Source organism: Pogona vitticeps, chromosome 4 (assembly GCF_051106095.1).
Source record: "Pogona vitticeps strain Pit_001003342236 chromosome 4, PviZW2.1, whole genome shotgun sequence".
NCBI lineage: Eukaryota > Metazoa > Chordata > Lepidosauria > Squamata > Agamidae > Pogona > Pogona vitticeps.
The window spans coordinates 37,013,249-37,074,196 of NC_135786.1; the positions used below are offsets into that span (position 1 = coordinate 37,013,249).

The 60,948-nt window shown below is 42.4% G+C and overlaps 1 protein-coding gene across 1 annotated transcript; it reads right to left on the reverse strand.

The window, feature by feature from the left end:
- Nucleotides 1-4,797: 4,797 nt before the first annotated feature.
- LMOD1 (leiomodin 1) lies at nucleotides 4,798-59,045 on the reverse strand. The gene is made up of 3 exons (XM_020782494.3): nucleotides 52,466-59,045; nucleotides 9,898-11,376; nucleotides 4,798-8,458 (listed from the first exon to the last, which is right to left on the reverse strand). Exons 1-3 carry the CDS (start codon nucleotides 52,724-52,726, stop codon nucleotides 8,432-8,434), a joined length of 1,767 nt encoding a protein of 588 aa, XP_020638153.3. The 5' UTR covers nucleotides 52,727-59,045; the 3' UTR covers nucleotides 4,798-8,431.
- Nucleotides 59,046-60,948: the final 1,903 nt, after the last annotated feature.

The window sequence follows — 60,948 nt, forward strand, 5'->3', positions numbered from 1 at the left end:
AATGTTTCGACAGACTCTGTGGTCGGCATCTTCAGAAGACAGCACTTCAGAACATGGCCAAAGAGCCCAAAAAAACCCACAACAACCATTAGATCCCGGCCGTGAAAGCCTTCGTGAATATACTCGGGATATTGTCCATAAATGATCTGGGGGATTAAATTCCTCTCTCAATACTGTTCTTCTGATCAAAACAGGTTCAGCTGGACTTTTTCTCAAGTATGTCTGCACGGAATGTTATCTTAAAATCCCATTGAGCTCAGAAAAAGAGTTAAGTATGTGCTTCACATGGATCATGCCATTAAAATGTTAAAACAGTACTGCAAATCAATGTATGCATTTTCTAAAACAATATCTTCCATGTAACTAATGGTGACTTGATTTAGGCATGAGAGATATGATTGTTACCACTTGGGGACACAGCTACATTACAGAAGCTTAAGGTTGAAGGATTGCTGTTTCTTAGGATATTGACAATATTGGCAGCTTCCAGGCTCACAAAGGAAGGAGTGTTTTCTCCCACTGAATCTTTCTCTCTTTGCTGGTTCTCTTCTCAGATTGTTTCCCAATATTGTCCTGAGGTGTTGTGTTTAAGCGACAAACTGTACAATACACCTAAGGCTGTCATTAGATGCCGCAATACATCTGTGTTCCAGAGGCATGATTCAGGCAGGACTTCACATCTGAGAAATCAAATTTGCTGTGAAGCCCCCCTTTTTTAAGAACCAGAAGACCAATCACAAAGAATTTTTTTTTTAAAAAAATGCAGGAAGTATGGGAGGTACAGAAAGCACCTGCTCACACATTCTCATTACTTGAGGCATTCTGGTAGTCATGGGCTATCTGTAGTGTACAACTTGGCCTTCAGTGCCACAAGTATGGAAGGCCATTTACTATCCATTTCTTATTTTCTAAAGTAGGAGAAGCCTCTGCCCTTACTGAGGATGAGTGATGAGTGCACCTTCTTTTAAAAGGTGCGGAGTGTAAACAACAACCAGCTAATATGGAAGTTGCCATAAGGTATGATGGATAATGCTCCTGTGCTCAGTCAAGTTTTTCATTTTGCACATGAAAAACTGAGCTATACATTAGAGAGAGCCTGTCTTCATAAGTAGAAATCTATTAGTCTTTCAGAGATGTAATTTTGACACATCTTTGTGGTTTAGCAATCATACTTGCAAACAAAATCCATGTTTACTTCCACAAGACCAGTCGCAAAACAAAGTAAATTACATTTGCAGACTATGGGAGGATGTGGTGTTCATGTTGTGACAATCACACATCTTCCAGCACTCTCCAGATATTCTTTTCAAAAACATACCATTGGTCCCTGAGATGCAAAGCAAATGTGGGGAATGTAGAGAAGTATGTTCCTGGTGGATTTCGTGGCGGTTTAAATGATTACAAGAAGAGCTCAGGAATTGCCACCCACAGGGAACATTCCATCTGAGCAAGTGGCGGGTGTAGGTTCCTGTGGCCTTGAGGCACCTTTATCATGCTCAGAGTTTCAACCTGACTCCCTTCCCAGTCCCCTTATATGCTCTTGCAAAGTTGACACAAGAATAGAGGTCTGACACAGTGTCAGGGGACATATCATCCATGCCCTGAGACTGAATAGACATAATCTGCAGATGTGCAGGAAAAAGGGCCAAAAGTTGGGTCCTCAAGCTATAAAACTGTTTGGCCAGCTTATCCTCCTTCACCACTTTTCACAGCACTTTCCCCAATTTCCTGTGGTTGTTTTTTTTTGGGGGGGGGTAGGGAACAGTAGAACAATAAATGCCTATATTTTAGAAATTTAAATCCTTTAGAAGGGGGATGTCTCAGTCTACCACAATGGATGAATTCCTCCCTCCTTACGCCATAGACCCTCCCACCAACCTAGCGATTCGAAAGCATGCAAATGCAAGTAGATAAATAGGAACCACCTTGGTGGGAAGGTAACAGCGTTCCGTGTCTAAGTCGCACTGGCCATGTGACCACGGAAATATTGTCTTCGGACAAACGCTGGCTCTATGGCTTGGAAATGGGGATGAGCACCGCCCCCTAGAGTTGAACATGACTGGACAAAAATTGTCAAGGGGAACCTTTACCTTTACCTTTACTCCATAGACCAGTGTCTGGAGAACCCACCAAGTGGGAACAGCAGGGGTCAGAAGTTCAATTTCACACTGAGCTTTCCGTGAGAAGAGCCAGCCTGTGTAACCTTTGACAAGCTGCACCATCCCAGGGCACTTCCAGAAAGCAACACTGGCAATTTTTTAGTGCTTTCTATCTAGGAGATCCTGAGGTAGAATCACATAAGTCAGCAGTGACTTGATGACACACAATTATTATTGCACTAAAGACAAATATGAAAGTGCCGGTACAGCTGGACAGAACCAGCATGGTAAAGAGGATAGTCTATTGAACTAGGGCTCAAGAGAGCTGGGTTCAAATCCCAGATAAAGCTTGCTAAGTAGGCCAATCATGCTCTCTCACCTCCATCTGGATAAAGTGTGGAAGAAGGAAAATCATATATGACAGCTTGACCTTACTGGAAGAAAAGTGGGATATAAAGATAACAAATAAAAATAGGCACATATAATCTTCAAACAAGAGCACTATACTGTATATCAGTATAATCTAAATGTAATTACGCATTTTGACTGTAGGATTACTAAAGCACCCCAGTAATATTTATGCGTTTTGTATATTTAATTTGCATGTAATATTATAGGACTGTTTCAAAATGGACCTACATCTAGAATATTTTGTGACCAGATACAGCACGGGTGTTTCAGAAATAGTATCCCAGAGTGAGATTGAATATGACACAGTGAGATGAATCCAGACTGGATGTTACAAAGAGCTGCTTCTGCTCACAGAATACACAGCTCTAATGGAGGCTCTCACCAGAGGACACAGTTTTAACTGTTTATCCTCTAGTCTCCACATGGCTTTGAAGGGTCTCTCAATCCACCAGAGATGATTTGCAGCGGTATGCAAGGGAAAGGGAAACACTGTACCAGCAAAATCTTCTCCACTCCCTTTGATATGAGCAGTTTTCTGTGACTTGTAAGTCTGGATCCAACCCTCTGAAAATCACACACACCAAGTATATCTGCAGACAAAAATGGCTTTTGAAGTCATCAGGAAACGAAGCCTTTGAACATAAGCATTCGATAGTTTTAGGCTGGCCCTGCAACTAGATATTATGAAAGTAATATGCCCTGCTTTTCTATTTCCATCTGCCACCTGTGGAACAGTTTGCAATGTAGAAGTGACTTTGAAAAGCTGAGGGGCATCTGTGATGGCAGACGGTCCACTGGGAGCTCTCAGAAGAGGACAGCTGATTGCATGCTGGTAGGTGATAAATAAATATGTAGCAACAGCAGAAGAACCACAGGTGGAAACGGCACTGGCTGAGGTAAGGCCTGGCGTGCATGTTTATGTATGTGTGTATGGGCAAAACACACCCCACTGGAAATGCAGCTAGTGGTTATGGAAGAGACCAGGTCTCATGTCCTCCACTTCTTGGCTGTTCAGGGCAGCTGGAAGATTTCCCACTATTAGGCAGAGCAAAGGAATTAAGTTTTGCTTCGGCTAGTCTATGCAAAATGCCCAAATATAGACATTTCTCCAGAGTCAGACAAGTAATCCAACTGCTTTTGGAGTCAGACCCTCTGCAATAATTGTGTTCTCTGTAAGCTGACACACAATCCATTGAACTGACAGCAGCAGGGAGAAGATATTCTTCTCTGACACAGTGCCCAGTGCACTCAGGCTGCATGACAGGCTTGTGTTTGTACACAAACAAATGTTCCACCCCAGCAGCACATCTTAAGTTTCTGCCCTACTCCAGTGGGTCCTTATAGAAATCAAATTTCCAGTTTGTTTTCTCAGCTATTGCAGCTCGTATGACCCACATGGAAGCAGAAGAGGCTGTCCAGATAAGGGAATTTGGAGCAGCCTGGATCATACCTAAAATGTTTGTTTCTTCAGTGCAATCTGTTTTCTCTCTCACTTGAGTGACCCTTCCATTCACACTGGAGATGTTTGTTCTCCCATGAGAAGGATCCACACAGGTCTTTAGACTGCAGGTTTACACACGAGCAAGGTTTACCCAGTTTACATGCATTTAAGTTTACTTGGTTTACTCACAAGTAAGGACACGGCAGTGGAGGACATTGGTGGCATGAAGGGGAAATGTTGAGGGCAAGATTGGGGAGGTGGAAGGCAGGTAACCCTCCCTTTTCCGCACCTTTCTCCTTGGGGCTCTTGTACTGCCTTGTAAGGTGGAGCCCTTGGAGTCCATTTGAGTACATAATAACCATCCGCATAAGCCAGACAACAGGATAATCAGAAGTGCATGAATCATTAAAAACAAAACAAAACAGAAGCCCCTAATGCTGTGCCATAAAGGAGCAAGATGGCTCTTAATGGGGCAGGACAGATCAATCTAAGTAGAAACATGTGTGGATGGTGTAATTTTGTTTGAACCAAACCTTACCAACAGCAATTCAAACAGCAATCTATATACTGTACCTGTCTCAATAATACCATAGATTAAGTGTTGCCAGAAACCATAATCTCAACGAATCATTGCTTTTCAGTTCTAAGTGTCCCACTTGCCAAGTGGCCAGAGATACATGCTAGTTGATGAGGTGGTTGAACCATGATTCTGGGACAGGAAGCTGGGTACAAAAGATGGCTTCTAACTGACACAGCCCTAAAACTGTTCCTTTCTGCAGCAACTTGAATCAGGTCTAATGATATGCCACGCCTCCCTCTCCCCGATAGTTGTTCCAATACTCATAATCAGCAGCATTTTGCAAGCTTTATTAACAAAAGTGTGGGTGAGTGTATACATTCTGCAGATAGGATTTATGTCCATGAGTTACAGAGCAGAAAACTGCAGCAGACCCCCTCCCCATCATTTTCCCAAATCAGCACATAGAAAATAGTAAAAAGAGAAATCAGTGTATTTTGTATACAGCAATCAAGACTTTCATTCAAATCCTACCTTTCAAAAACAAATTTAACATATTTCTCATATGAGAAATTCTGTCCTCTTTCTCATTTCATGTGTAACAGTTACAATCTTTTTACCTGCAGTTTGTCTGCTCAGCTGGGGTGACATGTTGAGTTATAAAGATTTCCAAAGATGCTTTAATTTACTAGGAATTCCACTTGTCCTTCATGGAAGGATGAACGTCAACACAGGTGGCCTGGGAGAGGGAGCTATGGGTCAGTTTCTGGGTGTGAATTGAATTCTTGCTGGTTCTTACCAGGCTGCAGAGAAGCTATAAATGGATCTCCTGATTTAGAACTTGATTTAAATAGACCACCATTTGCACCTGTACCACTTGGCATCATATCAGTGTAGACATGCTTGGGTAAGCTTGTGTAAGACACATAATTCTTCTCTACTCAGATTTATATTAGTTTTCCCCATCCATATATATATATATATATATATGAGACTCTTATAGTCATACAATGCATATATATATAAATTTATAGCCTGAGTCATAAACTAGTTAAGCTCATGACTTAGATTTATATGCAGGGCAGTACACTGGATACCATCCAATTCAGCTGAACTGTTTAGCAGATGGGGCTGTCCATTATTCATCATCACATGTAGGAGTGAAGAGGCAGTCCCTCTGTAATCACTACAATACACATTCCCGACTGCTGTGGCCAGGTTCCCCTTGCCTTTTCGTCTACATGTAAAGCGTAGAGGTAAAGTTTTTGATCTCTGCCCAGTTCATGCCATATACCTTTGTCACCTATTTCCTTCAGCGGGATAGAGCAGGCAGTAAAGAAAATGTGATCCTCTAGATCAGTGGTGTCGAACTGTGGCCCTCCAGATGTTCTTGGACTTCAACTCCCAGAAGCCTTCACCACCACCTCTGCTGGCCAGGATTTCTGGGAGTTGAAGGCCAAGAACATCTGGAGGGCCACAGTTCGACACCACTGATCTAGATGTTGTCAGACTATAGTTTCCCTCATGCTTTATCTTTGTTTATGCTGGCTGGGGCCAGTATGAGCTGGAATCCTATAATGTGCCACCTTGCTGAGGCAGCTTCATGAAGCCAGGGGATGATCATGTGGAAAAAGAATTCAGTGCCCCAATGGTCAGTGCTTTTCCAGAAGGAGCACAGTTGACAGGAAAGTATGAGAAGACTGAAGTAGATGTGAGGTTCCTTTGTCCCAGGGAGAGGCACAGGTTGAAAAGATGAGAGCAAAAATAAGCCCATCATTTTAAGGCTCTCCGAGTGCTTAGTGAAAACAGCTATACACCAGGGAAAGGTTAACTAGGAGTTACAATTTCTGTGTGTTCTACCAAGGAAGCCACTGTGGGGAACAACATGGGGGTTCACTTCTTTATTACCATTCTGTGCTGCCTGATCAGATTTCCAGAACTTTGATGAACAAACTCCAGAAAATGTCACCTCCACCTGCTCTCTGTTTCAATATACAGCCCCAATGCTTGTGGCCTGGCATGAAACCACAGCATCTGAGGGTCGGTGGGTCACATGTTCTACACTCTGAACTAGTGGAGGGAAAATCCTTTTTACTGGCATTGAGAATGAGAACAGCAATATAGCAGATGAGCTCAATTTTTTCCTCTCAGGCACTTATCTTACATACCCCCTTTGTGACATATTTGCCGCTTTGAAACTGCACTCTTTAGCACTATGAAATTATCCTGTTACCATGTGGGCAGCCTGAATTGCATGGGTACTCCCCTTGCTAGTGTCCTTCCATCCCAGCTGCTAGTGCCAGCGTAGATTGTGCCCTTTCTATCTTGGCTACCCATGTGATGCAGAATATTTGTATGTGAACAAGTACTTTGTGGGATCCATGCACAGGAAATAATAGGTGACTGCAGTGCTGCAAAGGCAAGATATGAATGGGTCTCCACTTAGAAGGAAAGAAATGAGAGAATTGTGGTAAAAGTGGCACATAGGTTGGACTGAAGACACAGCATCCTCGTCATCCATACGCATGACCTACCAACACTTCAGAGTAAAGAAAAACTCATATTTTTTTTGGACAGTAATTCAAAGAAATCCCCAACTGGCATGTCTGTGCTGACAGAGCATTCTAGGACTTGTGGCTCAAAGAAGCCATTTTTTTTCAAGCTCTGGTAGTCAATTGGAAACTAGTCACAAGTGCCACTCTCTTGGCTATATAAATAAGCAACCTGTTCTTAAAACAGGAACTGGCACAGAAACCTGGTCCCCAAATAAGTCTTGTCTTGCATTTTTAACAAATAAGTGCAGCTTTGTGTTGACTGCTAGATTGTTATTGCATCTGCTACAGTGACTCAACCGGAGCGTGCACCAGTCTTAATAAATGGCTGAGAGTGTTTGCCCTGAGCACTGCAGAAGATGCAATATTCCCCAAATCTTTTCACGTAGATATGTAGGAGTCACTCTTTACCTTTTCCATTACACTTCTCATGCTCCATGGGTCAAACACCCTTCTCTCCCAAAAGGCCTCTGAGGTTGAGGTCTGCAAATCTTGTTTGCAAGATGATGCTCCCCTTCAGAGGTACAAGCACCATGTAGATCCTTCAGCAATATCATCCATTCCTACTTCCATTGCCTGCCCGCATACTCACTTAGTTAGGTCCATGGGATCATAAGAAGCCCTTCACACAGGTATACAGAAAACAGAGGCAGAAATGAACAGAGCTCTATTATCCTCTTCTGGGAACAAAAGAAACCCAGCTTATATAAGCCAGCCTTTGCATTTTACATCAGAGGAATGGAATCCTTGAGACCACAGACACACTGGAAAATTGGATTTGGCCCCATGATTTCTCCCCCATCCTCTAAATTCACCATATTTCAGATAGACTGAGTGTGATGATGCTGCCAGTTACACCTAGCAGAGAGTGGCAAGAATCTGGGTGTTGCTTCTTTTGCAGTCTTTTCCTGCTGAAGATGGGCCCGGTGACTTTCCCACTGTGCAGTTGCTCTGGTGTAGATTTGCTCTTCTATATATTCCTAGCGGCATGTGACTGCAGTGGTGTTGTCTGGTGCCTGGCAAGATTAACAGAGATGCCCCACATAGAATCTGCTTCAAGACTTACCTCATCCTTAATTTCTAAGCTCCTGCAAGAAAAATACTGTAGGACAAAAGGTCCACCTACACAACCCTCTGAACTTCTGCAACATCTCTCTTTCAGAGGAAAAGTTTCATGGTTTTAAAAAAAAAGCATTAAAATGAATATTGCTTCTTTCTGATGCAACACCTCTTGGGCAACCCATCCAACCAATTAATCCAATCCCATCCAATCCCACAGCTCATCTGGAACTAGTAGAGGACAAGCTAGTGTTCCTGTAGAGTCATTCTCATGTAAACAGTCACCTGAGAGACAAACACAGTGATCCAGCCTCGGCAATCTCATCTTTCTAGGGAATTTAGACTCCATTCCTTATTGCAGTAACTTGGGAACCTCCACCTACCAACATAAAAACAAAAAGTGTGCATGTTAGTGCAAGATCTGACTTCCTCCTTCCTTTCTGCAGCTCCCATGGCTTCTACCTGATGAAAGGGATTATACAGGAGCAGGAGCTGTGGAAGCTGTGGCAAAGAAGAAGGAAGTGTTTAATTTCTGTAAATCGCCCCCTTCTGATGACATCATCAACCTTCCACAGGCATAGTTGTGCCAACACTATTTCATTTTATACAAAATTTCTGCTGCATCTTATCTATATAAGCATATTTATTTATTTATTGTTATTAAATTTTAATTGCTTTAAAGTAACTCTGAGAACTGGCCGGAATTCAATAGACTCCCAGCTAGAATTGACCCAATCAATATGTTTTACATATATGTTGACTCATCATCTAGCAATTTATTCCAGGGAGCCACTTTAGCAGGAAATATCAAACAGATTCCTGTTTTAAATACTGCTATTAAATAATATAACATTTAGCTCTGAAGGAACCATCCTGGCCCTGGAGAATGTCAGCCAGAACTCTGCAACATCTCAAAACTACAACGCTTCAGGATACAATTGGCAGAAGAATATTACTTTATAAAACACACAAGCTCGTTTGTGTGTGTGTTGGAGCTCTAGTGGTAAGCTACCATTATCATTAGGAGCCTCATGGCGCAGTAGTGAAAATGTTGTACTGAAACAAAATTGTGCTCACGATCCGGGGTTTAATTCTAGGTAGTTGGCTCAAGGCTCAAGGTTCACTCAGCCTTTTATCCTTCTGAGGTCAATAAAATGAGTACCCAGCTTGCTGGGGGTGGGGGGGTGGGGGGAGCAATGTGTGGCCTGCATAATTAAATTGTAAACTGCCTAGAGAGTGTTTCAAGTGCTATGGGCTGGTATATAAGCAGCATGTTTTGCTTTGATTAAAATTTACATTGGGAAATACTGCAGCTGCATCTACCACCCAAGGAAGATAGAGACCTGCCGTTTCTTCTTTATCATCGCTAGGTATAATCTGTTATTGCACATCTACCTGTGCCTCAGTTGCTCTGATACCTCCTTTTCAGGGCTGAGCAGACTTCATGGCCACAACAATACCTGGCCAAAGGGGTCTCAAACTGTGGCCCTCCAGATGTTCTTGGACTTCAACTCCCAGAAATCCTGGCCAGCAGAGGTGGTGCTGAAGGCTTCTGGGAGCTGTAGGCTAAGAACATCTGGAGGGCCACAGTTTGAGACCCCTGAATAGCATGATCACGAATTCCGGAGAACTCCAAAACATGAATCTTTTGTGGAATTTTACTTTGGTCCTAAGAAAAGCATTCTCCACTTGTGGATGTTTTGTTTTCATGGACCAGTTTATCTTTGTTTACATTAACAAGGGTTTAGCTTTGAGGAACCAACTGTACACTCTAGAGGCTCCATCCCAGTTTGACCTTCACTTTTGCCCTTTACTTGCCTTCTTCAGATGCTTGAGGTTGCTGGATCGAATAGCAGCCAGCAGCTGATCCCTAGAGTTCTTCTCTTGTGGAGGAAGAGCTTTCTCAACCATTTTCCTTTGAGTTGCTGGGGAGAGGGACAGCCGTAAGTTTTCATTGATCAGAGGAGGGGCAGGAGGAGGGGCCAAAGGAGGTGGGGGTGGAGGAGGTGCATGTGGGGCTCCAGCTTTCTTGGGGAGTGATTTCGGGGAAGACCATGGGGAAGTCTTGGGAGATGATTTTGGAGAAACCTTAGGGGAGCCAGCGGGCAGGACAGCAATTTTTGGCACCTCAAGGAAATCCTTCTTTTCCCCCTTTTCCTGAGCCTGCCTCTGCTCCTGCAAACGTTTCTGCCGCTGTTTGTCCATGTTCCTGCTCAGCAAGTTAGTGACAGTCATGCGGGGTCCCGCTAACTCAAAGTGGTAACCCAGCTTCAACAAGGTTGTGTTCTCCTTCAGCAGGCTGGCTATCTCCATCTCAGTCTTCCCTCCACAGATGTGCCTTTGGTTGTGAAAGCGTAGCTCTGTCAGCGTGTTGTTCTGCAACAATGCACGGAAGATGGCCAGGATGCCTTTGCCGGTGATGTGATTTGAGTCTAGATTGATGCTGGTCAGTGTCTTGTTGGACTTCAGCATGATGGCAATGGCAAAAGCAACATGATCATCAGCCCTTGTGTTGGCCAGAGCAAAGACTTTGACAACAGTGTTGAATTCTAAGGCCTCTGCAAAGCGCACTAGGATCTCGTTGGTGATGCAGTCGGAGTTATTGACATTAACCTCTACCATTTCTGGGTCATTATTCTTCACTTTTTCTAATGGTTCGTCAAAAATACTAGTGGCTTCGTCTTCCTTGCTCTGGTTGGAGGAGTTGTCTGCAGATTTAGAAGGTGTGCTCTCAAGAGTGTCCTTTATTGGCTTCTCTACCTCTGGCACAGAGGCCTTCCCCTCAGACGCCCCTTTTCTGTCTTTTGATGATTTCTCTTCACTGCCAACTGTGGAGCCTTTCTTCAAAGGGGAGCTTTTTTCTTCTGTTTTCTCAGATTCTTTTTTATCTTCTCTTTTTCTGTCTGAGCTTTGTTTTAAGGCTGTTATTTTCTCCCCTATTTTCTCAGATTCTTTTTTATCTTCACCCTTTTTACCCTTCTCAGTCCCTCTCTTCAGCTCTGCTGGCTTCTCTTCTTTTGCTTTGTCCTCTCTTAGTTTATTCTTTAGTGTTGTACCCTTTTCTTCCCCTCTCACTTTAGCTGTTGTATTTTTGTCTGTTTCCTTGGATATTTTCTTCTCCACATTGGGAGTCTTTTCTTCTTTCGGTAGTCCAGTTTTCTTACTCCTGTCTGGTTCATCCTTTCCTTTCTGATTTGCTTTTTGGATATTTTCTTCTTTTTTCAGATCAAATGTTCTGGTTTTTTTCAGGTCTTTCCGCTTTTCTTCAAGAGTCTTTGCCTCTTTTTTCTTCTCTTCCTAAGGGGGAAAATGATCAAGAAGGATAACATTATCAATAAAGAAACCGCTTTCTGACAAACATTGCTTGCTCTCAGCTAGTGCTAGGCTTGTCACCATTTTTACTAAAATAAAATGAAAATAGCTAATGAAAATGAAAGGCAGGTTTGCTAGAATTTTAAAAATCATGCTAATAGCTCATTATAATTTAACTGAAGCTGCAATTACACTGGCAAACCAAATCAAAGTGGTTTGGCTTTGCTGCGGCTTGATTCACAACCTGTTTTATGCTTTTGTTCAGATTAGATGATCACATGGAAACCATGGATTTGTTTGTTCCCAGTGTCTACACTGGCCTATCAATCTGACATGGTTATATCCCCACCCGAGCCCACAGTTACGCTTCCTCTGATCCCACCCTCTACCAACCTCCAGCTCTCCTTCTATCATTCATTTTAAAGCCGGAAGGCTATTTAAAATGTTGTGAAAAGGGGCAGTTTTCCAAATTTCTCCATAATGTACAAACACATACACACATACTGTGGAAACATAGTAGTCTGCTGTAGTTCATTGTTGTTGCTTCTATTTCATATAGATTTTTATCTTTTCTTTTTTTGTCGATGCAGAAGTGATCTAGCTACACTAAACCAGTATATCAATGTAATGATAAGGTGATCTAGTGTTAAACTTCGTAGTTTGTTCTGAAAAAAATAATGCTAGAAGGCAACTAGGGAGAAAGATTGCAGGCGTGGCTGTTCCCACTGTCCAAAATATCATGCCCAACTTAGTACGTCACTAGAATACCACCCACAGTCATGCACATATCCTTTTCTACAATGCAACAAACAATCGTGTACAGGGAAACAATGTTTGTACAATTCCGACTTTTAAAAAAGGAAAAGCCTCCAGCAGCAGAGAGAAAAAAAAAACCCGTAATGTTGGGAGCAAAAAGGGCTGAATGGATTCGAACTGGCCTTTGAGTCATGTGATCAGTGGGTTGCCTTATTGGGAGAAAGGCAGCCCACAAAGAAATAAGCAAATAAAGGAACAAAATAAAATCAGTAGGAAAAAAAGAGAGATGAATTCATCCATTGGTGAATCCCACAGTATTTGACTGTGCAGTCACAGCCTCAAATGCAAAATAAATGCAAGAATGGTGCTCTTAAACCCAGATTCACAACCTAGGGGAAGGCGTCTGCAGCAGTAATTGCTACAATTTCTTTTCTTTTGTATATACTAAGCAAATACCTTTATTTTTTGTTATGTAATGCCAAGCCACTTTGGACTTATGGCGAACCTAATAGGGTTTTTGAGGTATGTTCAAGGAATGCTTTAGCATTGCCACTGCTGAGTGGAGCTCTGAACTCAGGTCTCCTCAGTCCTACTACAACCACCTTTGCACTACACCAGGCTGGCGATGGTGTTGTGCACATTGATCAGGCCAGCAAGAATGCATTAAAATATACAAAGGGACAAAGAACTGCAAATTTTCAAAAGAACACTCTCATGCTCAGGGAAATGACACAAGTATGGAGACCAAGAAAAGATGAAAGGAATTAAAAAGTAGGGGAAGGGCTGGATTGTAATTTGTTGTTGTCTGCACAGGAATTAATGAAGTTGGGTTGAAAAGAGCTGGGTTGATAATGGTGTTGGCTACTATGTGGAAGAGTGAATAGATTCACTTGAAACATTTGGTCATCCAAAATTCCCTAACATTCCTGAGTGAGTACAGGCTATAGTAGGTGATATTTAATATTCCTATTATCCAGTGAGAGCCAAGTCTTTGTCAGTTGCAACTCTCCTGGCATTACTTCTTGTAGGAACATGCGGACAACAACTTAAGATCCCACCTCCCATCAATTCGCCTTTCCTTTTCCCTATTTGGCCTCTTTTTTACAACTGCTTGTCCAGAGTGACATATTCATAGTTATGTTATATGGTTGCCTGATAGCACTGTTTGGAATGGGGGTGGGGGAACACCGTGTCTGCTTGTGTTTCGACTTAAGTCGCTTCATCTTTCCCCTTTAAGAGCTGGCCCATAGCTTTGTGGCACAGGGCTAAGGCATGTAAACCTTTTGAGATGGTTCATTGAGAGGCAAAACAGCTCTTTGTTCTGCCTATACAGATGGGTGCAAAGAGTTAAAATAGATTGCACTGAAGATAAGGACTTTTAAAGCACCAGCCAGATTGCACCAAATATCACAGTGTGGACAGGCCATGTCACTGTGAAATCCAAAAATAGATTTTCTTTAAATTTACTGACACTTTGCTACCTGTCTTCTGTGTTGGGTTTGGAATAGCTAGGGTATCAAAATGTGCAGGTCCTAGAATGGAAATTTGACAGAAAACCCAAAATGGGCAAGATTTGAATTTGAGTGCACTGCAAAATCTGTTGGGCCTTGCAGGTACCAAAGGAATAAAAACTCATTTGACACTGCTCCACTGTATGAAAGAGCCCCAAAGCAACTTACAACATACCCACAACTAAATGCGAGGAAATAAGATTAGCTATTCTGTTTTTCTCTTGTGCAGGCTGCAGCGTTGGCCTGAATAGCAGATGTTTCAAACAATGAACATTACTGATGTTCATTGTCCTTCCCCTTTCCCACAGAGTGAGAAACCCTGTAGCAAGGGCTTGCCTTTTACACTCTTCTTTTGTCCTTCTGCTTGGCCATCACTGTAGGAGGGGAGTGTTTTTCTCCTGTCAAAAGAGAACAGACTGTTCCTGGAGGAAGGCTGAAGGACAGCACCCAGCTATTATTTGTCAACTCTCCTCCCACCTCCTTGCTCATGCTACATTCTATAGCTTCTTTCTCATTCACCACCAGCAGTGTTGTGGTATATTCAGAAGCTCAGCATCCCTCCATGAGACTTTTTCACCCACTGTTTCCATGGGATAGGGACGTGGTGGCGCTGCGGGCTAAACCGCAGAAGCCTGTGCAGCAGGGTCAGAAGACCAAGCAGTCGTAAGATCGAATCCACGCGATGGAGTGAGCGCCCGTCGCTTCTCCCAGCTCCCGCCAACCTAGCGGTTCGAAAGCATGCAAATGCAAGTAGATAAATAGGGACCACCTCGGTGGGAAGGTAACAGCGTTCCGTGTCTAAGTCGCACTGGCCATGTGACCACAGAAGATTGTCTTCGGACAAAACGCTGGCTCTATGGCTTGGAAACAAGGATGAGCACCACCCCCTAGAGTCGAACACGACTGGACAAAAATTGTCAAGGGGAACCGTTTCCATGGGTGCAGCCCCTTCTTTCCTAAGCACACATGCACACACATTCACATGTTTCAAATCAGGACAAGGTTCCTCCCCCACCCAAAGGGGAAAGCAGTCTGAGGTGAGGGGGGGAAAGCAATATTCTTGAATATCTTTTTCCTCTTTGCCAGCTTCTTTTTTCTTGATTTTACTCTATCAACAGAACCAGTGATGATGGCACAAAGAATATTTATTGTGGATGAATCTTAACATTATTCTGGCATGAAGGTGGTTGAAGTACTCTGGGACCTAGATTCCAGAAAAATGGTGTTTCCAAGATCTATAATACATAGTTGATTGCGGTGCGATCTCATGGCCTATTCATCCTAATCACCAGACTCTTTAACTTTTCCTCTGGAGTTGACTCAGGACTTCTACAAACATCAAGTCTGTCTCTCTTATATAGAAACAGCTGAGCTAAACTATTAGATCTAAATCTTCTTGGCTTACATGGATTCTCCTCTGTGTCACAGCTCCCAAACTAAAGGACATCAACAGAAAAGACAGCTTCTTATATGGCTTAGCACTAACAAAGCTGAAGAAAAAGTCATCTAACATATGATTAAATGGTGCTTGCCTTAAAGTATTGTTTATATGTGGAAATAAACAGACTCCATTTGAGAAGAGCAAGGATCTTTCTATTTAGTTAAACGATTACTGTGCTCATTTGAGTCTTAAATGTCTACAGCTGCCTTTTGAGGACAGGAATGCGATCAAAATGGCAAAACATGCAGCTGAGCAAATGGCCATTACTTGCTCGTGGACTAAATATAACAATTGTTTGCCGTCAAGTCAATTCTGACTTATGGCAACCCTTTCCAGGATTTTCTAGGAAAAGGGTACTCAGAAATGGTTTACCATTCCCCTTCTGGAGGTACCCTGAGATTGTGCAACTTGCTCAAGGCCACATAGACTAGCACTTCTCCCTGGAGACACAGTGGAGAATTTAACACCCAAGCTCTGGCCCTGCAGCCAGACACTTAACTCACGTCAGCCCTGGACTAAACAGGACTACTTCGATTAGATAAAACAACAGAATCCCCATCTCTCATTTTAAAAGCATTTTTAATGTTTAAGGAATTCAAGATGGTCACTTCTGGCTCCTGGGCATAAGTCTTCAAACAACAACAATGGGCACAATACCAATTTCATGGCAACCAGTTTCCACACAGTTGAACTACAAAAGATATGGTAGATGGCTAGGAAGAAAAGAAAGTGGCCATAGCAAGTAATTTTCTTTTCCTGCCTGACAATGAATAGCTATATGGATCAGTAATCCGGGATGAATGAGAGTGAGAAGCATTAGGGAATATTGGCTAATTAAATATTGATGGAGAACAGCTTACTCAGAGTCCCCCTAAATCTGGAACTAAGCCTGTGCCTGCTGTAGGGTTGAACAGCAAGTCATCTCCTGTTGAAAAAAATCAGTAGCAGATTTTCAGATTACAGTCTTGGGAGATAGGAAAGGATAATTACTCTTCCTCACATCACGTGGGCTCAAAGCACCATTTAACCAAAAAATTAAACACCCAGGCAGATCTGTCAGCAAACATGCAACAATACAAGCCAATCTGATATTTAAAATATGATGTCTTAAGAGGTTTTTTTTTTTTTAAAAAAAAATCACCATTATCCTAGCTACAGTTTCTTTTGTTACTGAAGGGCCCTGATGTGAAAAGTTGTACATGACTAAACAAGGACACTAATTGATAATTTAATGAAAATGCAGTACTCAGATGGAAAAGAGGCCCAGAAACAGATAGTTTAAGAGAAGCTACTTGTTGTGTAGAAGTGAGAAAAGCTGCTTCTGTTGAATTAAAACACTGGTTCTTAACCTTGGGTTACTCAGGAGTTTTAGACTGCAACTCCCAGAAGCCTTCACCACCAGCTGTCCTGACTGGGGTTTCTGGGAGTTGCAGTTCAAAAGCATCCGAGTAACAAAGGTTAAGAACCACTGAATTAAATGCCTTCTTCCACCCCATGGACAACCGAATGGTGACCTCTACAATAAAAGCAACCTCCAACCAACTGTTAGTCAAACAAGGTAGTTCTTCAGAGTTCAGAAAAGTTACTTTTAGCTCCAAGAATGCCCCTGCCAACTTTGTCAGTAGTACAGTGGTGCCTCGCAGAACAAGCGCCCTGTAGAGCAATGAATTCTCTCTACGGTGACGCTTTTGCGATTGCTAATGTGATCGCAGAGCGATGGGCCCAATGGGCGAAAATCGCAGAGCGAAGGTCGGTAAGCGGTTCGCTTACCGACCTTCGCTTTGCGACCCGCCGATCAGCTGTTCCGCGGCTTCAAAATGGCCGCCGGAACAGCCGAAAGGGCCGGGCGCAGCATTTTTGCGCCCTTGGTAAGCGAGGGGAGGGCGCGAAAACACTGCCAGAACAGCCAAAATGGCTGCGCGCAGCGTTTTCGCGCCCTCCCCTCGCTTACCAAGGGCGCGAAAACACTGCACCCGGCCCTTTCGGCTGTTCCGGTGGCTATTTTGAAGCCGTGGAACAGCTGATCGCAGCCATTTTTGCACCCTCGTTCAGCGAGGGGAGGGCGCGAAAATGGCTGCCAGCCATAGAGGAACATCGCTTTATGGTGAGTAAATCAGCCCATTGGAACGCATTACACTAAGTTTAATGCATTCCAATGGCTTTTTTCTTTCCGTACAGCGATGTTTCATACAGCGAGGGTTAATCCGGAACGGATTAACCTCGCTGTGCGAGGCACCACTGTATAATGGTTGAGGGCTATAAGGAGCTGTTGTCAAAAACAGTAACTTTTCCAACTCCTGATTTTGCTTTCAAGAAAAGATTCCTTTTTCAAATAGAGTTACCTGGGGAAAATGAGCCTGGCACTATTCTAGATCTTTACCTCCAGTTTGATGACAAGGTAGTGCTTTTGATAATATAGAGACTGATTTCAAACCCTCTTTATCTTTCTTCGCTGAACCATTCAAAGCAGTTTACCACAGAACTAAATAACACAACACATGGTGTAAATTTCATGCTAATGAGGAGGAGAATAATAATAATAACACACTGCAGGGTAGAACACCACATAAGAAGAGTGATTTCAGCCAAATGCTTACTGGAAGAAGATGACTGTGGAACATCTTAATACTTACATTTTGCTATTTCTTGCAGCTAAGTCCTGTGTGGAGGGCACAGATGCTACTTGGTCTGGTTGAAAGATGGGGAATCCTTGACTGAGAAAGCACATTTATTTTTCTACCAATGAGGTGGCAAAAATCCAAGCATATCTGCTCTGTATCTTAGAAAACCCTATTGTGATGACGTAACATGAACTTAACATAAAAAAACTAAGATCATGGCCACTGGTCCCATCACCTCATGGCAAATGAGGGGAAGACATGGAGGCAGTGACAGATTTTACTTTCTTGGGCTCCATGATCACTGCAGATGGGAACAGCAGCCACGAAATTAAATGATGCCTGCTTCTTGGGAGGAAAGTGATGACAAACCTAGACAGCATCTTAAAAAGCAGGAACACCACCTTGTCGACAAAGGTCTGCATCATCAAAGCTATGTTTTTTCCAGTAGCAATGTATGGAAGTGAGAGCTGGACCATAAAGAAGGCTGACTGCCAAAGAATTGATGCTTTTGAATTGTGGTGTTGGAGGAGACTCTTGAGAGTCCCCTGGACTGCAAAGAGAACAAACCTATCCACTTTGAAGGAAATCAACCCTGAGTGCTCACTGGAAGGATAGATCCTGAAGCTGAGGCTCCAATACTTTGGCTATCTCATGAGAAGAGAAACCTCCCTGGAAAAGCCCCTGATGTTGGGAAAGAGTGAAGGCGAGAAGGGGTCGACAGAGGATGAGATGGTTGGACAATGTCACTGAAGCTACCAACATGAATTTGACCCAACTCTGGGAGGCAGTGGAAGACAGGAGAGCCTGGCGTGCTCTGGTCCATGGGGTCATGAAGAGTTGGACACGACTTGACTAAACAAAAACAAAAACATGAACTTTGTCGTGTCAAGCATTGGTTTCTATCCTTGAGTAACCCAGGTGTTCTTCGACTGCAGTTCTTGGAAATCTCAGCTATCACAGCTGGTGGTGAAGGATTCTGGGAATTGCAGTCCAGGAACAACTGGGTTATTCAAGGCTGGGAACCACAGATATGGAGCATGTTTCTTCTACAAAAGAAGAGTGATCGCTTCAGTTCAGCTGGAGAACCTCGTGATTTCTGATGACAGAAAACCTGATGATTCCCTCTTTTACACAGACAGTAAAGATCCAAAAGAAGACTGATTTGCCTTTATGTCTGGTCACTTAACACACAACCCCTGAAGCTAATCTGGGCAACCCTTTGGTCCTCCAGATGTTACTAGACTCCTATTTCAATCAGCTCTAGCTGTCTTGGCCAATGGATACAGGGATAGTAAGTAGTCCATCAACAAATGGAAGGCCATAAGTCCTTCATCTCATCCTGCAAGTTCAAGAAGGATGTCTCCAGGGTCTTGTCCTACCTCTGACATGAGTGTACAAAATGTCTCCCCAATCTCCACGCTTTGCAACTATTGGCATGAGCTGTACATGCTTCGCCCCTGACCTTTCTTTAAAAAGAACCAGCCTGGGTGCTTGCTCCGATTAATCACAAATGTTATGACAAAGTAAAACACTGCTAGTTCCTCCTAAACATACTAAAATGAGCATTGCTGCTGCTTGCTGGCAACTGCTGTCCTCAGCCCCACTCAGATGTTTCCTTAAAAGGAAAAGGAGACTTGGGAACTTCTTGTTTTGGAATTTGGGCATCGAGACACTAATGATTCCTCCTGGGTCCTCTCCCTTGTGTAGCCAGCCTGTCGGATTTGTGCCCAGGAGGCAGTGTGTGCAGAATGCAAGTGGGATTCAAAGATGTAATAACAGACCTAATTAACTGATCTGAAGAATTTAACAGGCATTTGGAAGGGGAGGCAAAATGCATACGATTGTTTCAAGTATTGTTAACAGGCCAGAAGTAACAAACCCCACCTCTGTTCTCTAATGAGCCTTTTAGAATAATGGTTACAAAGATCACAAACCTGAATACAAGCATTAAGGAAAAATCCTAATTAGTGCTGCAGTTCTTCATGGAATCTGCTATAGAAGTAGTTCCAGATGAGGCTTCTCCTACGCCATCACCTATCTCACGGACTGAATTTTATGGAGGTTCAGACATCGTATTCCTCTACTTGTAATCTTCCTTTGTTTTTCCACTGATTCTTCCAACTTTTGTTTAAACTGTGGAAAATCTGACAGCAGAAACAGACAGAATAGCTGCAAACTGGCTTCTAACTGCTAGCATGACATGGAAATGCCTTCAAACTGTATTTCATCTGTGTCACTGCAGTGTTTTCAATATTATATCCTACATTTTTTACCACTAGTTATCCAAAAGCTCAGTATCATGGAATCATAGATTAATGGAACTGGAAAGGAGCTATAAGGCCATTGAGTGCAACCCCCTGCTCAGTGCAGGAATCCAAATCAAGTATATCTGTCAGATATTTGTCTAATTTTCTCCTGAATGCCTCCAGCATTGCAGCATTCATTACCTCCTGAGATAATTGTTTCCATTGTCATACTACTCTAATAGTTAGGAAGTTTTTCATGATATTTAACTGGCTTCCTGTAGCTTGCGCCCAAGTTAATCAAGAACAAATCCAGCTGTATCACAACCTTTCAAGTACTGAAAAGTGCTATCATATCTCCCCTGAGTCTTCCTTTTTTCAAAGCAAAACATGCCCAGTTCTTTCAGTCTTTCCTCACAGAGCTTGGTTTCCAGTTCCTTGATCATCCTTGTTGCCCTCCTCTGAACTTGTTCTGGTTTGACAGCACCCTACCTCAAGTGTTGGACACAGTGCTCAAGAGGAGGCCTAACCAGTGCCAGATAAAGGAAAACTAGTACTTCACTGGATTTGGAGACTATATTTCTGTCAATGCAGACTAAAACAGCATTTGCAGCCACATTGCGCTGTTGGCTCATATTCAGCTAATAATCCCAAGATCCTTCTCACTGAGTATCTCCCATCTTATAACTGTGCATTTGGTTTATTTTTCTTAGGTGCAGAACTTTGCATTTTGTCCCTGTTGAATTTCATTTTGTTGTTCTCAGCCCATCAAGCTCTTTCTGATTTTTTTCCTGTCTTCCAAGATATTAGCTATTCTGTCCAATTTTGTGTCATCTGTGAATTTAATAAGCATTCCCTGCAACCTCTCATTCAAATCATTCATAAAAATGTTGAAGATCGCCAGGACCAAGGCTTGGGGTACCCTACTTGTGACCTCCTCCCAGTTTGAGAAGGCATCACTGATAAGCACTCTCTGAGTACAGTTCTGTAGCCAACTGTGTTTCTACTTGACAGTTGTTCTATCCAGACCGCACCTAGTTAGCTTGCTGATCAGAATATCATGGGGCAATTTGTCAAAAGCTGTGCTGAAGTCAAGATATGTCTACAGCATTCCCACTCACATTTCAATTCACAGAGCTTACCCAACCATGTTGGTTTCTAATTATTACTGCAGTGTTTTTAAGGTAGCTTGCAGAGTGAGTGCTTTGTAATCTGCTCTACAACTTTCCCTGGGATTGAGGTCAGGCTGACAATGTTAGCTCTCCTCCAGTCAATTGGCACTGCACCCATCCACCATGATTTCGAGAAATAATAGACAGTGGTTCTGGGAGTTCTTCAACCAGTTCCTTCAATACTCTTGGATGCAATTCATCTGACCCTATATACTGTATGTGGATTCATTTAAAGAAATAAAGTATTCCCTAACTATTTATCAACCTCAAGCTGCAGTCCTTTCCCATCCACTTGTATTTCACATTTGATTGGATGGCCAAGACTGTGTTTTTGGGAAAGGACCAAGTTAAAGTAGGAATTGAGCACTTTTGCCTTTTCTTTGGCCATTTGTTATTATCTTTCCATCCCCATTGAGCAGCTAAGCCACTGTAGTTCTTTTCTCTGTATTTTGCAGTGCATGTACCTGAAAAATGTGTCTCAGGTCCTCTCAGAACTTTTTGTGAAGCCACATTGGTCTCTCTCTCTCTCTTTTTTCCTGCCTTCTATTTTTTCCCCATGTTGGAATTGTTTGTAGCTACAGTATGCCTTAAAACTTGTTTTTGTTTGTAGCTGCACCTTTGGAACTTTCTTTTGAAGAAACTTAAACTCTTCCTGAACTCCTTTTCCTATTAGAATCTTTTGCCATGGGACCTTACTTATAAACTGTTTTGAGTTCACTGAAATTCGCTTTTCTAAAATCCAGTGTATATGTGTAGCTACACTCTGCTTCTGTTTCCTTTGAAATCAAGAACTCAAGTAGAACATGTCACTTTCCCCCAGAGTTCCTTCTACTGCCATTTCTTCTACCAAGTGATCTCTATTGGTTAGAATCAAGTCAAAGATACCTGATCCTCTAGTATCTTCCTCCACTTTTTGTAGGAGAAAACCATCAGCAACACAAGCCAGGAATTTCTTGGAAATTGCCTCCCAACAGATATCAGGATAATTGAAGTCTTCCATTACTACTATATTATGTCTCTCTGACATTCTTGCAGTTTGTTTTTCAAAGGTTTCACCCTCATCTTCTCCTTGATTAGGTGGTTGGTAATAGACCCAACTATCACATTCCTTTTGGGTTTGTTTTTGTTTGTTTGTTTTGGGTTTTTTGCCACAGTAATCTGAATCGAGGTGCTGTTAATGGGAAAATCAAGCTGCTTCTCCTCTATTTCTGTGCAGGAATATGTATTTTTGACATATACTTCAACTCTACCTCCCTTTCTGTTCTTTCTGTTCTTTTTGAACAATCTGTATCCTTCAGTTACTGTATTCCAGTCATGGGAATCATCTCACCATGATTTAATTATCCTCATCAAGTCATATTGAACTAAGATTGAATTAAGACACTTCTCAACTAAGATCTCCGGTTCTTCTTATTTGTTTCCCATTCTCCTGGCATTCAGACATCTGAAATGTGGCCTGAGTTCTTTTGTTCATTTTAATGAAGATTACTATTGGACCCCATTAAAAGTACATGGTCGGTTCCTCTTATTGTGCATATTTATTTTGCACTTAAAATCCATTGGACAATAGTGTTAGCTTCCTGTCCTGCACTCACAATAACTCCCAAGCAATTCTGTTTAGTCAAATAAATTATTGGCTAAAAACCTATGACCTTGGCAAAGTTCTATCTGTCAGCAGTCAAAGGGACTCATGGATTGCAGTTGGGTCCATGTGCTGCAGTTCTGTGGAAGGCACTCAGAGGCATCTTCTTGCAGGTGTCATGTCATATCAAGGATTACTTTACTCTTGAGAAATTGCCTGCTTAGGGTATGAATATCCATATCTCAACAATAATATTTCTAGAATGAGGACATGCATATTAAGCATACTGTACATGCAGAAATTGTGAATTTGGTCCTCCCACCCGCACCCCCCAATACTTATTTTTGTAGCTAAGCTTCCTGTGTTGTTGCCTGATGTTTGAAGGATGTAACCCTTATTCCACTATACAATGGATGTTTGAAGTATGTATGAATTAAGTATTCAAGAGTGAAGAGCTTGAAATATGAACTCCCTCCATATTAAGCAGAGCCCCAATTTGAAGAGGGTGGAACTTGATCTCTCTTTCAGTGTGGTCTGACTCAAATTACCCTTTGACTCTTTTTATCAAAATACTACCTCATGGTGATCCCAGTTATATCAGCATAACACTATACATTGTCTGTAATAAAAAGAAGAGGAAGATGACTAAGATAAACATGAAACCATTCTAAATACAAAGAGCAATACCAACCCAAATTATACTTTGACTCCCTCAGATTACAACTTGCCTCCATGTACATAGTATGTAGTTGTTTGGGATAAATTAACCACATGAAAGTGTGCAAAGTAAGTGGATCTTTCCAAACATATTGAGCCCATGGCTCTAAACCTTTGTTTATGAAGGCAGGAAAAAGCATCAGTCCTATGCACTCCTTTTTTGTTCTCCTCCCCTTTCCTCCATACCCCTTAAGGCCCAGCTTCCTGAGTATAATCTTAATTAAATAAAATGGAGTCTGATGGTTGTTGTAGGTTTTTCGGGCTCTGTGGCCATGTTCTGAAGGTTGTTCTTCCTAACGTTTTGCCAGTCTCTGTGGCCGGCATCTTCAGAGGACAGGAGTCAGAACTCTGTCTGTGCTCTGGTGCAGTTTTTGAGTTATTTATAGCTGTGGGTCAGCTTTTGTCCTTTTCAACTATCTCACAAAACTGCACCAGAGCACAGACAGAGTTCTGACTCCTGTCCTCTGAAGATGCTGGCCACAGAGACTGGCAAAACGTTAGGAAGAACAACCTTCATAACACAGCCAAAGAGCCCGAAAAACCCACAACCACCATCAGATCCTGGCTGTGAAAGCCTTCGAGAATAAAATGCAGTCCCTTATTAATCTCAGAAAGAATTGTTTTAAATTTAGATATATATTCAGATATAAAAGGCAACTCTGGTTTGAACGGAACAGAAATTTGGTCCTGGATCTAATGTATAAAGGGTATAGGGGGATGGAAGAAGACACACCTCCAATACTCATTTCTGATGCTTTATCACATTATTCTCTAAACTGATTGGAATCATTTCTGGTCTCAGTGGCTGATATCCAGGACATGACATATTCTTAATGTTTGAAAATGACCATGGAAATTGGTTACAGGACTGTGACACTAAAGCACTACATCAACACGTTGTTTATTAAGAATGGTCTATTCTGAACTGTAAATAAAGTTCTTCATTTTCTCATAGTAAATATTATTAATTGAGAAAAGTGTGAGAATTGCTGGATTGTTGGCTAGCAATGGCAGCTGATCAGATCAATCTATATATTAATTTTGTCCTCAGGAGTTTGAAAAGCAAGTAAGCAGAATGGAAAGGGTCACAGAGGATGTGGAGCTAGTAATTCACTGCAGTACCTTGGTTTCATGCAGAGATAATTTGGAGACAAAAAATGTTCACAAGGGTAGGAAATGTTACTTTAACAGAGCTAAAGAAATTCCCCTGAATCTGTGTTTCCTGTATGTAAAAAATGTTCAATTGAAAGAACAGAGCCACAGGATTGGAATTCTTCACGGCAGCAGAGCATAAGAGATGTCAATAGTAGTGTACCTAGTTGTGAAAACTCTAGGCCAACCTACAGATTGTGGATACAGTCAGTAGAAGAAGATATTTCTTAAATGCTTAAAATATCTGATGGTCAGAGGAGGAGCTTTCACACCTCCTGTAGTTTGCATATAATCTTGCTTGGCTTTCTTACTGTTTATTGAAAAGTAAGCACAGGCCCTGAGTGCAAGTAGGATTGTTCAGTCAAAGAGGTTCACCTGAATCACGTTTCTGGAACACGAACAGATTTCAGCTCTTAATGAGATGCTAACCATAACATGTACTTTTGCTATCATACTCATCATGATCTGTGCATTCATCTATACTATATATGGCTCACAAGTGCAATAGTACTTACTGATGTCATTTGCAGTCATGACTATCAACAGAATGTAGTTCCTCCTACAGATATCTTCCCAAATGTGCCTGTGGGAGTAATGTGGTTGACCACAGTCCTAGCTTCACGACAGATAAAAGATTTATTCCACAGAACAGTCATTGAAGCTGTGCAGCATCTAACTGAACAGTTTCATCCAGATTGATAAACTCTCAAACAGAATAGCTGACGCCAAGTTGCAGGAAAATTGTGCTGTCAGTAGGAGCTTACTGTATAGTGCTAATTGCAACTCACAACTCATAAAAGGCCAACAGTTCCTGGAATATGAATTGATATTCAGTTACACTTTGTAAGTCATTCAGAGTGTGTTAAAAAGAAGTCTGACTAAGAAATATAGAAAATGCTTGGCTCAAAAACAGAGACAGAAGGTAATCAAAAGATGCATTTTTATTTCAAATTTTTGCAGGATTAGCCCATTCTTTGCCCACTGTTTGCATTCTGGTTTTTTCTTTTTTGCCATTATGCACAGAGCTGTTCATCCTGTAAAAGATTTTTGCTTGCAATGAATATTGTGAATACAGCAACAATGTGTTACAGCCAGGGATAGATACTACCTATTGCCATACATCAATCTTTTGTTTCCTGTTGCAAATCTATTAAATAGACAATTGTGGCTACATATGGTGAAAACCAGCTGGGATCCTTTTCGGCATGTTTCACATAGAAAAGGCAGCTTATAACATTCCTGGGAGGTGACTGGAATGGGTGTTTTAGTTCAGACAGTGATAGCCATCATGGATGTGCAATCATGAAAATAGAATGACCCCCAAAGAAGTGAGTTTTTTTAAAAATATTTTTCATAGTTTTCTGATAAGACAGCCTCTGAAACCAAATAATTTTGGCTTCCTGACATAGAGTGTCTCAAAAATATTGTGTTTTTGTCAACTTTCCTCAATCAGATTACCTCCGTTTCCATGGCCAATCAGGAATATGAACGCCATTCTCTTGTGTCTTCATCTGTCACTTTGTCCATTAGACCACACAGGCTCTTCAACCAAGGGATTTGAGTAACGGTATAAAGCCTAGTGGCGCAGTGGTTAGCCGCCTAGAGTGGTCCTCATCCAACCAGATAGGCGGGATATAAATAAAATAAAATAAAATAAATAAATAAACCTCTGTACTGCAGCCAAAACTGTGCTCACTATCTGGGGTTCAATCCCAGGTAGCGGCTCAAGGTTGACTCAGCCTTCTATCCTTCCGGGGTCAGTAAAATGAGTACCCAGCTTGCTGGGGGGGGGCAATGTGTAGCCTGCATAATTAACTTGTAAACTGCCCAGAGAGTGCTTGAAGCGCTATGGGGCGGTATATAAGTAGCATGCTTTGCTTTAAAGCAATAAACACTTCAAATTGTCACTGAAGCATGCTATGGTCAAAAATGCTGGTTCAGTATTGCTTTTGACCTCTAAGCTCCTACAGTGATAACCTACAAGTTGATTTGGGCCTTGGGCATCTGAGGGAGGATCGCCTACCATGAGTTAGCCCTTGTAACTCATGGTAGGTATATAAGCAGCATACTTTGCTTGGGCATTACATTATCTGAAGTAACCTGACTTTGAGTATCCAAGATATCTGAAACTCAAACAGATAAGGACCCGACCAGCATGTTTTCGGCAGTGCTGCCTATCATAATGAACTCCTTTCCAAGGCAACCTTTCTCTTTAGAATTGCATTTAATGAGCTGGGGACATGTTCTGGATGTCCAGCTGCTAGCTAATATTTTAAGAGCTCTGTTACAGAAATGCTATTAACATTATTAAAACTATAATGGACAGCTGTGTTTGTTATATTATAGGGTTTATTGTATATTTTTAAATGCTAAGACCTACATTTGAGGACCTACACCATTTAGTGGAATTTTTTTCAAAATGCATGTATTTAAAAGCCATATTTATGTATTGTGACAACACAGTGATTATATAATCAAAAGTAAGAAATGCTCATTTTAAGGTACGTAAGGTAAGTGCCCCCCATTATCTCCTGCAGTGAGGGTTCCTTGCTATGTTTCCCTCAATGCTTTTTCTCAAGACAATGTCTTTTCATGGTTACTGTCTCAACTTTTCTTTCTGCTGCTTAAAGATGTAGCAACACCTGATGACCTGTAACCATTACTATATACTGTATATGTAAGTCATCACTATCCCAGGATTGAAATGCTATCCAGAACTTAGAAAAGTTACCTTTTTTGAACTACAACATGCAGGATCTCCCCAGTCAGCATGGCTAGGGGCTGGAGATTCTTGGCATTGTAGTCCGAAATATAACTTCTCCTGGCTCTGTTGCTTTTACTCTCAGGTTTTATAGCACTCAGTTCTCCTGTTACTCTGGGAAGCTTCCTTTTATGGCCCTTTCCCCCCCAAAGAAAGCAATTCCCAGGCTGCAGTTGACTCATGCCTTTGGAGTTTCTGGCGAGACATAGTGTGACTCTGGCAAAGAATCACTGACACCAGATGTCATTTTAACATTGGCTGGAGATGCCATTAAGGCTATTCATCTCTCTCCATCCTTCTCAGCCTGGACCAAGCAGCAAGAAGACTTCAGTATCAGAAGAAGCAAATCTGTAAAAAAAAAAAAGCAATACAACTTCGCCCACTAAAAAGGCAGGTAGTTGTACCTAAGTCCTCTCTCCAGGATACACCATTCCATCTTTCCTATCTCTTTTCCATTTTTGACTTCTCAACCTAGGCTCAGCCTTCTGTGACAATGTTATAAAAACACTGACTAGTATTATATAACAGATACAGGTTTTGACCAAAAACCTAATGAAGATGCTGGCCACAGAGACTGGCAAAACGTCAGGAAGAACAACCTTTAGAACACAGCCAAAGAACTTGAAAAACCCACAACAACCATCAGATCTCAACCTTGAAAGCCTTCAAGAATACAAAAACCTAACTATCTGTTAAATATCAGCACAGTATATTGCCATCTTTTTGGTAGCTCTTGTGGTGTTATCCCCGAGATCTGCAGCTACTTACTGTATAATATTGTGTAAAACTTCTTGATATTGTTGGACCACCGAAATGTGTTGCATCCACAAAGAAGATGTTTTGATTGCCAGGTCTCTATACGTTCTTTGTTAGCTTTTCCAATCCTTTATCTTCAACTCTGGCATCCCCTGGAATTGCAATGTCAATGATCCAGGCATTTCTTCATTGTATTGCTACTATGTCTAGTGTGTTATGTTCAAGGTCTCTGTCAGTTTGGATCTGGAAATCCAACAGGATCTTGACATCATCATTTTCTGACATCTTCTCTACCTATTTAATTTATTTTAAATTCTTTCTCATATTGAGCCTTTGTTTCTGTGGTTTTCAAAATATTCTCCATTTTCACTGCCTTAAGTAATTTTGTTCCATATCCATTGCTTCCTGTCCCACATATAGATTTCTCAGAAGTTAGATAAGGTGGTCAGGAACTCCCATTTCTTTAAGAACTTGCCATAGTTTGTTGTGGTCCACACAGTGAAAGGATTTTGCATAGTCAAAGAAGCAGAAGTAGATGTTTTTCTGGAACTCTCTGGCTTTCTCCATAATCCAGCACATGTTAGCAATTTGGTCTCTAGTTCCTCTGCCCCTTTGAAATCCAGCTTGTACTTCTGGGAGTTCTCAATCCACATAGTGCTGAAGCCTACCTTGGAGGATTTTGAGCATAACCTTGCTAGCGTGTGAAATAAGTGTAATTGTACGGTAGTTGGAGCATTCTTTGGCACTGCCCTTCTTTGGGACTGGATGTAGACTGCTCTTTTCCAATCCTCTGGCCACTGCTGAGTTTTCGAAACTTGCTGGTATATTGAGTGTAGCACTTTAACAATGTCATCTTTTAAGATTTTAAATAGTTCAACTGGAATGCCATCACCTCCACTGGCCTTGTTGTTAGCCATGCTTTCTAAGGCCCACTTTCTTCACTCTCCAAGATATCTGGCTCAAGGTCAGCAGCCACACTATCTGGGTTGTCTGGAACATCCAAATCATTCTGGTATAATTTCTCTGTGTATTCTTTCCACCTCTTCTTGATGTCTTCTGCTTCTGTGAGGTCCCTCCCATTTTCGTCCTTTATCATGTCCATCAGTGCACAAAAGGTTCCTTTAATATCTCCAATTTTATTGAACAGATCTCTGTTTTTTCCCTTTCTATTATTTTCTTCAATATCTTTGCACTGTTCATTTAAGAAGGCCCTCTTGTCTCTCCTTGCTATCTTTGGAAATCTGCATTCAATTTTCTGTAGCTTTCCTTATCTCCCTTGCATTTTGTTTCTCTTCTCTGCAATATTTAAGGCCTTGATGGACAGCCACTTTGCTTTCTTGCATCTCTTTTTCTTTGGGATGTTTTTTGTTGCTGCCTCCTGTACAATGTTACGAGCCATCATCCATAGTTCTTCAGGCACTCTGTCCACCATATCTAGTTCCTTAAATCTGTTCTTCACTTCCACTGTGTATTCATAAGGGATTTGGTTTAGATTATACCCGACTAGCCCAGTGGTTTTTCCTACTTTCTTCAGTTTAAACTTGAATTTTCCTATAAGAAGCTGATGATCAGAGCCACAATCAGCTCCAGATCTTGTTTTTGCTGACTGTATAGAGCTTCTCCATCTTTGGTTGCAGAGAACATAATCAATCTGATTTCAGTATTGCCCATCTGGTGATGTCCATGTGTAGAGTCACCTCTTGTGTTGTTGGAAAAGAGTGTTTGTGATGACCGGCTTGTTCTCTATACAATACTCTATTAGCCTTTGCCCTGCTTCATTTTGAACTCCAAGGCCAAACTTACCTGTTGTTCCTTTTATCTCTTGACTTCCTACTTTAGCATTCCAATCCCCTATAATGAGAAGAACATTTTTCTTTGGTGTCAGTTCTAGAAGGTGTTCATAGAATTGGTCAACTTCAGCCTCTTCAGCATGGGTGGTTGGTGCATAAACCTGAATTACTGTGATGTTGAAAGGTCTATCTTGGATTCGTATTGAAATCATTCTGTCATTTTCAGATTGTATCCCAGTACAGCTTTTCCCACTCTTTTGTTGACTATGGGCTTCTTGCTCACAATAGAAGATATGATAATTGTCTGAATTTAATTTGCCCATTCCTGTCCATTTTAGTTCACTGACGCTCAGGATGTCAATGTTTATTCTTGCCATCTCCTGTTTGACCACATCCAGCTTCCCAAGGTTCATAGATCTTACATTCCTATGCAGTATTCTTCTTTGCAGCATTGGACTTTCCTTTCCCTTCCAGGCACATCCACAGCTGTCCTTTCGGCTTTGGCCCAACCACTTCATTAGCTCTGAAGCTACTTGTCCTTTACTCTTCCTCAGTAGCATGTTGGACACCTTCTGACCTGAGTGGCTCATCTTCCAGTATTATATCTTTTAGCCTTTTGTTTCAGTTCATGGGGTTTTCTTGGAAAAGATACTGGAGTGGTTTGCCAGTTCCCGCTCCAGGTGGCTTGCATTTCTTCAGAACTCTCCACTATGTCCTGTCCGTCTTGGGTGTCCCTGCACGGCATAGCCCATAACTTCTCTAAATTACTCAAGCCCCTTCACCATGACAAGGCAGCAATCCAACAAGGAGTTCATAGCTTTTACTTGGCCCTTAATAATTTCAATTGTTATTACAATATCATCCATATGTTTTCCTTGAATTTGTTCACAAATGATTTTAATCCATGAGACATTTTTGTCATGGTTGGGCTGTGTTCTGTGTTGATTTTTCTTTTGCCACCTTTTTTAGTTCTTGCAATTCCAGTTCTGAAAACACTTTACTCTGGATGAAAAACCTTCTCTGGTCCATTAATTGTTGTTCAGTTATGTCACTATTTGGTTGTTCTCACTCTCCCAAATTTCCATCATTCTTTTTTCAAAACCACCGGATGTTGGATTTCTCTCACAATAACATTTCAAAATTTCTTGATATTTTTTTTTTGAGAGTCCAAGTTTTGTGTTCCAGTAGCTTTGCAGCAAACTGTCCTAGTTCCTCAGCAGGGTCTACTAAGCCCTGTAGTCCATTTGTCAACAGATGTCCAGGGGCTATGGCATCTAACACGGTGCTCGTTGACCCAGGCAATGACCAATCTGATACGGATTTCTGTTTGTTTCTTCTCATAATTGATGGTTGGTGGACACAGTTGGGTTGGTTTGGCTTCTCAGCTGAAACCTATTTGGCCTGGAAGACCCTTCAGGGACACTACTACCAGCATAGCTCTCGACCTCACTGAAGCACACAAGCCCCTCTGCCACAACAAGACATGTGTCCATGGAGGAGATGATGATGATTTCAATTTATATGTGCTTATCTGGCTACTAAGGACACTCTGGGCTGTTCACAACAAAATAAACTAGGATAACATATTTAAAAAACCCACATAGACATAACAACAATATGGAAATCAAACAAACGTATCAGTCAATTAAACCAAAAAGAGAACTACATGAAAACAATTAATTAATGCAAAATTTTAAATTTAAAAATTCAAAAACAAGATGATGAAGCTGGTAGCTTAAGAGCTGAGAGAACATCTGCACTCTGTTGGTGAAGTATCTAGAAATGTCTGTCTAAATAACTGTGTTTTCAGCAGTCTCATGAAAGTCCCCAGTGGAAGGGACAGGTGAATCACAGATGGGAGTGTATTTCATAGATAGGGTGCAACTGCTAAGAAGGCCTAGTTCCTGGTCTTTTCTTCCAGGGCCTCTCTCAGGGTCAGTGATCTCAACCATCTGGTCTGGGATGACAGAGGTGGTTGGGCAGGTCTCACTGGAAGAAGGCATCCTGCTAGATATCGAGGTATCAAACCATTTAGGTCGCAGAGTCATCACCTTGAAGCTGGCACAGAACCAGACAGATAGCTAATGCAAGATGGCCCGGGTGGAGGAGATATGGTGGTATTTATTTACGCCACTCAATGATCTGGCCACCGTATTCTGAATCTGTTGAAGTTTCTGTTGCAGCCTCATAGGTGGCCCCACATAACGGGCATTACAATAGTCTAATCTTTAGACTACCAGTGCATGAACCAGTGTGGTGAGGGACCCGGTGTCAAGGTAAGAACACATCTTGGTGATCGACCTCAGGTGGAAAAGGTGGAACAGACCACAGACGCTACCTGAGACTCCATTGATAGCGCTGGGTCCAAGAGTACGCCCAGACTGCTAACCTCATCCTTAGTGGAGAGAGTAGCCCCTCCCCATAAAATAGAGGGAAGCCCCCAAACTGCAGACACGAGGGTTAGTTTAGTGCTCAGGTTTCCCTAAAGCCATGAATTTCTTTGGGGGGCGAAAACTTGTCATCATCCCTTTATAAAGGTATTTTCATAATGTTAGTGACCAAGTAAAGGCTTGTCCTTTCAATAGCAGCAGGAAGAAAAAGGTTACCTGATGCCTTCTGAGCTGCCTTTTTGGCTCACTGAGTGCTAAGAAGTCACAGAGACACTCATTGCTATCTGAGGTTGTTGATAAACAATTTTCTGGTTACCTATGGTTATCTTAACGGTCGCAGAAAAACACAACATGTTATGCTGTCAGAACTCTTCCAAATATAATTTGCCCTCCTGGGATTCAATAGGCAACCAAAATCACAAAGGCCTGCTTCTTTCCATTACATCCAGCAGTATAGCTAAAACAACACCTTGAGGCCAAAAAGTGAGACTCTTTCCAAATCCAGGGAACAGCAATAAACAGGCTCAGAGCTGGCAAGCAATATCTAGTATCTAGGAGTACCTTTCTTGGGCTCCATCTGCTAGACCTCACTGCCCATGGTATAATTTGAGGAGCTACAGTCTATGAAAGTAACATTTCTAGATTCTGAATGGGCCTGACATTAGCATGTATCTGGCAAAGTTATGCCAAGGCTCAGTAGGTGTGACACTGCTTGGCACAGCATCCTCTTACTCTTCCTATTAAAAACTCTAAACACATAGTTGTGGTGGGCCGTTGAGCACGTACATAGTTATAAACAGTCATTTTATTATTTTACTGTTCAAATATAAAATGTTTAGTTAATAGCAAATTGATAAATCTTTCTAGCAACAGCATGGCCAATGCAAATTCCATACTATTCTTATAGTCATCATAATATAATACTATGACTTCCTTTTTCATTCAAGCTCATTGTTTGTATCCTGTCTTTCTCCTGAAGAGGACCCAAGGCAGCATTTTGCAAGTTCAAAATGCAAAACTACACCATACCCAAGGCTGCCAAATGGTTCTTAATTTGTCCTAACTCAGCAGGACTGTGTGAGCAGTTGTAAAGCATGGAACAAGGTTGGTGTGCGTGAAGAACAGATACAAAACACAGAGGTTTTCTTGGCTGAAGTAATATGTCCACCCATCTAGAAGTCTGGGGAGGAGGGTTGCTATGCTATGAGTTATGAAGTCCAAGGTCTAAAATTACGTATCTAATTTATTTATTTTTGTCTCAGCAGGCCAATGAGTATTTACTATGTAGCATTCAGCGGATGCAAGACCAGTCATTTCTTGGGAAGCAAAGTTAATTAGTAAGAATCAACAATGAGTTAGCAATCTCCATAACAGTTACAAAATATTTTTAATGAATGTCTGGTATGACCAAAGGTACATTTTTCAGATAGCAAACAAACCATAAACTCCAATGAAGATCTGCCTCTGATCTGCAGTAATTCGGTTCTTTGGGCGTTGGAATGTTAACCCAAACCAAACAGATCTGAAAATATTACAACATTATCTGTGGGTCCTGGCATTCATAGAACAACACTGGAAAAACAGACTACAGCTCACCAAGGACTTATAAACTGGAGGCAGAGGAGCATGAGTGAGAAGGTTCCAATTACGTAATTCAGCACCTAGAGACAATCAATAATAGAACTGTGGAGTAATGGTGCAATCAGACAGTGGGAAAAGCACATGCCTGATCACACCAGAACGGGTCTCTTTGCAGGAATTGATCTCCTTTAAAGCAACACATTGGTCCGTTGGGAATCATTTCAGCCCTAGCCTCAAAAAGTAGTAGCTCTACAGCAAGACCAAAAAGATCCAGTTTAGGCATGGATTGAAGTTGGCATGGAGTATATTTCCTCATACATTGTGTGACTGCTGGGAAATAGATCGCACTTGACTGTATCACAAGCGGTCTGAAATGCAATCTATTTTCCCATGTGATCACACCTTCAATACAGATTGTGTAGTCCACAAGTATGATGTACAAATTAGCAGAAAAGATGGCACTTTTTTTTTCCTGGGACAATGCTTCCCGGCTCTGAAGCTCCTGTGTGTATACAATTATTTCAACAGTCTCTGGTCCTTTACATTTTATATTTTCTATGCTCACTTCATGATCACAGAGAATGAACACTGGTTTTATCAAGGTACATAAAACAGCCTTGAATAGTGTTCCAGCCTAACAGCTCTACCTCTACACCTTGTGGGACTTAATTGTATAAGATTTGTGGCAGAACAACAGCTTCTGCTCCTAAAAGATTAATCAGCTATCTGTTTGCCAAAAGCAGTGACTTTCAAGGAACTAAGAGGAAAACAGGAACACACTTGCCTATGAAACCACACACAGTGATGTACAGTTCTAAAGACACACACAATCTCAGCTTGAGCTGTTTCTTTCTTCTATCAACCATACTAAAGGTTTCACATCAATATTGTCCTTGGACTTCAAGACATGCTTCACTATTCTTTTCAATGATTTAATCACCTACCAAGAGCAACCTATGGGGCATGATATTAAAAGCTCTGTGTAGTGTTGCAAAAATGCATGTTTTGGGGGAAAGACAAAACACCTAGAACAGTACATTGTCTCTGCATCAAATGAGACCTTAAGATAAATGAATACTTCTAAAAATTAGGTCATTTCTCCTGCCACAGCATAATTTCCTTAGAATGCAATCAGATTTGCAAATTAAGGCCATGTTTACTTCTCAGTGACTAACAATAAAACAATGCAAAATATGGAGGTAAAGAAAAACATGTCCTAAAACAAATATATGTCTTTCACCACTTGCAGTAAGGGAGTGCTGTTTTTAATTTCATGCTAAGCAGATGGTCTGCTATCATCACATAACTATGTCACAAACTCCAAATGATCAGGAACTAACAAGGACTGGTTCAAATATTGCTCTTAACGGAGCATACTCTGGGGTGACATAGGAAAGTACTGCCTACCAGGGGAAAAACAGAAGCTTACAAAAAGAATTACACTAGAATCTTAAGTTTGGAAAAGTCCACGTAGTTCAGAATTAGTTATGCAATTGAGACAATTATGAACTACTAATGCAATCGAGGAAATTATGATCCAACAACAAATGGATTTTGAAGTGTACTTTGGACGTACCGTGCAAAGATAAGACTCGCTGGAAAAATGAATAATGCTAGAAAAAGCTGAAAGCAGTAGAAAGAAAGGGAGATTGAATATGAGATGAGTTAGCAACAGCTGAGCAGGGCTGTTAGCTGTAGGACCTTTCAGAGGCCATTAATACATAAGGTCTTCATAATCTGGAAATAATTAGATGGCATATAACAACCTAATGCAGAACTGCATTTCTCCTAGACATTTCAGCTACATCCTATGTTCTAAAAGCATACAATGATACAAGAGAACAGTAAGTTACAGGACTACAGTTAAAAGAAGATGGGAGCACAAGAAATACAGTGGTGCCTCACAAGACAAATGCCTCGCAGAACGAAAAACCTGCAAGATGAATGGTTTTTGCGATCGCTGTGGTGCCTTGCAAGACGGCTTCTTCTATGACCGTGCTTCACAAGACAAATTTTTTTCCTGCAAGACCAATGCCTCGCAAGATGAAAATAATTTATTTGTCTTGCGAGGTTCCCATAGGAATGCATTGCAAAGCATTCCTATGGGAAACCGCTTTTCGCAAGATGAAAATTTTGCAAGACAGCACTACTCGCGGAACGAATTACTTTCATTTTGTGAGGCACCACTGAACTATGACTATTCTCCCAGAAAAGGAAAGAGCTCTGTGTAACGGTCAGCCCTGCCCTCACCTGTCCGTCACAGCTGGGCAGTGGAACATCAGCCAATGAGGGGACGGAAGGTGGTGCTAAGGGGGAGGAGCTGGCATATAAAGGGGTGTGTATGGTGTTTGAGAGATCAGTTTGAGAGATAGTTTGAGAGTTAGAGAGTGAGATCTGGAGAGATCTAGTGTGTGAGAGAAAGAGGCCTGCGTGCCTGAGTGTCAGTGAGGGAAAGTCTATGTGATTGATTTAACTAAGTAGCAGTGATTTACACCTTGATTATCTTCATGTGATTTACCTATTTTATTTTGTAATCAATAAACCAGTTTTTGTTTTTGAAAGAAACCCTTGTCCTTTTCATTTAAAGGAAAGGCTGGTGGCAGCAAGAGTGTGTAGTAGCGTGGTGGGCATTCTGAGAGGCCTGAGTAGGAGGTGACCTCAGAGTGGCCAGCTAACGTTACACTCTGTGTCACAATAAATTTGGCCCCCACAGCAGACTCCTGCTGTTGGGATCTGGTGTTGCAGAAGTGTTAATCCTTCTTGTTACTAACAAGACCAAGGAAAGGAATGCACAGGATACTTTTCCTCTTCTCTCCCAGGATGGAAAACCGAAGAGAGTCAGCTTGCCAATATCCTATTACTGCAACATGATCTAAACAGTCAGATCTACCTTGCAGTTTGACCACTGACCACCACACTTTGTCTTCTACGTCTTAGCACTATAAAAAGTTAAATTCTCATGTGAAGATGCTATATGTCTACAAACAGGTTAAAATATGTGGGGGGTTTTTGGTTGTAATTTATTTATACATGTATTTCTAACTTGTTTCTCTGGTTGGGCCCATTAGATTCATCTTAATACCCAAGAAATCTCTACTTTAAGTCAAACAACAGCATGTTGACCAAGGGTTTACCTGTTTTGCTCCAGTATGAAAAGAACGCTGTTTGTTCTTTTGAAATTTCTACTGACATTTCACTCCCAATTAATGTAATTGCTGTATTTGGCAAAAAATGTAGAAGAGTAGGGTATGCTTCCATCTCTTTATTTCATTAAATATTTCTGTTTTAAAATAGTAACCCTATCTGCATTGAAATAAATTAGCATCATTCTTATTTCAATATCAGGAAATCAAAACAGCTGTAGATGATAACAGCCATTACTTTGTTATGGCACACAGCCAAATTACACATACACTTATGCAAAAAGCATAACGATTAGGTCCTTTTTATATATCCCAGTCTACACAGAGGTCCCTATAGGTAATTTTCCAGGGGAATTGGACTGAACAGCTGTATGTCTTTTTTTTTTAAGGGAGGAGGAGGGACGAGAATAAGCAATAAGTTGAGAACAAGAATACATTGAAATTTCCATACTTTATGGTAGATTAAAATGTATTTTCCTGCAAACTATGCTCTTCCTATCCCACATCCAGCTTCCATCTCTTTCTCATATGTATGTGAGAACATAATGTAGTCCCTATAGTCTTTCTATCTGTTTTACATTGCTAACAATATTTTAGAATAGCAGTGAAAAGAAATTTTAGGTTTCAAACAGTGTTATTTTGAAATTTGTATTGTTTCAGAACTCATTATTAAACTGAGTTTAAAACCAGAAAAGGAGTTCAATTTGCCATATTTTGCTTAAAAAAATGCATCCATTCATTCTAGTATTAGTAATATTACAAGTCCTTCTTGTAAAGAGGCAATTTTCAAACTTTTTCAAAATATTCTTATTGTTTTTAATATAGAGCTTTCTGCAAGATACCTTATTCTGCTCTAGGACATATTTTGCACAATTAATCTGCTTAATTTAGCTATAAACCAACAGAAGTTTTGCAAAGCTTTGAGCACATCAGAAAAAAGGCTAGATATTGGCAAATCACTAATGAAGATATGAGTAGCCAACATATATAGGGAGAAGATCAGGAAGGCTGAAGTTCAGGATGAGCTCAGACTTGCAAGAAAGGTCACGCATAACAAAAATGCCCCCCCCCCAGTCAGAAGGAATAATTGAACTATAGAACTGGAAGGGAGTCCAAGGATCATGAAGAGCAAGTCCCTGCCAAAGAAGAAAATCCACAACTAAAGCATCCCTAACTGCCCTTTTAAAACTTTAAATGAAGGAGAGTCCCCTTTCACCCCAACTTCCTGGCAATGTATTCCATTCTTAAAAAATCCTACTGTCACAATGTTCTTCCTAATATTTGGATGAACTCTCTTTTACGTAGGTAATTTCACCTAAATAATGAGGGAGAAGGAGGGGGAGATCTGCAACCAGGAAAGGATGGAGAAATGCTAATACTGTAGGTGACATAGGGAAAGTGAAACAGCTCAAGATCTACTTTTTCTCTGTCCTTTCCCAAAAGGAAGACAATTGTCAATCTAGTAGAAGTAGAAAAAAAAGACAGTGAGGGGGCTGCTGCTGAAGAAAAGTAAGGAGGTTGTAGGGGGACATTTAGCATTGTTATCATGTGCCATCACATTGCTTCTGATTTATAGTGACCTATGAATTAATGACCTCTGTGAGGCTCCCAAGGTGGAAGCCATGGTTGGAGTGCCGCTGCTCTTGAAGAATAGCAGCCAGACACAGACTTCCCCCCCACCATCCCCACCGCGACGGGAAGAGAAAGGAGTGGGAACCCCTGACTGGGGAGCAGAAGGCGGCGGATCCCTCACCCTAAACAAGGGGGTAGACACCCGTGACTTAGAGGAGGACATGAAGGGGTTAAGGATTGCCCGCGAAACGGGACGGCCTCAGGCGGGAAAAAGGGAGGAGGAGATTGAGGCGGGGATGGGGGATATAAGGGGGAGACCAAGGGATATTCCGGGCGGTTGGGAGTGGGTGTGGATGGAGGATCCGTGGACCCACAAATGGGAACAAGTCCGGGTGCCGCATGAAGAGGCGGAGAAGCGCCGACAGCTTGGGCTGAAGCCCCGTCCGTCTTACTGGGGTGAGACGGAGGCGAGAGAGTGGCGCAGAAAACTTAGGGAAGAGAGAGAGGCGGTGGCTCGAGAGCTGGAAAGGAAACGCCAATGGCACATTTCCGAGCTGAAGAAGCTGGGGGGCTACCCGGGCCCTGGGGCTACACCCTAGAAGATGGGTCATCATGGGACGGTTGGAGCGGAGACGAGGAGACCCTTCCCTTAATCTCCTTAGAAGAAGAAGCGAACCCTGGACCAGGCCCTGTGCCGCCTCCAACAGGTCCCTGGAACCCAGAGAACTCTAACCCTTTTATACATAGTTTGTGGACCCCTCCCAAACCGAACCCGGGTCTCCAGACGTCTCTAAATCCGTTTATGGGAGTTATCAATGAAGATGTTAAGGTTGAAATAAATACGTTGCCGTTTGGTTTATCACAAGAGTCTCGTCCGTTTATTGGAGAAGGGACAGCCCGCCTACACGAACCCTCACATATTGGCGCCCAACGCGGGGGGCTGTCTGCCATGCAAGAAACGGACGGATGGATACGGCAAATAACAGAAGGACAAGAAGCATTGATGAAACAACTGGCAGATCAACAGAAACTCATCATAGATCAACTAAGCAGAACGCAAATAGGGTCCTCGGCCAAGACGCCAGCTGCGGAAGGAAGAGGGGCAATTGCACACCGCCCACCGATCAAACTCCAAAAGATGGGTCCCCAAGATGACCCGGCGGCGTTCTTGAATATATTTGAACGAGTGGCGGTGTCAGCGCAATGGCCAAAGGACCAGTGGGCTCTAATTGTCACACCTTACCTAACGGGCTTACCTCAGGAAATAGTGGACACGTTAGACCCAGAAGACGCAGGGGACTATGAAAAGGTCAAAACAGCGATCCTCAACACACTGAATCTGAATGAGGAGGCCTACCGTAGACGATTTAGGGAATTGCGACTGAAGCCGGGCATACACCCGCGGACGGTGGCGCAAAAGATGCGGGTAAACGCTACGAGATGGGTACAACCGAAGGGGAAAACGGCAGAACAGGTGTTAGAATTAATAATACTGGAACAATTGGTATCGACATTGAACTCTGGACCCAGGAACTGGGTAGTGAAACACAAACCCACATCGGTAGAGGGCGCTGTGACGTTACTAGAGGACTATCTAGGAGCCGAAGATCCATGGTCAAATCGCCCTGCAGCAGGGGGAGAGAAACCCCGGAGCAAGGACAAGATGGCGGAGACGGTAAACGCAGGAGCTCCACGAGGAACCCCGATGGCGACTCCGAAAAAACAGGGCCCCGACCGTGTCGAGTATGTGAACCCAACCGGATCACGGATCCCTCGCCCGACGATCACAACCGACCCGGCGAAAAGCAAGCTAGCCCCCACCTGGAACCAGGGGAAAGAGAAAATGACTGCCTGCTTCGGCTGCGGCCAGTTCGGCCACATCCGGAAATTCTGCCCCGCCGAAGAGTATGCGTGGGCCAACATCTATGCGAACGCGGCTAAGGTGGGTGAGAAGTTCCATCCCGGGTGGGTGGTGACTGCCGAGGTTAACGGACAGAGGAAAAGGGCCCTAATAGACACTGGGTGCACCCGATCCCTGGTACGAGAACTAGAGGGACCGAGACTGGGGGAAACGGTGGTAGTAAGGTGCATCCACGGGGACGCCAAAGAATATGATACGGCCAGGGCAAACGTGACTATCGGGACCCAGGAGGCCATCTTGGAAGTAGGAGTCGTCCCAGGCCTAACCCGCGAGATGTTGTTGGGCAGGGACTGGCCGGGCCTGGAGGACCTGGCGCGACGAGCAGAGGACGGACTGGTTGGCGAACGAGAAGAGGGAGAAGGGGAAGGAGAGATAATGCAGTTGTCCCGAGATCAAGTAAGGGGCCTGCAACAAGATGACCCTTCCCTAAGGCCTTGTTTCCAAAAGGCCCACCCTGAAGGGGAGACCCCGGTAAATGGGGAAGGGTTTGAAGTGCGACGAGGACTGCTGTATCAGATACGAAGAGGGGAACAGGGGGAGGAGTCAACCCTGGTAGTCCCCGACCACTTGAGGAGCTGGGTAATACACTGGGCCCACGATTTGCCAGTGGCCGGTCACTTGGCCGCTCAGAAAACGTTGGCCCGCATCCGCCAGAGGTTCTTTTGGCCAGACATGGTGAAGCACGTGGAAGATTATTGTAAATCATGTCCCCAATGCCAGTTAACGCAACCTAGGACCGGTCCGGGGGCGGGCCTGGTGCCTATGCCGTTGGTGGATAGGCCCTTTGACCGCATTGCCATGGACATTGTAGGACCCCTGACCAAGTCGGAAGGGGGACATCAGTACGTGTTGGTGATAATTGATTAGGCGACGAGATACCCAGAGGCCCTCCCTTTGAGGTCAACAACGGCGAAAGTACTGGCCAAAGAGCTTTTGGGGGTGTTTTCGAGGGTGGGATTCCCAAAGGAGGTGCTAACGGACCAGGGAACTAATTTCATGAGCTTAACGTTTAAGCAAATGTGGGAACTATTAGGGGTCAAGCCCCTCCGGACTTCCATTTATCATCCCCAGGCCAACGGATTGGTAGAAAGGTTCAACCGGACTCTGAAGGGGATGTTGAGAAAGGTGGCGATGGAACACCCTAAGAAATGGCATATGTTTGTTAACCCTCTAATGTTTGCCGTGCGGGAAGCCCCTCAGTCCTCGACGGGCTTCTCGCCATTTGAATTGTTGTACGGGAGGAAACCTAGGGGGGTGCTGGACCTCATCCGAGAAAAGTGGGAGGAGGGTGAAGATGCTTCACGGAATGCCCTGCAGCAAATAGTAGAGATGAGGAATAATTTGAAGATGGCCTGGGAGGTGGCTCAGGAGAATCTGGCCCAAGCACAGGGAAAACAGAAAGAGCGTTATGATAGGAAAGTGAAACTTAGAGAATTCGAAGTGGGACAAAGGGTATTAGTGTTGCTGCCGACTGAGACTTCTAAATTTCTGGCAAAATGGCACGGGCCGTATGAGGTGGTGAAACGGCTCAGTGAAGTAGATTACGAAGTGGAAACCCCAGATAGGAAAAAGAAAAGGCAGGTTTTTCACGTAAATCTACTAAAAGCGTGGGTAGACCGTGAATGCTTCTTCGATGGAGAGACGGATGAGGAATTGGGGCCGGAAGTAAGCCAGATGCAAGAGGAAGAAGAAATCATTGTGGGCAGGCTCCTGAACCCCACCCAGAGGGAGCAAGCCCTATCCTTGAAAGGTGAATTTCCCCAGGTGTTCTCAAAGATTCCGGGTCAAACAAATTTGGTAGAACACCATATTGAAACTGACCCCGGGGTGGTAGTAAGGGAGAATGGTAGAACGTGGCCCCACCACGTGAAGGCCTTAATAGAAAAGGAAGTGGAAGACATGTTAAGTATTGGGGTTATAGAACCGGCTAAGGGCCCCTGGCGCAGCTTTCCCGTCATTGTACCCAAACCCGACGGGTCCCTCCGGTTCTGTGTCGATTTTAGGAAAGTTAATGCGGTCTCAAAGTTTGATGCGTATCCCATGCCCAAGGTGGGAGACTTGCTAGATAAATTAGGGAATGCCCGGTACCTGAGTTCGATCGATTTAACTAAAGGATATTGGCAAATTCCGGTGAGAGCCCAAGATAGAGAGAAGACGGCCTTTTGCACCCCTAAGGGGCTCTTCCAATTCATTAAAATGCCCTTCGGGCTACATGGGGCAGCCGCGACCTTCCAGAGGCTTATGGATCGGTTGTTAGACTCGCAACGGGACTGGGCTGCGGCTTATATAGATGATATCATTGTTTTTAGCACCAGTTGGGAAGAACACCTAACCCACTTACGGAGGGTCTTCAAAGAGTTGAGGAAGGCCGGCCTAACCGTCAACCCCAAAAAATGCAAAATCGGCGTAGACAAGGTAGAATACCTGGGCTTCAGGGTAGGACAAGGGGAGGTACAGCCTCAGGAGGAAAAGGTGACCAAGATCTCGCAATGGTATAAGCCACGTACTAAGAAGGAGGTACAGCAATTCCTGGGTCTGATTGGCTATTACAGGCAGTTCATACCCCAGTTCGCATCCATAGCTGCCCCACTCACGGACCTCACCAGAAAAGGGGCTTCAGTTAAAGTGAAGTGGGGACCTGCCCAAGAAAGGGCTTTCGAGACCTTGAAGGGGATCATATGTGAACTGCCCATAAGATTCTCCCCGGATTTCAGCTATCCCTTCATCCTCTTCACTGATGCTTCGGATAGAGGTTTAGGGGCGGTATTGTCCCAGGTTAGAGGGGGTAAAGAATATCCTATTCTCTATTTGAGCCGGAAGTTGAAACCCCGAGAAGAAAGATACGCGGTTATAGAAAAAGAGGCGCTAGCCATAAGGTGGGCCACCCACACTCTGAAGTACTATCTCCAGGGAGCCCCCTTCACCTTGGTAACAGACCATGCCCCCTTACAATGGTTAAACCGTATGAAGGAAACGAACCCCAGGCTTACCCGCTGGTACCTAGCACTACAACCCTATTCTTTCAAGGTCCAATACCGTAAGGGTAAGGAACACTCTAACGTAGATTATTTTTCCCGGCAGGGTCCGTGGGCGCGGAGCGAGGAAGAGCGTGCGGCACTCTCGGATGGGGGGGTATGTGAGGCTCCCAAGGTGGAAGCCATGGTTGGAGTGCCGCTGCTCTTGAAGAATAGCAGCCAGACACAGACTTCCCCCCCACCATCCCCACCGCGACGGGAAGAGAAAGGAGTGGGAACCCCTGACTGGGGAGCAGAAGGCGGCGGATCCCTCACCCTAAACAAGGGGGTAGACACCCGTGACTTAGAGGAGGACATGAAGGGGTTAAGGATTGCCCGCGAAACGGGACGGCCTCAGGCGGGAAAAAGGGAGGAGGAGATTGAGGCGGGGATGGGGGATATAAGGGGGAGACCAAGGGATATTCCGGGCGGTTGGGAGTGGGTGTGGATGGAGGATCCGTGGACCCACAAATGGGAACAAGTCCGGGTGCCGCATGAAGAGGCGGAGAAGCGCCGACAGCTTGGGCTGAAGCCCCGTCCGTCTTACTGGGGTGAGACGGAGGCGAGAGAGTGGCGCAGAAAACTTAGGGAAGAGAGAGAGGCGGTGGCTCGAGAGCTGGAAAGGAAACGCCAATGGCACATTTCCGAGCTGAAGAAGCTGGGGGGCTACCCGGGCCCTGGGGCTACACCCTAGAAGATGGGTCATCATGGGACGGTTGGAGCGGAGACGAGGAGACCCTTCCCTTAATCTCCTTAGAAGAAGAAGCGAACCCTGGACCAGGCCCTGTGCCGCCTCCAACAGGTCCCTGGAACCCAGAGAACTCTAACCCTTTTATACATAGTTTGTGGACCCCTCCCAAACCGAACCCGGGTCTCCAGACGTCTCTAAATCCGTTTATGGGAGTTATCAATGAAGATGTTAAGGTTGAAATAAATACGTTGCCGTTTGGTTTATCACAAGAGTCTCGTCCGTTTATTGGAGAAGGGACAGCCCGCCTACACGAACCCTCACATTTAGCATTGTTATCATGTGCCATCACATTGCTTCTGATTTATAGTGACCTATGAATTAATGACCTCCAAAAGGTCCTATCATTTACAACCATATTCAGTCTTGAAAGCTAAAGTTCATGGCTTCCTTTATTGAGTAAAGGACATCCATCTCATGGTGGGTCTTCCTTGTTTCTTACTGCCTTCAACTTTTCCTACCATTATTGTCTTCTAACAAGTGTTGCCTTCTCATGTTCACAATACATTACCCTTGGTTTAGTCATTTTAACTTCTAGCAAACAAATTGATCTTTTTTTTTTCTGTTAGCTTTTATTATTGTTCTGCTTTCATATCTATTTGGAATACAATAATATTGATGATGTTGGCCTCTAGCAACATATCCTTATGCTTCAAGGATTTTTTAAAAGTTCCTTCATAGCTTCATAATTCCAAGTCTCAGTCGTCTTGTGACTTGTTGGATGCAGTCTCTGTTCTGACTGATAATCGAACCAAGGTATAGAAAATATTCAGCCATTTTGATTTTTTCATTATCAATGATAAAGTTATGTAATTCTTCTGTAGTCATTTCTTTTCTTAATATACAACTGTGACCCTGCTTTTGCACTTTCTTTTTTAAAGTTCAACATTGGTTCTTTCAGACATTTCATTTTGGCCAACGGAAGGGTGAATCCTGATAAACTTTTTGTTGTAAAATGTTGAGCATTACTTTCCTTGCATGGAAAATTAATGTGCTGCTCCTATAGTTTTCTAATCTATGAACTGTTGCTCTGTTTTCCTTATTTGATGGCAAATTCGTAATAGAATGTTGTTTGATACATTCTCTTCTATTGCTGTTGATTTATTTTAATTACTTTGTAGCTTTCCCTTCACTTTCTACAAATCAAGTTCCTTATCAAAGGATTCTTTTCTGAAGGAACCTGTCAGCTTTGAATTTCTTCTCTTTAGTTTTTTCATTATATCATTTCTATGTTGTCTCCATTTTATCCTGATTAGAAAATACATTCCCCTGATAATCTTTTAGCATTCCTAAATTAGGTTTAAATTCCCCTTAGATTCTGGGATGTTATGGAAGAAATCTCATTTTCCCTGTTTTGTTATTTTCTTATGTTAGATACAATTTTGAAATACACTGTTTTCCCAAAAATAAGACAGGGTCTTATATTAATTTTCGCTCCAAAAACACATTAGGGCTTATTTTCAGGGGATGCTTTTAGTTTTTTTCAGGTGCAACAATCTACATTTATTCAAATATAGTTATGCCATCTTCTTGTGGTTGCTACACAATAGTGGAAGGCTGAGTTTCACTTAACTGGGGCTTATTTTTTGGGTAGGGCTTATTTTCAGGGAAACAGGGTAGCAGGAAGTTTCTCTGTTTTTTCCTGCTGCAGAAAGACATATGTACATGTGTGGTTTTAATCACAATATGACATGCTAAGAGAAAAATGAATCACCATTCTCCAGTGCTGCCCAGCTCATCCCATATAAATCAACTGCACTGCAAGCATATTAAAAAGAAGTGTTGGGGAGATTGATCACACATCTCACAGCAATGCTAATCATTAGTAAGGCAAGTGGAATAGAGCTGTCCATCTGCTGTATTTGTGGAAGCTTGGCTACAAGGATAGAAGCTTTAAATAGGATTGAGTTGTCTATGCATTTGCTGAGGTCATGCTTGTATTTATGAAGAAAAGTCTTTTCTGCTCTATTTAGATAAGATCTTAAAATTCACGGTATCATTCAAATTACCCCAAGAAACAAATGAGATGAATTTTTTAACACACTGTAATGAGATGGCTGCTTCTTAGGTACCTTATCATTTCACAAGCATTCATGAGTCCCGTGACAGATCTTTAACCAAATAATTGTTTGTGCTGTAGACCAGGCTTCCCCAATCTTGTGCACCCTAAATACATAGGCAGCTGTCAATCCCCTGCTGACCATAGTATATGGTTAGCTTGGGTCCTTTTGGGGACAAAGGTGGGATAGAAATATTTTAAATAAATAAACAAACAAATTTGGTGGGTCAGAAGTTATGCAGGCTAGGTCTCATTTGCCTTGTTTCCTGTCTGTCTTTAGTTTTCACCAGCTATCAACTTTGGGATGCTTTTTGTTTATGTAGAATGACTCAGAAAAAATGCTGTTCCGAACTGTCACTCCATTAAAATACCAAAATATTTATTGTTGTTCTGGCCCTTTTTCAGCAGACCCTGGAACAGAAAAACTGGTGTGTTTTTTAAGTACTGTTACTTTGTCCTGGATCAGGCTTAATTACAATCTAAATTAAAACAAAGGCAGAACCTTCATTTTAAAAGTCACAGCGCTAATCAGGTTCACATAAACATGTGCTTTTTGGAAAGATGTTTGCAATGAGAATAAGAAAATGTAAAGAATCATATATTTTGTGCATTTTGACTCCAGAATTCAAGAAATGTTGGCAGAGGTATTTACATGCCTCAGCATTATCCAACACAGGATGACACAGGATGACAAAGTGGTGGTTGCTGATCACAAATGTCAATTCAAGCAAGAATGAAATCAAAATATGCCGATCTGAGAAACTGAAAGGAACTTGCTGGCCCAGAGAAGTAAAAACCTTGATGAAGGATGTTATTTGCTTCTGGTGTTTGAAAAGACAGAGGAGTCAGTAATGAATGTTAGTGGACATACTTTCCATACAGGTTACCAAGTTTGATTACCAGCACAAAGGGTTAAAAGGATATCAGGTAATTTTGACTGAGCAGAGACAAAGTCCTTCTTGCCTGACATATTGGGGCGTGGTTGCTTGCCACAGTATACACTGCTGGCCATGGAAGACAAATGGTGGACTCTTGTTTATTGATTTTTTAAAATTTTTACATTTCTATGCATCCTTTCCTTTCCTCATCTCAAGGTGCTGTTAGTGGGTCCCCTCCTCCTCACTCTGTCTTCCCCATAATCCTGTGAGGTAGATCAAGCTCTAAGAATATGAATTGCCCAAAGTCACCCAGTGAATTTCATGGCAGAGGAAGAATGTAAACATAGTTTCCCTAATCCCAGTCCAACATTCTACATCACTGCATCATGCTGGTTAAAATCGAAACCTTACAGGAGAAATTTGTCTAAATTGTATTTACCAAATACTGGATAGCATAAAGGCAGAATCTTCTGGCATGCTTCTAATTGATACAGAGATTCTAAGACAGTGATTCCCAACTTTGGATCCCCAGATGTTCTTGGATTCCTCTTTTGTAGGGCAGATGTGTGTTCTAAGCAGCCTCCCTTGTGCTCCTCAAACTAGTCTGGTGTGACAAACAGTATTAAAGTAATTTGCAAAGGCTTTCACGGCCAGAATCTAATGGTTGTTGTGGGTTTTTCGGGCTCTTTGGCCATGTTCTGAAGGTTGTTCTTCCTAATGTTTCGCCAATGCTGTCCTCTGAAGATGCGGGCCACAGAGACTGGCGAAACATTAGGAAGAACAACCTTCCGAACACTGCCAAAGAGCCCGAAAAACCCACAACAACCAGTATTAAAGTAACATTAATCTGCTGTTCTGGCTGGTTTCTATAGAAGAAAGAGAAGCATGCCATCTTGTTCTTTAGCTCAGGCAGCAAAACAACTTAGGCCAGTACCAGCACTTGTATTAGGGTGGTGTAACTGCCACAGGGAGTTGCAGTCAGATGCTGAAAACAAAGGTATACACACCATTTGCCGTTCCCTGCTTCCCCCCTCCATTAGCCTGCTGCCTTCAAATGTGCTAAAGGACTCTCCTATTTGGGTAGTAACATTTTCTTGGTCCAATCCTGCTATAAGGCATCCTTTCATGGCTGGCCTGGTCAGCAGAGGCCAAGCTATCTAGTGTAACAGCAGGTGTTAGCTTTACCATGAATTTGTTATGAGTACCGTGTTTCCCTGAAAATAAGACAGGGTCTTATATTAATTTTTGCTCCAAAGAACACGTTAGGGCTTATTTTCAGGGGATTTTATATTTTTTTCATATACAGCAATCTACATTGATTCAAACACAGTCATATCATCTTCTTCTGGTTGCTGCACAATGGTGGAGAGTGGGGTTTCACTTAACAGGGGTTTATTTTTGTGGTAGGGCTTATATTATGAGCATTCTGAAAAATCTTACTAGGGCTTATTTTCAGGTTAGGTCTTATTTTCAGGGAAACAGGGTAATAGGTGTTGTTTTCACCATAGGAGCACTTGGAGGAAGAAGCTTGGCTTCTTTCCACCCACCCCAAATAGCCACAGCTAGGGAACAGCAGTGGCCGGGTAAAAAATTGATATGCTAGTCTAGCTTCCTTACCACAAAGAGGCAGCAATTACACTCCAACAAATCAATTCCGACTTCTTGTTGTTGTTGTTGTTGTTGTTGTTGTTGTTGTTGTTGTTGTTGTTGTTGTTGTTGTTGTTGTTGTTGTTGTTGTTGTTGTTGTTGTTTATTTGATTTGTACCCCGCCTATCTGGACCAACGGACCACTCTAGGTGGCTTCCGACATAAAATTTAAACAGTAAACACAGCAAGTGCAGAAATAATACAAAACAACTATAATATAAATAGAAAAAATAAGAAGAAAAATAATAAGAAGAAAATCAAGAGTTGACTGGAGGGAAGGCCTGAGTGAAGAACCATGTTTTTAGTTGGATTTTAAAGATGCCCAGCGTAGGGGCCGCGCGAATCTCCGGAGGGAGATTGTTCCAAAGGCGAGGAGCCACCGCCGAGAAGGCCCAGTTTTGTGTCTTCTCCATCCGGGCCTCTCTCGGCGTCAGGCTCCTCAGCCTCACCTCACCTCACCTCCTGGCTCGCACGGGTGATCCGGGTAGACCTTGGTGGGAGTAGGCACTCCGCCAAGTATCGAGGTCCCAAACCGTTTAGGGCAACTCTTTCCAGCATTTTCAAGATATAGAATATTCAGATATGGTTTATCACCGGCTTCTTCTAGGATTAGTCTGTGAGAACACAGCTGCTCAAGGCCACACAGACTGGCTCTTTCTCCTGTGGTGCACCACGGGGAATCAAACTGCCAACCTCAGGCTCCGCAGCCAGGTACTGGAGATACTGACCTATCCAGCCAGCTATAAGAAAATACAGTGATATAAAAAGTTTACACACTCCCGTTAAAATGTCAAGTATCTTGATGTAAAAAAATGAGACAAAGATAAATCATTTCAGAAATTTTTCCACCTTTAATGAGACCTATGAACTGTCCAACTCAGTTGAACAACAAACTGAAATCTTTTCGGGGGAGGGAAGTAAAAATAAAAATCTGAAATAATATGGTTGCATAAGTGTGCACACCCTCTTATAATTGGGGATGTAGCTGTGTTCAGTAGTAAACAATTACATTCAAACTCATGTTAAGTAGGAGTCAGTACACCCCACCATCATTTAAAGTGCCTCTGAAGAATCCCAAATAAAGATCAGCTGCACTAGTAGGTCATTCTTGACATTTTCTTAGTCCCATCCTACAGCAGAAGCCAGGGTCTGCAGAGAGCTTCCAAAGCATCCGAGGGATCTCATTGTTAAAAAGGTATCATTCAGGAGAAGGGTATAAAAGAATTTCCAAGGCATTAAATATACCATGGAACACAGTGAAGACAGTCTTCATCAAGTGGAGAAAAGATGGCACAACAGTGACATTAGCAAGAACTGGACATCCCTGCAAAATTGATGAAAAGACTAGAAGAAAATTGGGGCAGGGAGGCTGCCAAGAGGCCTACAGCAACATTAAAGGAGCTGCAGGAATATCTGGCAAGTACTGGCTGTGTGGTATATGTGACAACAATCTCCTGTATTCTACATATGTCTGCGCTATGGGATAGAGTGGCAAGACGGAAGCCTTTTCTTACGAAGAAAAACAACTAAGCCCGGCTAAATTTTTCAGAAACACATCTGAAGTCTCCCAAAAGCATGTGGGAAAAAGTGTTATGGTCTGATGAAACCAAGGTTGAACTTTTCGGCCCCAATTCCAAAAGATACGTTTGGTGCAAAAACAACACTGCACATCGCCAAAAGAACACCATAACCACAGTGAAGCATGGTGGTGGCAGCATCATGCTTTGGGGCTGTTTTTCTTCAGCTGGGACAGGGACCTTAGTCAAGGTAGAGGGAATTATGAACAGTTCCAAATACCAGTCAATATTGGCACCAAACCTTCAGGCTTCTGCTAGAAAGCTAAACATGAGGAGGAACTTCATCTTTCAGCATGACAATGACCCAAAGCATACACCCAAAGGAATGGTTCCACCAGAAGAATATTCAGAGCTCAGACCTGAATCCGATTGAATATCTGTGGGGTGATCTGAAGAGGACTGTGCACAGGAGACACCCTTGCAATCAGACAGATTGGAACGTTTTTGCAAAGAAGAGTGGGCACATCTTGCCAAGTCAAGATGTGCTATACTTATAGACTCATACCCCAAAAGGCTGAGTGCTGTAATAAAATCAAAAGGTGCTTCAACAAAGTATTAATTTAAGGGTGTGCACACATATGCAACCATATTACTTCAGTTTTTTTATTTTTACTTCTCTCCCCCTAAAAGATTTCACTTTGTTTTTCAACTGAGTTGCACAGTTCATAGGTCTCATTAAAGGTGGAAAAAGTTCTGAAATTATTTATCTTTGTCTCTTTTTTTACATCAAGACACTTGACTTTTTAACAGAGGTGTGTAATTTTTTTATATCCACTTTAGTACTATAATATATATCCCACCCTTGCATATCACCTGTGACTGCCACCATGGTTTCTGTTCCTGATCCTGACCTTTCAAACAGATGCATAGAAAGATTTTCTTGGTGTAGAGGTTAGCTTGGGAAAAGAGTTTTAAGGCATTGAGCAACTCTTAAACAACAAGCCCAGGAAAAAAATGCTTGAAGTGCTTAAAACAATTTCTTTTCCTTCGCTCCTTACCCCAGTTTCAGCAACAGTGTGAGTTCTCCCACACATCTGACATAGCCATTCCAGAAGAAAGACTGGGTTGATTCCCAAAGTCTTAGATATACAGTAATAATATTAGAACTGCAGAGCTGGAAGGGACCCTGTGGATCATTGAGTCCAGCCCCCATCAAAGAGGCACAATGGGGAATTGAACTCTCCACAGACAGAGACCTAAACCACTGCTTCAGCACAGAAACCTTGGGAACCTAAAGCAGGAAGACAGCTAGAAACAAACAGCCTTGGAGCTCTGAGCAGACCTGTGAGGCAACAGCCAAGTTTCTCCACTGGAGTAGGCCCATTGAATCAATGGGGAATTTGGTGACTCAACGCCTCCATAAATTCCATCAATCCAAATGACTTTACCCTAACTGCAACTTTCTATGCTAAAGCAAGTCGCAACTAGAATAGACCCATTTGATTCAGTGAAATTTATTCGGGAGTTGATTCACCAAGTCCACATTGATGAAATGGGCCTACTCTAGTGTAATTTTCTACTCTAAGCAACCTGATTTTGGCCAATTACTTTCTGCTGCTCCTTATGTAAGCATGCCCCCTTGTGATCATGAAGGGAGAGGACCACAGAAGTATAATCTGGCCACTTAGCAAAACCCAAGACGTTGCCATTCTGCCAGTGACTTAAGTTTCATAGGCTCTTGGGAATGCACTAGTTGCAAGGATAGGCTATAAGCTGACAGGTTAAGGCTCCCAGTTTTGCTCCTTTTAACTTGGCAAAACTGGCATTGCATGTAATGCTATTGTGCCTTAGTATAACCAGCATCTTTATTTAGAAGGATAAGTCCTCATCTTTTGCCTCACTTAACTTAGCCGCTTAGAGTGGTAGAATATACCAGATGGGCGGGATATAAATCGAACAAATAAATAAAATAAAATAAAATAAAATAAACTTCCCCGCTCCATCCCTTAAGTGGACTTCATAGCAAATCAGCCTGAACGTGGCTGTCATTTTCCGGCACACAAATACCCTTTTCCCCCAGACAGCAACATTCAATAACTTACATCCAGCGACTGCTCCCTCTGAATAAGTTTTTTGGACTCCTTTTCGCAATAGTTGAGCATTGCTTCTCGGTTGTATTTGCCACTCGGTTGCTTGTCTGTTTGGTCTTTCTGCCGGAGCCCCACAGGAATGCTTCCATCTGAATCAGATGCATCCAGCTCTTTTTCTAGCTCTTCCATCTCCTCTGGAGACAAAGTGGATAGCAAGTTGTCGATATCTGGGTCCTCACTGACCTGCCGTCTGTATTTTGCTACTCTGGACATCTTGGCAGTTTGAAGGGGTTGTTCTGTTCTGTTCTGTGTCTATATTTTAAAAAGCAATAAAAGCTAAGAAAGAGCAAATTGTAGGGTTGTTGTGAAGCAAGTCCAAGGAAACTTATGTTAGAGGTGTTGAATTGTTACATGGAAGGAACTGTAACTTCCTTCCAGCCTGGAATATAATAGTTCTGCACATGAAGAACCGCTGGCCAATGAAAGATCACAGCTGTGCCGCTTGGCTTGCAAAGACCAATCCAACAAGGCAGGAGGTGGAGCTGGAGTCTATCAGAGGAGTCTGAAACCTGAGGACATTCCAGGGAATCTTGAAGTGCTGCATGACCAAATTTAGTCCTGAACATTTAGCATTTTAAAGGCAATGGAAGAGAGAAACATGCAAAACAAAAACCCAACAAGCTCTTGGCTGCAATTGAGAATCCAAGGATTAAAGTAAAAGCTTCCAGGGTGGTGCCTCTCAATGCTTGAAATTCTAACAACAAATGCATCTGAACCGTTCTTCGGATAGTCCAGAAAACCTGCTTCAAAATTTCATTGATGAAGGAATAGGGCATGCTTCCATCTTTTTATTTCATTAAATATTTCTCTTTCAAAATAGTAACACTATCTGCATTGAAATAAATTAGCATCATTCTTATTTCAATATCAGGAAATCAAAACAACTGGAGATAATAACAGCTATTAATTTGTTATGGCACACAGCCAAATTACACAAACACTCATGCAAAAAGCATAAAGATTAGGTCCTTTTTATATATCCCAGTCTACATAGCGGTTTCCCTGTAGGTAATTTCCCAGGGGAATTGGACTGCACAGCTGTATGTCTTTTTTTAAAAAGGGAGGGGGAGGAACAAGAATAAACAATGAGTTGAGAGCAAGAATACACTGACATTACCATACTTTATGGTAGATTAAAAATGCCTTTTCCTGCAAACTGTGCTCTTCCTATCCCACATCCAGCTTCCATCTCTTTCTCATATGTATGTGAGAACATAATGTAGTCCCTACAGTCTTTCTATCTGTTTTACATTGCTAACAATATTTTAGAATAGCAGTGAAAAGAAATTTTAGGTTTCAGTGTTATTTTGAAATTTGTATTGTTTCAGAACTCGTTATTAAACTGAGTTTAAAACCAGAAAAGGAGTTCAATTTGCCATATTTTGCTTCCAAAAATACATCCATTCATTCTAATATTAGTAATATTACAAGTCCTTTTTGTAAAGAGGGAATTTTCAAACTTTTTCAAAATATTCTTATTGTTTTTAATACAGAATTTTCTGCATATATATATTACACTCAAGCAAAAAGCATAATGATTAGGTCCTTTTTATATATTCCAGTCTACACAGAGGTTTTCTTGTAGGTAATTTCCCAGGGGAATTGGACTGCACAGCTGTATGCCTTTTTTTAAAGGGAGGGGGTGGGACAAGAATAAACAATGAGTTGAGAACAATACTGTACCTTGAAATTTCCATACTTTATGGTAGACTGAAAATGCCTTTTCCTGCAAACTATGCTCTTACTATCCCACATCCAGCTTCCATCTCTTTCTCATATGTATGTGAGAACATAATGTAGAGCCTACAGTCTTTCTCACAATGTGATTTATTTTACATTGCTAACAATATTTTAGAATAGCAGTGAAAAGAAATGTTATGTTGGGCATGCTGCAAGGTTTTCTTCTCAGCGTCCCTGTCAAAGAGCAAACTAACTGCCATCTAGTTTCCATTCAGGTTGCCCATTTTTAAGTTAACCAAAAGACTCAGCTAATGCCTTTAAGAGCTCTGAGATTGCATGAGGGAGTAAATGGTCCGGGTCTCTTCCAGAGCACAGAGTGCTGTCCTCTGAAGATGCCGGCCACAGAGTCTGGCAAAACGTTAGGAAGAACAACCTTCAGAACACGGCCAAAGAGCCCGAAAAACCCACAACAATCAACTCTTCCATTCCCTTTGCCCACCTTTGTCTTTTGTTTGCTGCTGTAGGGCTGAGTGCAACTCTTGCTTTGCTGTGACAAGCAACAAAGGGAACTGGGCACAGAAGTTGCAGCCTCTCGTGCTGCCACAGAGCACTTCATGCTTGACCTGTTTTAGAGACAAGGGTGGCCTGTTTTATTCTCTTGTGTGATGAGACAGCAAGGAAGGATAACTGTTGGAAGTGATTTCCCTTAAAGTGACCTTTCCATCTCTATAGGAATTGCTCCAGCCTGCACCCAAAAAAAAAATAAAAAATAAAAAATAAAAAAAATGTAGCCACGCAGCTAAATCAAAAAGGTCCAGCTTGGATATGGAACAGGGTCAGACTGGTTATCAATCTCCTCTATATGTTGTGTGTCTTGCAGAGTTTTGAATTTTGTTTTAACTCCTCTAGTTACACAGCAGAACTGCAGGGACTTACAGAGCAGAACAGATTAAAATTTCCCCTTTGAATAGACCATCCGCTTTTTTTCTCATCAAACTGATACTTACAGTCTCAGTAACTCATTATGAGACATTAGTAGGAGAAAAAATGAAAAGGTTTCCTTTACTCACAGTTGAATAGATCAGACAGCATACTGAATAGATCAGACAGCATACTGAATAAACATTACTGCTTATAGCAATAGATCCCAACAGATTTAACTGAACAGCTAATTGCCAATGTAACCCCTATGAACTATTGGTTCAGCTAAAAGGGGTGGGATTAAGAAAGAGTGGGGCTTTGAGTAAGAGATCTGCATCAAAAAGAGTGGGGGAGCTGAAGATCCTGGAGCTACTGTTGTCACTTAAAGACTTCTAAAGCCCTTGCCAATTTGTTCTTATATACTTGTGTTGGAGGGGTGAATCCAAATAGTGAATTCATGTACTGTACATGCAATTGAATTGATATTCTAGAGTTTTGAAAATTTTGCATGAGCAGATTCTTCTATGTTGTTGTTGTTTAGCTGTTAAGTGGTGTCTGACTCTTCGTGACCCCATGGCCCTCCTGTCTTCTACTGCCTCCCGGAGTTTGGTCAAATTCATGTTGGTAGCTTCAATGACACTTTCCAGCCATCTTGTCCTCTGCCATCCCCTTCTTCTCTTGGCTTCACACTTTCCCAATATCAGGGTCTTTTCCAGGGAATCTTCTCTTCTCATGAGATGGCCAAAGTATTAGCGCCTCAGTTTCAGGATCTGTCCTTCCAGTGAGCACTCAGGGTTTGATCTCCTTGCAGTCCAGGGGACTCTCAAAAGTCTCCTCCAGAACCACAATTCAAAAGCACCAATTCTTCAGCAGAGAGCCTTCTTTATGGTCCAGCTCTCTTCCATACATCACTACTGGAAAAAACATAGCTTTGACGATGCAGACCTTTGTTGGCAAGGTGATGTCTCTGCTTTTTAAGACGCTGTCTGGGTTTGTCATCACTTTCGTCCCAAGAAGTGGGTGTCTTTTAATTGTGTGGCTGCTGTCACCATCTGCAGTGACCACAGAGGCCAAGAAAGTACAATCTGTCACTGCCTCCATATCTTCCCCTTCTATTTGCCATGACCAATGACCATAATTTTAGTTTTTTTGAAGTTGAGCTTCATACCATTTTTTGCACTTTCCTCTTTCACCCTTATTAAGAGGTTCTTTAAGTCCTCCTCACTTTCTGCCATCAGAGTGGTATCATCTGCATATCTGAGGTTGCTGATATTTCTTCCAGCAATCTTAATTCCAGCTTGGTATTCCTCCTGTCCTGCCTTTCACATGATGTATTCTACATATAAGTTAAATAAGCAGGGACACAATATACAGCCTTGGCGTACTCCTTTCCCAATTTTGAACCAATCAGTTGTTCCATATCCAGTTCTAACTGTTGCTTCCTGTCCCACATATAGATTTCTCAGAAGTTAGATAAGGTGGTCAGGCACTCCCATTTCTTTAATAATTTACCATAGTTTGCTGCGGTCCACACAGTCAAAGGCTGTTGCGTAGTCAATGAAGCAGTAAGTAAATGTTTTTCTGGAACTCTCTGGCTTTCTCCATAATCCAGCGCATGTTAGCAATTTGGTCTCTAGTTCCTCTGCCCCTTTGAAATCCAACTTGTACTTCTCGGAGTTATTGGTCCACACACTACTGGAGCCTACATTGTAGGACTTTGAGCGTAACCTTGCTAGCGTGTAAAATGAGTGCAATTGTACGGTAGTTGGAGCATTCTTTGGCACTGCCCTTCTTTGGGATTGGGATGTAGACTGATCTTTTCCAATCCTCTGGCCACTGCTGAGTTTTCCAAACTTGCTGGCATATTGAGTGTAGTACCTTAACAGTATCATCTTTTAAGATTTTAAATAGTTCAACTGGAATGACATCACCTCCACTGGCCTTGTTGTTAGCCATGCTTTCTAAGGCCCACTTGACTTCATTCTCCAGGATGTCTGGCTCAGGGTCAGCAACCACACTATCTGGGTTGTCCGGGATATCCAAATCTTTCTGGTATAATTCCTTTGTGCATTCTTGCCACCTCTTCTTCATGTCTTCTGCTTCTGTGTGGTCCCTCCCATTTCTGTCCTTTATCATATCCACCTTTGCACAAAATATTTCTTTAATATATCCAATTTTCTTCAACAGATATCTGGTTTTCCCCTTTCTATTATTTTCCTCTAGTTCTTTGCACTGTTTATTTAAGAAGGCCCTCTTGTCTCTCCTTCCTATTCTTTGGAAGTCTGCATTCAATTTTCTGTAACTTTCCCTATCTCCCTTGTATTTTGTTTCCCTTCTCTTCTCTGCTATTTGTAAGGCCTGGTTGGACAGCCAATTTTTTTCTTGCATTTCCTCTTCTCTGTTGCGGATACCCAATCCAATTGAGGAAGTTATATTGAATTTCTGTCTGAATTTGAAATTGAAAAGTACACTTAAAGTTTGCAATTCTACAAGCAACTTCTGGAATGCTGCTATTGCTGAGGACTTGAGTGCACAAACTGTAAGATTTTTAATTGTTGTTATAATTACTCATATTGTCTATTATATAACTGTCAATACAAAAAGACTTATTTTGTGAAATTGTTTTTGCAAGATTCATGAAAACTTATCTAAGTAAACAAACAGCCCCACAGAACACAAAACTGTTAATCCAGCAGACTAAAAGAGAGGGAAAAAGACTTAAACAGAGAGGTGTGGCTTCTTTTGAACTCAGAGGCAGGGAAAGAACAATTGGTTACTGCTAGATTGATTGACAGATATTGCAACCCACAAAGGTTCTTCCTAGCCAAACCTACTGAAGACAGTATACAAGGTTAAAATAACACAGTGTGATTACCAGAAAAGATCTTGTACCATAATCAGTCCAAAATGCAAACTATTTCTCCTTCTTATCGCATCCTTGTTCTCTCGGCAGCTCTTGATACAACCAGCTGTCTAACCTTGCTTATTTACATTTTAGATTTGTATTCTTCCTTTCATTAAAACACATGGGACTATATGCCACTTTGGGTCATTTTTAAGGAGAACACAGAACAGAAAACATTTTAAATAAATAAAGTTGATTAGTAATAAAAACTAAATGAAACAGGTATAAGTAAAATATAAATCTGTTTAATGAGTACATAAGGCAAATTTAAAACAAAAACAGAACACAATGATGATAAAAGAAAAGCATGCCCCACCAACCTCCTTGTTAAAAGCCACTTCTGCAACAACTTTGCCTAGTTGTAAAGGCCTGACTGAATATTTGCCTGCCAATGCGCTGGATAACAAAGAGGGAGCCAGCCAAGCCTCCTTAAGCAGCAAATTCTAGAGACTGTGGGAGCAGCCACAGGAAATGCTCTCCCTTCTGTCCATGCCAAATGTGCCTCTGTGAGGAGCCTTCTTCAAAGATCTCAAAGCTCTTACATGAGAAAATGTGGTCCCTCAAATAGCCTACACACTGAAGTTGTATATTTTATTTATTTATTTATTTGACTTGTATGCTGCCTGCACTCTGATGTTATTTATTTGACTTGTATGCCCCTGCACTCTGATGCTGGGCGGCTTCCAACATCAAAACAGTTCAGTTCAAAACAGACACTAGAAACCAAATACAGTGGTGCCTCGCTTAACGAGCGCCCCGTACAGCGATGAATTTGCATAGCGATCCCTTTTCCGGGATCGCTAATGCGAAGGCATCGCGTCGGCCCCAATGGGCGAAATCTGGAATGATGGAAAAAGAGAGCTAGAGCTGAGTGTCATCAGCATATTGCTGACTCCTCAGCCCAAATCTCCTGATGACCACTCCCAAGTAGAATCACCACCTCTTTTAAGGTGGCAGAGACCACTCCCTCTCTCAAGGAGGCATTGACGGCTTCCTGGACCCATGTATGAATCCCGCTGGCAGATTTCCCAATTAGTCAAGATGGGCAAGGGTCAAGTGGAGTGGTTGTAAACTGGACAGATCCAAGCACCTTGTCCACATCATAGGGTCTCAATAACTGAAATTAATCCATTAAAATTTGACCTAAGCCTGGCGCACTGGACTCATCTTCTGATTCTGCATCAGTGGTGGAGTCCAGTTCACTGCAAACCTGAGCTATTTTCCCCTCAAAATGTAACGCAAATTCCTCACAGTGAGCTGCCAAGTGTTCCTATGTCTCCACCGGCTCTCCCGGCCGGAGAAGATCACGGACCACCCGAAACAGCTCTGCTGGACGACATTCTGAGGAAGCAATATGGGTGGCAAAATACTGTCGTTTTGCCAGCTGTATAGCCACGGAGTAGGCCTCATAATGGGCTCTAAGCTGTGTTTGGTCAGATTCACAGTGTGATTTCCTCCACCTGTGCTCTAGCCATCTCCCCACTTGTTTTATCGCCCGCAGCTCATATGTATACCAAGGAGCCATCCGGGTTCTGCGGGTGGGGAGAGGGCGCTTAGGCGCAATCGTGTCAACCGCCCGGGTCATCTCTCTATTCCACAAGGTGACCTAAGCTTCGACAAGAGCGCCAACCATATCAGATGGAGATTCCCCCAGAGCATTCAGGAAACTTTCTTGGATTCATTAGTCTCTAAGGGCAGATCATCTTAATAGATCCCCCCACCCTTGCAGAGGAACGAGGATGCCAATAGTCTAAACTTGACCAGAAAGTGATCTCCACATCCGGACCACCATCTTCAAATCCCGTTGAGAAGACCAGGTCCAAGGTGTGACCTTTTTTGTGTGTTCGGGCCTACAGCAAATTGAGACAGCCCCATGGTTGTCATGGCCGCCATGAAGTCCCGAGCCGCTCCTGACAAGGCAGCCTCAGCATGGATGTTAGGACTTTCCCAGTCTGATGTACTTTGGGCACATCACAATACACACAAGCTACAGGAAGTCAGATTAGGCTGAATATCAGGAAAAACTTCTTAACTGCTAGAGCAGTACAAGAATGGAACCAGTTATTTTGGGAGGTGGCGAGTACTCCAATACTGGAGCATTCAAAGGAAAATTGGACAACCACCTGTCAGATCTGCTTTGATTAGAATTCCTGCCTTGAGCAGGGGGTTGACTCAATGGCCTTATATGTAGGCCTCTTCCAACTCAGTTATTCTATGACAATGCTCATCAGCTGTCATTCACATGGTCAATAGTTGGTGATAATGAGAGTTGCAATCCCAAAGTAGAGGGTATTTTGACTCAATGGACCCAGAAGTGGGAACACTGTGTTTCAGTGGTTCTACTCCTGTCTGTCTGGTCATTTCCAGATAGTGCAAAGGTCTTTACTGCTCTACTGCTCTGTTCACAGCACTCATGTTACTTAATGTTTACATCAGTAGTGGGGTCATTTTAAGTGTGTGCAAGCCAGATTCTCTCCCACAAGCTTGAGTGATTTATGTAGGATCACGCTCCAACACACTTCTTCTGTACCCATATGATACTGGGGGTACATAGCAAAAGATACTAATTTACATTGAAAAGTGTGGTTGAGAAAACTTATTTCATTTTTATAGGAAGAATACAATGCCTATGAACAGTAGCACTGGTCTCATTAAAAAGAGCAATCCAAACATTTCAGATCTAGGAATTTCCTTTTAGTGTTCAAGTCTTATGACAAAGGTGAAATATGGACCTTATTTTCCCCATACAAATGTACAGTCTTGCTCTCACATCCCCATCTCTTGAAAATGAACTCTACAAATGTTGCAAAATCCAAATGAAAAACAAAACCATGTGGCACCTTAAAGACATCTGTTTTACAAACTGGATTTGTCCATGAATGCTCACTTTAAGATATAATAGTTAGTCTTTAAGGTGCCACCTTTTTTT

Bases quoted from the DNA above. Each gene is read 5' to 3' on its own strand.
- LMOD1 (XM_020782494.3), bottom strand. From the start codon at position 52,726: ATGTCCAGAGTAGCAAAATACAGACGGCAGGTCAGTGAGGACCCAGAT. The intron at 11,377-52,465 runs GTAAGTTATTGA...TTTCCCCCTTAG, and splicing joins AGAGGGAGCAGTCGCTGGAT to GAAGAGAAGAAAAAAGAGGC. The intron at 8,459-9,897 runs GCAAGTAAAGGG...TTATGTTGGTAG, and splicing joins ACCTCAAGCATCTGAAGAAG to GTGGAGGTTCCCAAGTTACT.